A 72,089-nucleotide genomic window follows, 5' to 3' on the forward strand; every position below is an offset into this window, starting at 1 on the left:
ACTGTACACTGCTCTGGCTATAAAAAGTCTTTACATTACCTTTGCACTTGTTTTAAGTTGTCTTTATACTACCCAAGTGGTAGCATAGGAGGCTTAGTGTAAAAAGAATGAGGCCTCCAATCTTTAAAGATTAAAATCTTTTCCATAGTTGGTAAGATCTAAAATCTGACAGGTGTGTAGATCAGAATACATCTCCAAACGTGCAGCTGAGCGACCATATTGATCGCAAATAGGATGCACTGGTGTAACTAAGGGCAGAAGTTTGCCAGTAATCTTCCTTTTGTGGCATAAAAGTACCTCATTTCACTGTGAACCATGGGAACCTTGCTAGGAATTGATTTAGATCTCTGTACAAAAGCTCTCCGGGTTACACAAGACCTGACTTACGCAAATCCGCACTTAGGGAAAAAGTTCTGTAAGCTAGAAATAGGAGTTTTTGGTTTGGGGTTTTTTTTTTGCATAATGGTCAGGTATACATTTCCGATCTCCGTAAAATTCGAGTTACACAAGGTGTTCTGGAACGGAACAATTGCGTAAGTTGGGGAGCATCTGTACTTACTGACCAGCTAAAAGCAACTAAAGGAAGTGAACTGTTAAAACTCCATGGAGAAGAGTGAGAAACAAAGCAGTAGTGACAGAAAAGAACAAGAAAGAAACCAAGTGGAACCAAGACTCCCACTGGGATGGAAATAATAGGCTGTAGGTGCCATACTTAAAACCTTAAGCACAGTACTATGGAAGTTGTCTATAGTCATCCTAATCCAAATTCCTCCTGGTTACATGGGCATCTTCTCCCACTGCATTCTACTCCCCATATATCTGAGGGAAGAATTTTGGTCACCTGTTTAACTTGGGCCTAAGTACCAGCACAGACAACTCTTTTGTTAGGATTCTAGGGCGGGCAGTAAATTTGCCCACAAGAAGGGTAAAATTGATAATGGAATTTCTCAGCCTGTTAACTTAACTCAATGGGCAACATTTTAAAAGACTTAAACCTGCGTTTTCTTTTTAAACAATCAAAGAATATTCTATTCTCCAGCAAAACAATTTAAAATTGAAAATTTCAATAGAAAACATTTATGGAAAAAGTGTATCAAGTCTTTCCCCTTGACAAAAATGAATCTCCCCAAAAATTCGCTCTGCACAGAGGAATAAGACAAGTTGATCTTTCCACTGCTTGTTTTAAATTACTCTTATCACCACAATTTGGATTTGCACTATGTTTTTTCAATGATGTGACAACATCAGGTGAATCTGGACTAACACTGAAATATCCTAATAAGAATGCCATGTCACTGACAGGCTAGAAACAGCATAGCATGAGAAGGAATGCTATTCTTTCCATTTACTTTGTAGATAATCCATAGCTATCCCCCTATTTTAGACTGGACTCTGCATGTTTAACACTTGAAGTCCAAATAACTATTGTATCTCTTATAACAGAGAAGAACATTGTACTATGTGTTTGCTGCATCAGCTCAGCACTGGATGAACACTGCAGGGAAATTTGCTAGTTCTGCAGGAAATGTGTTTTGTTTGTATTGTCTAATTCAGACCCAAGTGTCATTTCACTCTTTAAAGGGGTAAGAAAGGGGGAGGGCGAAAGGGGAGGAAGTCCTGCTTAATTTGTTGCATATGTTCCAATGTGTAATACAACTAAGTGTACTATCCCAGAAAACTAAATGGACTGTGCCACAACAAACTCCACAGAACTCAAACCAGAAAACAATCTGGCCACAAGCAAGTCAAACGATTCAGCGAAACTTCCTCTCATATTATATATACATTTTACAAGCTACATTGTGTCCTTTCGTATTCCAAGAGAAGTACATCGTAGATACCAAACATACTGTACTTTTCCTTAAGAAGCTTCATCAAACCATATGTGCAGACACTTGAGATGATGACAGTGTTAAGCTTCCTAGGGTCCTAGAGTCAAAGAAATTCTGCTGCCCCCCACTGCTAAGTAAGTGAACTCCTTCCACAGGGGGTAACATCTGCCGATCAGTCATGGTTCCACTTGGTGAGGACCCCAAGAAACTTCCTTGGGAAGAAACAATTTTCTCAGGACTGGCAGCCAGTTTGGGGGATGTGGAAAAGTTATATCCATACAAAGCACAGGGACTGTGTAGTCTAAACGTATTGTAAGAGCCTTGGTGGGTTTGATTAGTGGTGAAGGCATTGCTTGATGGGGATGGCATGATGTACTGAAGCTGTGGAGACATCCCTGATATCTGCATAGATAAACCGGTTTGTGGGCAGCTGAATGCATCACCGTCATTGCCCGTCATGGACATGTTCACAGTTGTGCTACTTGACACACCCACATAAGAGGGAGTCCTTGGGGGTGCAAAGGTCTCACTGGTTTGGTTTGTGAGCCTGTTGTAGGTTTCAGCAAGAGAAGTGCTGTATCTGTTAAGGGTTAAGCCTGAGCGGGCACAAGCCGTATAGTCAGCTGGAGCAAGGCTACAGAGCTGGCTAGTGTTGGGACCCAGGTGGAAGGCAGGAGAAGAGCAAGGGGACCCAGGTAAGAGGTGAGGGTGGGTAGATGGAACTCCATTGCCAGGTCCCTGGAGTAAAGTAGAGGAGCCCGCATTTCCTGGAAGAGAATTTTAAAACATAAATAGCATACCGAAAAGGTTAACATCTTAGACGGTGTTCGATCATCAATTAAAACCTGCACTCTCCTGATACTAAATGCGATCAGTTTGGTACAAAGATTTTTGATAAATGTTACAAATATTATCCCTTCAAAATACACTAACTAAATATGGAATACAAGTTGGGACTGTGCAACTCTGCATACACCCAAGGTTACACCCAGATTTGTTCTCCTGTCGCACAGTTTACAGTTATTTCAGTAGACACTGGAAACAAATTGTCAGGGCCCAGGCTATGGTGTTGTAAATTTCAACTCAGAATGTATCTTAAGTCAAAATGATGAACCCTAGAAGAGTTTGCCCTGGATTATTTATAACCAGCCTGCCCTTTGGAGTGCATTTATAACCTCGGGCTCAGTGTGTGTTACACATTCCTCTCTGTGCCTGATCTACAGAGGATAGGAGTCTGCCTCTTGTTCTGCCCACAGCCCACTGCATCGGCTACCACCAGCCACTATGAGACGCTCACAATCCCAACTCTCTCAGCCTGTGTCACTGTGCCCACAATGTGGAGATACCATTCAGGATACCATTCAGCAAAAGGATAAGTCTCAGCTCTGTAGTGGAGCTACCAGGCAAGGAGACTGAAAGGTATATTCAGGGGTGAGCTGGAGCCCGTTCTCACCGGTTCGCTAGAACCAGTTGTTAAATTTAGACGCCCCTTTAGAACCGGTTGTCCCATGAGGGAGAACCGGTTCTAAAAGGGCTTCTAAATTTAACAACCAGCCAAAAGTGGCACCTTAGGCGCCGACTCCGTGGGTGCTCTGGGGCTGGAGCACCCACGGGGAAAATTTGATGGGTGCAGAGCACCCACCAGCAGCTCCCCGCCCCGCCCCAGCTCACCTCCGCTCCGCTTCCACCTCCTCCCCTGAACGCGCCACCCCGCTCTGCTTCTCCGCACCCCCCCACAGCTTCCCGCAAATCAGCTGTTCGTGCGGGAAGCCTGGGAGAGCTGAGAAGCAAGTGGCAGCTTCGCGCTCAGGCCCAGGGAGGCCTCGCACCGCAGGTAAACCTGGGGGAGGGGGGGTCGCAGGGGAACCGCTTCCCGCCCCAGCTCACCTCCACCTCGGTGGGCCTGAGCGCGAAGCTGCCGCCTGCTTCTCAGCCCTCCCCGGCTTCCCGCACAAACAGCTGATTTGCGGGAAGCCGGGGGAGGGGGGCGGAGAAGCAGAGCGGGGCAGCGCATTCAGCGGAGGAGGTGGAGCGGAGGTGAGGTGAGCTGGGGCTGGGTGCGGGGAGCTGCCAGTGGGTGCTCTGCATCCACCAAATTTTCCCCTTGGGTGCTCCAGCCCCGGAGCACCCACAGAGTTGGCGCCTAAGACCCCACTTTTGATGTGATCAGTGTGGGGAGTGGCCACTCCCCCTGCTCCCCCCCAGCTACGCTCCCCTGCCCCTAGGAGCCAGAGGGACCTGCCGGATGCTTCCTGGGAGGTAAGCACCACCAGGACTCCCCACCTTGCCCCCCGGCAGGTCCCTCAGGCTCTTAGGGGCGGGGTGGGCACCCACTATGGTGGCCCACGAGACCCTCCTGCCCAGTTCTGGGGGCAGTCAAGGGACAGGGGTGGATGGGGCAGGGGTCCCCGTGGGGTGGGGGTGGGCCACGACCCCCACGTGGGGTGAGGAAGGAACCGGTTGTTAAGATTTTGGCAGCTCATCACTGGGTATATTAGAGCTAAAATGTCGCCAGAAACCTAGCTTCCATTCTCACCATCTGTGAACAGAAATTGTAACTTCCACAGCCCGTGTGACCACCAAAGAAGGGGAGAGAAGAGGAACTAGAACTATGAGTAGTCATGTGTAGGAAGCAGGAAGTTTATTTATATGAGCGCCCTGCTCTCAAAACAGCACTGTTACTTAAAAGCAAATAGGTAGGGTTGATCTGCCTCCTGCATAGCTCAGCCTCGTAAGCAAGCAGCATAAACTGCCTTTGGGGGCTTATGTACTGAAGTATCTCCATAGTATGAAGTCAGCTTTCTATGTCAAGCCTTCTCTCTCTCTCTCTTGCTCACACACACATACAACTAGCCTTGCCAGAACTCAGCCAACCTGTCTGAAGTTTCACACGTATGATATTATGTTGGCGTAGAGCTACTCTGGAAAGTTTGAGGCAAGTAAAGCTCTGTGTTTTGGAAATCCGACGATTTTTTTTAAAAAGGAAGATGATTTCACTTCTTGAACACTCTCCTGGCCTTTTTTGGCTTTTTGTAACTCAAAATGGCTTGGCACAGAAACTCCAGTTTTGTGTTTGGCCAGGGCGAGGAATGGAGCCCAGGACTGCTTTTGTGTTTTATTAGAAGGTGGAGGAGGAAAGAGGCTAGTTATTAAAAGTGGTTTCTATGTATACTATAGGCTCTGAGGATTTATTAAAGCTTCTTGATGTGAATGAGACTACCACAAAGGTTGGGGCCAGGGGGCATGATTGCAGTCAGGCAAGCACCTGGCATGGGTGGGGAGGCATTGAAAGCAGCAAAAGAGATCTGGTTTGGGTGGGGAGGGATGACACGTACACTTGAACCCACAGAGAGATGGTTTGGGGTGGCGAGGGGACCCAGGCCCAGAGAGTGATCTGCCTCTGCCCAAGAAGTTCCACTTTATGTGCCCCCTCCTCCACATAGCTCTCCCCACTATGGAGGAAGGGGGAGGCAGGAAACCATAAAAAGGGGTGTGGCCTACACAGCCGGCCAGAGAAAGCCACATGGAGAGAGGCAGTCTCTAGCTCTTTGCAAAGTCTGCTGGAGTCTCTAGGCAGTTTGCAAACCCCACAGGGACGCCTTGCTGAGCAGTTCTTATGTTTTTCAGAATCTAAGGAGTTTCTCCAAATGAAAGTTAGTGTTAAATTTGCCAATATCTATGAGATACTTCAACACCCGCTCCCAGACCACCCACACTTTTTTAAAGAAAACTAAAACCACACGAAAGAGAGAGTCTGGAAATACATGGTGAAAGTCACCTATAAACGAACTCTGCCCCTGCATCTCTGCCCAAGAACGGCCAAGACCAAGAGACCATCCTGTCCTTAATAACTCACATCTTCAGCCACATTAGTGGCATTAAAACCAAGAACTGACTTAACTTGATAACCTTACTCCGTAAGAAAAATTAAACGTCCACTGCAGCAGCATTTAAACAGAAGTACCCTCCCTTATACTGCCGATCACAAGCTACTCCTGCCAAATTTTAAATTAACACCCTTATGCAATTATTGGAAACAGTCAGCTTTCTACTTCTTTTCTTCAAAGGGCACCATTCTCAGGACAATTCTCCAGACATATGGAAATTCAAATGCAAATGTCATGATACTGCAAGATATACAGCTACAAACCTCAGAAGGGCTGGACCAAAAGACTGACAACACATGCAGCAAAACATCAGAGTAAGTGGGAAGACGTGCATAGCATAGACACTTATTGCATAGACCCAAAGTAGATAGCCACAAAATACAGCCTTTAGAGTCTATGAAAACCTCATTTAGCAAGAGTCCGTCACCAGAATATCTCCATTTTACAAGTAAGAGGTAACAGGTGCACAAGAGACAAAGTGGAATGGAGCAAAATTACGGTAGTTTGGGTGATCTTTACTATGCACTTCCATATTTATTTTAAGTGTAGTCTTTATTTTGAAATTTCTGGCTAACATTTGTGAGTTTACTTGAGAGACCTTCAACACTTCTCTTAGGGCTCCCCCACTTCTTAAAATATTCCCAACTTCAGTTCCTGCTTAATGAAAGCTTGTTGTAATTGTTGTTAATTTTGGGGGGGGCGGGAGGGGAGGTTGGTTAGGTTTTCTGTGCTTAGTAATATACATATTAGTCTGGATTAATGGATTCGGGAGTTTTAAAGGCTTAATCCTTGGTGAAAAGCAAATTAAGTACTGGGGGAATGTTCAAGTTAATACATAGCTATGTCAGTAATAGTATCCGACGCCCTTTTTATGATTACTGGCATAACATTGTAGAATAGTGAATTTACTTAACCATTCTATACCGGGTTTTAGAAGCTACAATAATAGATCTCTTTTGTCCTGTTCACTGCAAACCTGGTTAAATTAGTTTATTTCTATCTCTGGAAATAAAAAACCTATCATCTGCATCTGGAGTTAACTTAGTTTTTCTGTAGGTGATACACAAATCTAAGTTTTTCATAAGGAGTGGTAGCACAATTTTATCTTTAGACATTTTGTTTTTTCAGGACTACAAATAAGATTATTACCTTGTTTGGGGATCCCAGGTATATCTTCAAATGTAAGTGTCCTCAGTGAAGGTCTCCAGAATGCATAGGACTCCACTAAAGCTTCCAGTCCCATTCTAAATAGAACAAAAACACCACTATGTGAAAAGAATGATCTGTTTTTGGTTTGTCACTTTTTGTAGCTAGTTCATCACTCAGTCTCACACACACTGTATGTTTCAGGAAAAAAAATATTTTTAGAACAATGTTTCTCAGACTCTGGTCCATGGACCACCAGTGATCTGCAGTGAACGTGCTGGTGGTCGCAGAGAGCTGGCTGGTCCCATGGTGCTGGCTCTTCTTGTTTCCAGCTGCTAAATCACTTTAAAAAACTGCTAGCCGTACCTTTAATAATTCCCTAATAGGACTTTTCCACATCAGTCTGATTGCCTGAAGGATGATCTGCCATCTCACATTTTAGAAGGAAAGTGATCCATAAAACAACTTCTGTTAAAATGTGATTCAACACTCTCCTTTCCTTAGAAAATTGTGCATACAAGATGCATGACTCATGGATATGCTACTCTTTTTGAGCCTGTTACTGGGCGCTATTGGATTAAAAATATCTTTTTAGAAAATAGCTTCAAGAGTTTTCTCTCAGCCTTTACAAGCTTTTGAATGACAAATAGAAATAACTGACTAACCACTCAACTCACTGGATGTGCCACATACATTTATATAAATCAATTTGATCTTATACAAATATACAGGTATACCTATATACAGGTCATGCTTTTTGTGCCACAAATTCACAAACAAAGCCACAATGTCAGCACACCAGTATAATTTGGCTGCTAGTTTTGAGTGCTAAACTCATAAGGCTTGTTAAGTGTCGATATCGAGCACATACCACAAACAAATGCTTGCCTTTGAACAGCAACACTCTGTAAAATGAAAATATGCAAATGGTCCGATTTGAGACCATCCACATTCTCTTCTGATATTGCTTTTTCCACACTGCAGTTCCAGCAGGATCACAGATATGTTGCAGGAAACAGTTATAAAGTATTTATTAGCTGAACCTGGACTAAAACATAGCCTTCATTTTCTGCAGTAATGGTGACTTTTCACTTCTAGTTAAAGTGGAGATAAAAGCCACCTCCTGGAGGAGAGTAGCCAAGGCGATAATTTATACAAGATGCCGTCGAACAATTTCCACTTTTTATCACCACCCTAATTTATGCTATTAAATGGCCAAGTTTATTTAACAAAACAGTTATGTTTTTCCTGAAGTATTTAAAGAAAAGAAATTTTGGTACCTTCCTGAGTAAAAGATTTTTATAGGGTCAAACCTAAGGCCTAACTGAAGAATGAAACGACTCTCAGCACATAAATTCTGGTTCACTTTGCAAAAGTACAGAGGGTGCTTTTAAAGGGCAAGGCTACTTATCTTTATAAAGCAGCCTGTGAGACTGTAAATGACCTGAAAGGGAATATTTTTAATTAAACAGAATTGTTTTATGTAGTGTTACAAGGCAAAGTTATTGCAGCACAATAGACAATTAAAATGCATCCAAAAGGAGAATGCAATGACACCACGGTATTTTTAACTTTCGGTACAGACTATCATGCTTTCGTAAAAGACATGCTGTAGAAGGCATGGAAAATAAAGCCTTTACATTTAGATTCTACAAAGAATAAAAAACTTGCTGCAAAAAGAATTAAAAATATGAAGCACATTCCCAAATGTATTTGGCCATGTCCTTAGTGCGTGTAAACCAGCACAGGACTATTGATTTCAATGGAGCTACCTCAATTTGTAGCAGCTGACGATCTGGCCCCTTCTACAATAAACATCCTTATTGCAACAAAAGGGCATTTAGATTTGTATTTAAAAGCAGAACAAAACCATTTACACAGAGGCCCTCTTCAGTGGAATTCCATCATGCTCTCCTTGTTCTGAATCACACTTTTCATTCAACGTCCACACAAACAGAATTTAATTAATTTAATTTAAAACAAAAACAAAAACAAGCAGGTCCCAATCCTGAAACAGGATCTGTGTGGTTGGGCCCCTGCAATCACACAGAACGTGAGGAAAGTCAATGGAGCTCTATCCATGCATACCCAGTTGCAAGACTGGTCTCTAACTTATCCCCACCTTTGGATTTCAAAGTGCATCCCATCTTCTGAGGGTGTCTGCTGGAACATAAAGCATGAAATCTGGCCCCAATGAAGTCAGTAGGAGTTTTGCTATTGACTGCAGTGGTGTGAGGATTTTCTCCAAAGGCTTCTGTGCAGGGATTATTTACTTTTGGATATTTGACAGCCCCAAGAATAGTGCTGGTGCTAAAGATATATCAAATATACCATCAGATGGTCATTGAAGGAGTTCAGAGGCACATAGGGTGACTTTCTCTCTCTTGTTAAATATGTAGCATATTCAACAAATTTAATTTGCTTCTTCCTTAACTAACTCTATCTGGAAGTTAGTTGTTTACTCAATTCTAAAATAAAGGACTAAGTTCACCAAAGCTTTCCCAGACCTGAAGAAGAGCTCTGTCGCTCTCACCCACAGAAGTTAGTCCAATAAAAGATAGTATCTCACCCACCTTGTCTCTCTAATATCCAGGGACCAACACGGCTACAACAACACTGCAAACATAAGTTCGCAACTGGCATATTCAGGCACAACTCCCTTCTGCCAATGGAGTGGTGCCTATTTTGTCCCAGGGCTGAGTTTGGCCAATTATTTCCAATCAGGAAGACTCTTAATCCAAGTGCTCAGTGTGAAAGTCTAAGATACTTTGTAATGGATTCCTATCAGTCATCTCTCCCCTTCTATTATTAGTATTTATTATTTGTATTATCATAGCACCTAGAAGCCCTAGTCATGGACCAGTACCCCCACACAGTGCTAGGTGCTGTAATGTTCATCTCCTCCTCTCCCAACATCATCCATTTAAAAAATACTAATTTGCTCTCCAAAAATGAATCTGAGCTCTTCTGCGATTTGCTGTGAGCCGAAATTGATCTCCAATGCTTCAAACCTTTCTACTAAAATAGAAGCTCACTAAACTAGCAGGCATTCACTGAACATTTTTACTGACACAGTTTGTTCTCTTCTCTGGAAGATCAGCTCATAAATACGGCACTTGTAGAAAACAAAATGCAAAGTGGTAACTGAAATTACTTCACCATGTGCAATACAATTAAATGCTTTCTTTTTCAGGTGGAAGGGTTTAGAATGTAATTCATAAAAGAATCACCGTTCAGACAGTGTGCAAGTTTTCTTTTCGTGTTCTATGTCCATAAGCTGCAGTATATATTAGTACATGAATCAAGTTAAACACTGAACTTTCAAGGTTGTATACTGTCATTACATCCACAGAATTTAGGTTTAATTCTATAACTCTAGGGCTAGCACTGGGACACCTAGTTCTTGCAAGCTTGAAAGGTCTGTAAGAACAGAAACTCCCTTTTGTGTGCATGGTAACCATTCTTTAAATCCTTTAACAATTTGATTTTGTCATTGCAGACAAACCCATTTTTCCAAAGCTTACCTGTTACGTCCAGAATCTCTAAATCCTTTAGCAAATGGATTCCTGTCAATCTTCAATCGAGTGATCTGTAAAGATAATAAAAGAAAGTGATGGCAAAACTTTTACCAATTCAGTTTAAATGATACGCATAGCAAATATATCCACCAAACCTGAGCTGTCATTGGAATTTTCCATTTTAATTCTGTTTAAGAATTATAAAAGTTCAAGTGGATCTTTCTTCCCATTTGCAGGTTGAATGTGTTTTTTCTTTTTAACACGATACATTAAGACCTAACCTCGCAATCATTCTCTGCATACATCCCCCAAGGAAGTCAATGAGTGTTTATTTTACACAAAGGCTGGTTGGGATTCTTGAAAGAAGTTGTCTGGAAAATGTTCCTGCTTCAACTAAGACAGTGCATAGCCTCCTTGTCTGTGACAGAGTTACATAACATATATACAAACAGAGAAGGAGATGCTGAATGAGAAAGATTTCTGTTAGGCTGCTATGTTCACATGTACATACTATAAACAAATGGAACACAAGAAAAAAATACTTGTAATTTCTTTAAATCAACAAAATAGTTACCAAATAATGGTAGCCCATCAATCAGATGACTCTCCCCCTTTAAATTTATATTGCATCATTAAATCATTTTGCTTTCTACTTTCTGAAGAAAGTAGGCCATTAATAAGCACAAAGTTTATATTTATATATACACAAATACACACAAACCAAAACATAATTGTGCTAAATTATTTAGAATGAATAAAATGCGACTATACTAAATATGATGTCATTGTGTGTTATACTTAGACAACATGGTTAGAGCAGAAGACTCGGAGTCGGGCAACCTGGGTTTTAATTTTTTCTCTGCAGCTCACAGCGTTAATTTGAATAGGTTGTTTATGGGCCAATCCTGCTCCTTTAGAAGTTAATGAAAGCTATTAATTACTAAATTAAAAACTAACTTCCCCTTTTACAACTTGGGGACATCAATACTTGACTAACGTTGGAAGGTGTTTTGAAGTCAGTGAGTGTTAAGCACCTATGGGATTTTCAGAAGCGCCTATGTACCTATCTGCATTTGAGGCAGAATATCTTTAAAAATCTGGCCTTCAGGCTATGTCTAAACTACAGCCTATGTCAGCAAGATTTCTGTTGCTCAGGGGTGTGAATATTCCACCTCCCCGAGTGACATAAATTCCACCAACATAAGCACTAGTGTGCACAGTGCTATGTCGGTGGGAGAGTGTCTCCCGTTGGCACAGAGCATCTTCAACAGACACGCTGCACCGGTGACGCAGCACCACTGCAGCGCTGTACGTGTAGCCATAGCCTCTTTGGCCCAGATCCTCATAGGTATTAGGCACCCAACTCCCCTGGGAATTGTATCTCAATCCCTAACTGTAAAACAGGGATAGAACTTCTTATGTCCTGTCTATTCAAACTGCAAGAATTTCAGGGCAGGAACCATCTCTTACTATGTACAGTGCCTTGCACACTGGCACTCCTGTCTCAGTTATGGCATCTACATGCTACAGTCATACAAAAAGCTTTTAAATATTTAGAGTATTAGACAAATGCCTTATTACTAAGTGGTGAAGTAAAAGTTTATCCTTTTCTTCTCTTGTACTTGTCTGACATATTCTGAAAAGCCAGTAAAATATTTTTTAAAAAGCCAAAGTTACCTGTTGATTCTGATATGCTGTTACAGTAGTGAAAACGGTTTCAGGAAAGGAGAAAGCTTTGACGCCATCTCCTGAAGGAATGGGCTTGACTGGAGACAGATCATCTGCACAGTCTTTACGAATGACATGGACACGAGGCTGGTATTTGTGCATAGAATGAAGGATAATCTATACAAAAGAAAACAAAGAAAAGGTAATATTTGTTAGAAAGGATGCCCCGCTGTTTCAATGCTGGTAGCATTTTGGAAAAAGATTATGGCATGTGTTGCTTATCATGCAATTTCCTGGAAATTAAGTTTTCTATAATTTATAATGGTCTCATTACAGTAATCTAATCACTATGTACTTACAACATTGCCATCCCTAAACATTCAAAATTAATGAGTGAAGAAGTCAAAAAATAATGAGATTGGCTTAAAAATCACGGGTGAAATGCTGGCCTCACGGAAGTCAATAGGAATTTTGCCATAGACTTCAGTGGGGATGGACTTCACCATATGAGATTTTTTTCTAAAATAAAATCAGTTTGCTTTCTGGATTTTGAATCTTTAAGACAATATTGAAAATGCTTGAAGTATGGTGGTGGTGGATTTGGTTGGTTGGCTTTTGTGACCATAAGGGCTAGAAACATACTTTGTTGGGGTTGTATTTAAAATGAAAGCTGAGATTCTCATGACTCCAAGAGCAGTGGCTTGAAGAAAACCTCCAAATGTCACAGTTGCAAACGTTAGCCACTGTGTATTTACAAAAAGAAAAGGAGGACTTGTGGCACCTTAGAGACTAACAAATTTATTTGAGCATAAGCTTTCTTGAGCTACAGCTCACTTCTTTGGATGCTGTCGCTCACAAAAGCTTATGCTTAAATAAATTTGTTAGTCTCTAAGGTGCCACAAGTCCTCCTTTTCTTTTTGCGGATACAGACTAACACGGCTTCTACTCTGAAAGCTGTGTATTTACAGTATGTAAACAGATACAAGGAGCATTACTTATACGGGAATAATATCTACACTCACCATAATATACACGTGTCAATTTAGGAAAAAGAACAATTCCCTTTACTAAGGATTTAGGCCCCAATCCTATAAAAATCTTATGAATATCAGTGCCTCAAATTAAAGACATCCATAATCGTTTGCAGGATTGCGGTGGTATTTCTACATTTTGAAGGAGGCTTAAAACATCGAAGTTTTGTCCTTATGTTTTCTTCCATTTCATTAAAGATAAACACACTTTTAATAAAGATTTCTTTTTTAAAAAATCAGAAGCTTGGCAATTTTGGAAGGTCTAATCAATAAATAAATCACCAGTCCCATAGCTACTGGCTTGCAGAAGCTTTAATCAAGATTCAAGAGCAACCTATTTTAAATTTCCTGCTTCTTTAGCAGCCGCAGAGTGCTTATGCAATCAGACATCACAACATGGAGCCCTTAACGTCACATGGCCTGAATAATGCCAAATACCATGAAACCTCATTTCTCCAAACAAAATGGGGTCATTAAATTAGCTTGGATAAACAAGGGTTGGCTAGGCAGAGTACTTTTTAATACATTTAGTCCTGGCTGGGGGACATAATCCTGTTTTGGAGAAGCAAAGTTTCTGGATAATCAAGGTTTTCATTACATTGCAATTGGGCTTTTTGACAATGACATCAGAAGAGCTCCAGTAAATGACTTCAGACAGTCCCCTATGGATAGGGCCCTACCAAATTCTCAGCCATGAAAAACGCCTCACAGACCGTGAAATCTGGTCTCCCCCCTGTGAACTCTGGTCTTTTATGTGCTTTTACCCTCCACTATACAGATTTCACAGGGGGAGACCAGCGTTTCTCAAATGGGGGTCCTGCCCAAAAGGGAGTTGCAGGGGGGGTCGCAAGGTTATTTTAGGAGGGTTACGGCATGGCCATCCTTACTTCCGTGCTGCCTTCAGAGCTCAGCAGCTAGAGAGCGGCCACAGTTGGCCGGGCGCCCAGCTCTGAAGGTGGTGCCCTGCCAGCAGCAGCGCAGAAGTAAGGGTGGCAATACCACACCAGGTCACCCTTACTTCTGCACTGCTGCCTTCAGAGCTGGGCAGCCAGAGAGTGGCAGCTGCTGACTGCGGGCCCAGCTCTGCAGGCAGCAACCCAGAAGTAAGGGTGGCAACACCGTACCCTGCCCTCCTTCCTTCTGGGCTGCTGCTGGCGGCGGCTCTGCCTTCAGAGCGGGGCTCCCGGCCAGCAGCTCTCAAGGCAGTGCCGCTGCCAGCAGCAGTGCAGATGTAAGGGTAGCAGTACCACAACCTACTCTGCAATAACTTTGCGACCCTCCGACAACTCCTTCTTGGGTCAGGATCCCACAAGTACAACACCCTGCACTTGAAATAGCTGAAATCATGAAATTTACGATTTTTAAAATCCTATCACCATGAAATTGACCGAAATGGATCGTGAATTTGGTAGGGCCCTACCTATGGTTATTCTAATTCAAGGTGACTTCCCCAGCTTCTGCAGCCTCGCTTACAGCAAAAGGCTAGATATTGGCTTTGTTGAATTGAGTGTTTAAATATCTCTTCCAACAATCTTTCCAGAGTTTTTCTGTTGGAAAAATCTCTATAAAAGAAGAATTAGCAGGTAAATAACAGCAAAAGTCTGATCTTGCATTCCTTGCACACCCTAAATACCTGATGATGTAAGAGAGTAATGGGTGTATTAAAAATGCAGGATCAAGCTAAAACTATACAGTAGAACCCCAGTTGCCCATTGCCATGCACCTTGCCTAGTCATTTACACCAGCATAATTGAATATAAATTTCAGGTTTCAGAGTAGCAGCCATGTTAGCCTGTATTCGCAAAAAGAAAAGGAGGACTTGTGGCACCTTAGAGACTAACCAATTTATTTGAGCATAAGCGCTCGTGAGCTACAGCTCACTTCATCGGATGCATTCAGTGGAAAATACAGTGGGGATAAATTGCTTTTCTACTATTCTGATTAGGCAGAAGTTTACATACACACAGCCTTTGTACTGGGTTAAATGACTACACAAGGTGCAGGGCAATGGTGAAGTGGGCCCAAGACATTGCCAATTTAATAAGCAAATAACTAAATCACACCTCTCCCTGAAAATGTATTACCCTCTATTGTTGTTAGTAATGCCTATAATTCCTATCAAGGAGAGATTAGAGAAAAGAAGCTCTATGTTTTCAGTTTGCTTCCTCTGTGCATTTAATAGCTCTGAGTAGACTGGCTCTACACCGTTGTCCCTGGAGAATCAGTCAGGTTCCCCTGTTTGTGTGGGTCTTTTAAAAAGCAGGAAACATGCAAACCACAAAAATGGCCAAAGAATTGACATTACCTTGAACTTATTTTTTTAAGTTGGCTGCATACCTTTAATAATTCATTACACAGCATGACCCAGTCAACGACACCCATCTCAGACCAGTCCATTCTTTATTTAAGATAATTATACTCAAATTGACAAGCAGCTCAGTACGGTACGTGGGTGTAACAAAATACTGGTTCATTTCCTTTAGATCCAGGCCATGGTCCGCCCTGTGAATGGGAGTAAGGAAGTCGAAGGCAGGCACGCCATTTCTGTGACTTGAAGAGTCCCAATCTCCCTCCCAGGCTGCTCCAGGGACAGTGCAACAACACAAACTGCAATTGCAAACTGACAGTCCAGTTCCTAGGAAGCAAGCTGGCTTTCCACACACTTTAATTTTACTTGCAGAATAGCTCATCTTAAATGTTAATATCGCATTGTTAGGATTTTTTAAATAATGACTATGTTAATATCTTGTTCTCACGCTCTTCCCTGTTGTTCCCTTAGGCTCATTGTTCTTGTACTGATTACCCATGAAGGTCTTCAGCTTCCTGACCATGCTATATAAACAAATATTTCAGTGGAACCATGAGAAGAGGCACAGCAGCCTGTGATGGAAGGTGCTAATCAGTGTACCATGGCATCATTTCTCTGGTGGTGCTATCATTTCTTGCAGCATTTAAGCTTTCTTTTTAAATGACTTAAGCATCTACCCCATAGTGGTGAAGATCTTGTTCTTAATGCGGAATGACAAAGAACAAAACAACAGCACCAAAGAACAAACCTTGGCCCTAGCAGTGGCTACAGCTGGCCCTAAACACAAGGGAAGCCAATGTTACTGCTCCATGGGCATGCACACCATGCAGAAGGACCTTGCTGCAACTCCCCTTTTCCATACAAAGTGACAGGGCCAATGAACGCACAGCCACACGTGACATTTTTTGTAGCAGGGACTTTCTAAGGAGTGTTTATGGAATGCCTGTCACAATGGAGCCCAATGATGGGAGCCTTATGCATAACCAAAAGACAATCAATAACACCAGCACAACAGGGGTCCTCCCCCGCTTGCCTGCAGCCTAGCAGCACAAGGGGCTTTTCTCCTAGCTGCCAAGTTCCTTTCCCCACATCTTGAAAACCAAGCCAACCAACCAAGCAAAAATCCTTTTTGACCCTTTGTGCAAAGCTCATCGATTCAGGCTTTGGACGTGGGGAGAAACATTTGGGTCTAAGACGTATAAACTGCCCCCTATTACCTTCACAGAACTTAGCAATGCAAATTTAAATGGCAACACTTTCAACTTTTCACTGCAGGTCATTTTAACAAAAAATCTACAGCTACTCCGAACTTTGGAACGTGAGCAGAACAATGGCCTGCCTCCACCTGTAACCGGACCACTGCATTATAGAGGGGAGAAAATAGACCAATTTAATTCAATTTCAATACCACAGGTGGGATTCTATTTCAAACTAGGGGTTAAAACAATTTACTCTGCATCAAAAGTAGTAAGTGGAAGAATGTCAAAATATTGAATTTTTTTTCCATTGAAATCTTGATAAAAAGGGTGTGAAAATTTCAACCAGTTCTAATCAAAGAGGATTGATATTACCTGGGAGCCTCTATTCCAGAGACTGCAGGGGAGAGGGGTTTGTATAAGAAAGAGGACGTATGCACGTGTGATGTGTGCAGCATGTTTGTGTATCTGTGTCAGTCGTAATATGAAGATTTCCTTTTCATCATCGTAAAATCTCTAATTAATGATACTGATGTCTTTCAAGGGACAGCATTATACCCCAGTGTCTCAGTGGAGATTACTGCCCTGTATAATTTAAGATGCATTACCTTTTCAAAGCAGTCTGCGACAAATTAACTGGGTGACTCCCATTAAGTATGCAAGTATCACATTGAAAATGTATCTTTGTAAATTTCACCTGACCCTCCAGTTGTTCCACATGCAAAATTCACATGGGGATTCTATGTGCAAAACCACTTCAAGATCTGTTCCATGTGTCTGTTTATACAACATTACTATAAAAGTGGGAAGACAAGGACTCCCAATCAAAATGCTGATGACAACATTAGCACACAAGAGTGTTTACAGGAAGTGTTCAAACGGCAAAGTGAGTGGCCCTAAAATATTAAGAAATGTAGCCATGTTCAGTTCTAAACAAAGGGCTAAAATTGGGGAAGGCACTGTCACTTTACTGTCATTCTGTACAGGGCCCTGACCTGGCTGGCCATTAGTCACTTTCACAACATAAATGTTTACTAATATGTTGTAAAGTTCACGTATGTAGCCCCAACAGTTCACATATGTAGCCCCAGCTCACATGAATGGGAGTTACACGTACAGCTTGAGGATAGTAGGGCACCTGGGTTAATATTTTAACATGCCCCTTAAAAATGTGTAACATTGACTTTAGAGTATTTTACCTATTTACTTAGTGTTGTTGATTAGTTGCAACAGCAAGCAGCTTTGAGAAATGTGACTGGCCCTGCTGCCAGTACCAGTAAGTTAGTACTACAGTGTAGATTAAGGGCTCCAACTCATCGCACACTACTGTCATTCCATGGAGGTCAATGGAGTTATGTTGCTGAAGGATCAGAATCAAGCCCCAGAACACTAGCGGAGAAACTTGTGTGTAAACTGGCCATACTTAGGAAGAATATAGGTGTTTGGAAAGAGCAAAATCAACAGGATGTCAAAATGGAGAACTGGACACATGTAAAATATGTTCAAAGGCTAAATTCTGTTTCTCCTTATATGACCATCAAGAGGTGAGTGGGGAGCAGAACTGTAGAAGCCAAGTAGAGGTTCCTCCAAGCCATTCTGCCTGAGAAGAGTGAAAATAAACTTTGCAAAAGCATAAAATCCACCAAATTAAGGATGTGAGGAAAGAAGATTCAGACCTTGAATATAAAAGATAATATTTTGGAGACTATGTGGGCCTGACTGCTAGCTCTTCTTATCTAACACTCCTCTCTTTTGCCACCGTGCAGAGAAAAGTGGGTAATTACCATTTATGTGAAACATAATTATTTCTTATATTCATCAAAAAATATGCAATTTTTCCTTTTCCAATATTGCTGGAGGCCCCCAGAGGCTGCATAGCCATTTCAATTCTGCATTCCATGCTACTCAAAAAGAAAAAATGTACCCATTGAAATAGACACTTCTCTGCTTTCTGTTTTTGCCTTTTCTGATAAGGATGAGTGTTTGCAATGTCCCAGATTTTAGAAATATGAAGTTTGCAACCAACCGTCTATTGTCTTTTAAAAAAAAACCCTTAAATTTCCATTTTTTTATTTTATTTTGGGAGGGGGGGATGTTGTAGTTCTCAATCAGTTCAATGTGTCTTGAATCTCTGTAGAAGAATACTACTTGGCTAGCTTCCAAACTGAAACTTTAATAAATAAAGAGCGCTCCAGTAATTTTAAATTTCTCTGCACCATGAATAAGGATGTGCTACAAACACTGTGGATTTCCGCTCAGGGGGAGGAAAGCCTGAAATATAGCCTTGCACAATATAGTATAGTATACAGCATACAATACAGTAAATACAGTAATTTAGCTCTTTGTCCATCTTCAAGATTAAATCTTGAGCCCCAGTCCTGCAACTAATAGCACATGGGCAGACTGCTGTGTCCATATGTAGCCTCACTGAAGTCAATGGTTACAACAATCTGCCTGGACGGTTGGCTACGTCTCCTCTTGGAGGTAGGGGTGTGATTCCCAGCTCACCTACACATACTCTCTATAGCTCTCATGGAACTAGCAAGCTAAAAGCTGCAGTGTAGCCACAGTAACATGAGGCAGCGGTGCGGGGTGGCATTGGCTAACTGCCTTGAGTACAAACCGGTCTGGACCTCATGAGTACATACTTGGGGCAGCTAGGTCAGGCTGCCACTCGTTTCTGCCCAGGCTACCAACACTATACTACTATTTTTAGCACACAGTGCGAGTATGTCTACACGATCTCGGAATCACACTACTAACCGCAAGTGTCGACACAGCCTGTCAGCTGTAGAATTGGAGTCTTCCAGAATTGCAGCTCTCTTCACTTCTTAAGCACTTCAGTAAAATGTTGGTGCAACCCGTGTTCACATTAATTGCAGATACACAAGTAATCCCACTGAAGCCCATGGAACTTCTCAGGCTGAATAACATTTTATTCATTCCAGGACTGCCGAATCAGACCCCCCGGATCATAATTCCACAGATAAACAGTGTAAATATTGGGGGGAGGCATTAAATCCTAAATAGAAATACTGTTAATTCAAAACCTTTTATGGCCGTATCTACAGTGAAACAGCAATCTGACTCCGGCAACATCTGCCGATAACATAGTATGACTCTTTCTTGCAATCAGGTGGGAAAAAATAGTTGCTCACACCTATGTAACATAAACAAAGGATAGGCAAAGAACTGAAAAAAGACTACCGAGATAAAGAACAAGGCTTAACACAGCAGAGTTATTGGACCAGATTTATCTCTAGTGCAAATCCACTATTTAATTAGGTATGACTTGGCCCCATCACTTTACTACCCCCTCCCATGTAGGGACATTCAGCATGGGCTGTACAAGCCCACCTGGAACCCTGATTTCACTGCTCCGGTACCCAACCGGGCTAGATTACAGCTAGCTCAGTACGTCCACCCAAGCTGCAGTCACACCCTATGACTGCAGTATAGACGTTCCCTATAGACACATATTCTCTTTAGAGAAAATGGAGGTGCTTGTAGAATTTACAATTGGGACCATGTTCTCACACTGTTCTGCAAGCAGCGGTCCCGCTGACTTCAATGGGAAATGTGCACAGAAGAAAAGTGCTGATAGCTATATATAGCATCTTTGCATATAGTGCTCGGGTTATTCCATTTTATCCCTTTTCGTGACTGAGGAATCATCCTATTTAATAAGTCTGGCCACTTTAGAGTCAATGGAACCCACATCCAGTCTGTGACTTGTCACTCAAGTTCCTAAAACTCTAGACACTTTGAATTCAATGTTCCCTTTGAAAGAACCCCAACATTTGCCATTTATTACTGGATTTGTCCAAAGTAAAGACTTCATCCTGTCTAAAAACAATTCTTGTTTTTTAATTATTTCCTAAGGTGTCAAGTACAACTATTTTAGGGATTGTTGGAAAGATGCTGGCTTACATCTGTCATGTTTCAACAGTTTTCAAGAGAAAAGGAAATATGAATATAAACACATTTTGTCACATTAGATAATGTCATAACTAAACAATTCATAGCTTGCAAACAGAGCACTCATACTGCAGCAGTTTGCCAGCTTTTTCAGAAGTAATGAGCCTCAGCTGTGAAAGGGTCTTGCTTCATAAGGTATGTAATAAATCATTATCAGAGTGAACCCAGCTCCCATGTTGTTCATTTTGGAGTGCAATTATTAACACCCCATGGGATTTCACACAAATGTTTAGGTTAAAAAAAAAACAGTTAAATGTACTTTTTATTCACATAAACTTATTACATATTACTAACATTTATTTGCACTACTTGTGAGTTTAAGCACACTTTTTTGATAAAAACTGAAATTGCAAGATAGATAGATATGGTGGTAAAATATGAGAGCAATTCTGTACTTCTAGTTTAGTTAATCCAGTCTTGCACAATTCTATTTATCCAGGGGTCTTATATTTTTGAGGGGCAAATAAACTAGCAGCCATTTTTAAAAAATCATCAATCAATTATCAAAGCTAAAGAACGAGCAGATTTTGTATGTGTGCTGGTCAATTTTTATGAAGCTTTGCAAGGCTGAGTTCATTCTTGTCAACAGGAAGGTATACGTCATAAAATCTTTATTTGATGACTGATGTGCTAGTTTGCAATATTGTAAGACATGGGATACTCACATGCCCTTGATCGTCCAGCTCATTGTTCGTAAGTTTCAGTTTGTCAAAGCTGATCACTTGCCTCATCCAAGTCTCCCCTGAGGCGGGTGAATCAGGGTGAATATACACACGAGGAGGTACTGGTGAATCAGCATTCCCGGCCACCATCCACTTAGAGCTATGGTAAACATACCTATAAAAAGAAGCCCAACATCTGTCAGAATTGAACTGGAAATAATTCATCAGGCTGATTTATATTGATATAGCAGGACTTCATATGTACAGCACCCGTCAATGTACAAATGTTGAGGGACAATAATTAAATGGATCTAGTCACAATATCCCAGAGAGAAGTGATCATTTTTCCAACAGGAAAAAAAAAAGAGGGAAAATAACCAACTTAAAAGAAGTCTATAAAAATAGTGAGGAAATTCAACTGAGATTTGAGAGATAAAAGGCAAGTAATCAATATAAACAAAGTCACAGCATTTTGGGGAGCCTTCTCTCTCACCACTGTCAAGTTACCTTAATAGCTGCACTAAGAAACACAATAGTGTTCTTTCCTGCAAATAACATGTTTAATTTACTTTTATTTCAACTTTCAATTTTCAGTTGCTGCATACAGCTGAGTTACAAAATATTAGCAAAAGTATCTACAATAGACAGGACCAAATTCTGCTCTCATTTAGAGCCTGATCCAACTCTCATTAAAGCCAGTTGCAGTCTTTCCACTAACCACCAGTTACGCTGGGATAGATCCACTGATCTCAATGGCATCACTCTGGATGGCCTCCAGTATAAACAGAGCAAAATCTGGCCCTTAATCTATACAATGACATAAACAACTCTTTATATGACTCACTTAGCATGTTGTTTCTAACATGAAACAGTCCACAAATAAAACTATTCCAGATACAACGCATCTTGTGACAATGAAAAAGAGAATGAAATTAAAAGGAGAAGAATTCTGTGAGAACCATATTGATCTTCTCGACAGTACCACAGAAATATTTAAATAAAAAACCCACATCCTATTATGTTTCTTTTTATTAAAAAAAAATAAAGTCATTCTGCAGTAAAAATGTCTTATCCTTCAGTAAAAATATCTTATTCTGAATTCAGCCATTTTGTAGAACAATTATGTATTTTTTAAAACCCACTAATTAAAAACTGTGCAAATGAATATGTCTGATAGGCATACACCCTTCAGAAAAAAGAACAATGCCCTTAGCAAAAAAAATAAACAGTATGATTTAATTTTAAGAAATGTCTTTCAACACTTTCATCAGGTATGTCTCTTTGTACAGTTCTCCTCTTTAAGAGAAAAAAGAATATTCAACATTATCAATAGTGGAAACAAAATTATTCATTACAAATATGTATGGATGTAAATCATACGAAGCCATCAATTATGAAATGATATCTATGGTACCTTCTCGTGATTCCTTCTTGTGGAGAAACAGCCTCTACCTAAATCATACAGTTTGTTATTTGTTTTAATATTTCTTATCTTATGTATTAGTCTTTTTAATTTGTGAATGAATTAGATTTAATATTTAATATTAAGATGTGAACATTACAAATTGTACTTCATTGAATTTATTTAAAATGTTTTAAAACAATACCTAACTTTTCAGATAAGGTTTAATTTTGCTAAGTTTAAATATAAATTATCCTCAGCTGATACCATTTCAGTTAAAGTTTTGTCATTTACTTCAAGGGGAGCAGGATTGGGCCTAGTATACAACTGTTACGGTATCTCTTTGCTGTTCAGATGTTCAGGGCAGGCAGTTTGTAAAGTATCAAGCACAGTAATGGGACTAAAATAATAATTAGTATAAAAGAATACATCCACTGCATAAGAGCTTTGCTTACAGAAAAGTGAAATCAGATAAAAGTAACACCACCATTTACCAGGAAGATAAAATAAACATAATACTAAATTCTTAACAAAAATATGTGTGTGCCAACCATGAAAATACTGCATTTTATATATGATAACATGAGCTGAATTTGTTTTTTTGGAAAATTAATAGTCAGCCATGCAGACAGCAAGGACTATAATAATACATATATATTTAAAATGAAAAAGACACATTCATTGTTAAAACTACTACTATTTAATATTAATTTCCTCATCTGAATATCAGAATTTTTAACGTTATTCAAGTCTTGACATAAAGATTGCTGTTTATAAAGATCAGAAACTACATGCTCACAGTACTGTGTAAATTTACATTTCTGTTATGACCAGCTGACAAAGTCTTAATTTGGACCCAAATCAGCATAAAGATTTTCCATTTTAATTGAACTGCTCTAGCCCATAGCCCAGAGAAAACCTGTTTCGGTTTGTTATGACATAATCCAAAAACAAACACCCTTTCTCCTCCCCCCCGCCCACTATATGAATTGTTCTCGGAGTTTATATGGTCACCTTGCTGAAAATTTCTCTGTAAACAGAACTACAATTGTCATAAATGTGCCAATGAAAGGAGGAAATTACAATTAATAATTTTAGTTACACAAGAAATGTAGTTCAGACTCAGTGCTGGTATGGTGAGAAAAAAGTATTCCTTGAGAGTAAGTCTGTTCAGCTTGATCTCTTCCCCTATATTAAAGTGTCATAGTTCTACAATTAAACCTATGGGAAATAGATTTACTGAATTGTTCTAACAATGGGTTGAAATAAACAAAATGATAATATGTAAGGGTCCAATCCTGCTCCCATTGAACCACTTGGTAAAAATCTTCTCTTGACTTTAATGGCAAATAAGGTCAGGCCCTTGATTCATAAAGTTTCTAAACGTGCTAATAGTAATTATTGTGGGCCTAAACCTGCAAACATTTCATCAGACCAGTAGTCCAATAGGCATAGGACTACTTGCTTAGCTCAGGACTGCCCTGGTAAGAGTTCACATAAATGTGACCCTTCTTTGAAGTGTTAAAGAAATAATTAGCATAACTGGTCAATCATTAATAAATATATTCTTTAAAATATGAAGTTTTCACAGACAGAAATGCCATAATTCATTCAAATCAAAATCACTAAAGATACCTACCTGTTATCCCTTTTTAATCTGAATCCATAACACAAGGAGCAGCATTTATCATAAATCCATCTGAATCATAATTCAAGAACATTTAAATGCTTTGCATTTTAATGTAGTGTCACTAGAATATATAATTTTAATATTTATTCATTGATAGGAAATAACTACAAAGGGACACAAAATGGATGTATGTAGCCGTGGACTAGGAACAAAATACATTAAAAATTTCTCTTTGATGGGGCTAAATTGCAGTCTGTGAAAGCAAAAAAAAAAAAAAAAAAAAGACTGCTCACCTATAGAACATAAGCCTAATGTAGAAAGCACTTCAATAAAAACTGCAGTTGTTCTTGCACACTTGGTACAACAAACTTATTTTTATGCACTGAGATGAAAATAGAAATTTGGAAGAGCGTTAAACTCTACCTTCTGTTCATATATATTTGATTCATATTCTCTGCCAACAGCCATATCTGTATGGTTTGCATCACAAGCTTTGTGTTTTACAATTACAGTACCTGTATCTTTTGTTATCCACTGGCACAATGTCCATGGCAATGTAATATTGCTGATGTGGGTCTAAACCTGAGATCTTCACTCTCATTGCGGGGAACATCCGCCTGAACAGAGAAAAAGGGAGGTCATTTTAATATGAAACGGATTTGGGAACAGTTTTACAGTACAGCAAAGTAACCAGTTTGTGAGCACCCTCTCCCTCCCTAACACAGAGAAGTCTGTAAGAGTCTTTTTTGATCATTATGGCCACATAGCCATGAAATGGTCCATTTGATAGGTTACAACGGATTTTTAAAGTGCATTTTTGCTGAACAATGCTTCATATGTTTTGTGATACATTTTGAGAGTACAAATATCGCCATTTAATTTCAGCTTTATTGTTAGATAGTAAGTCATTTTGTTTTGAGACTTTATTTTAGCTACATGTGCATTTAAAACCTGCTAGCCATTTACTAGACATATATTACATGAGATGTGCAAGTAACAGCTCTTATCAAGCAAGATCACAACCTGCAGAAATTTAAATTGCCAGATGAGTACTGACAGCAGCAAAGGGTGTGTCACTTATATATCAGCAAATCATACCATTAAAGACATGGTGATATAAATATAAAACAAGGATGCAGTTATAAAACTCAATGTACCATGCTGTAACCAAACAATATGTTCCTTATTCAGAAGGGACTTACGGTCTGTAACATACTAAAGGTGAAGTCCATGAGTTGCTCTGTGTTTGAAAGGTACAGTAAAACATCTTTATTGAAAGCAGAAACCAAAGTACAAAGTATGTTTATAAATAAGTTCATCATTTAGATCATTTGATGTCCAAAAGTGGAATAGTTAACCAATGTGGAGATTTTAGATTAAAAAAATCATGTCTCAATTCAGGGTGTGTTTGACACTTGCCTTTTAGATGAAAAGTTCATTCTGAAGGGCAAAAATAAGAAATTTTATAATGACTAGTTGATTGCATACTAATAAAAGAATTTTTCTTACTACATAAATCCAAATGCCATCCAAATTAAATTCCATGTTTTCTGTTGTTCTTAAACAATTAGCGAAATTAAAATTGTAGAAGGAAAAATATATGTTATTTCTATAATTTCTAAATAAACAGCAGGGTGAAACTGCCTTGGCTAACTGGTTCCTACTGTTATTTCAGTGCACCTGTAAGATAAAAAAGGAAAATCTTTGACTGGACCCTCAAGACAAATGTTGCTTTGTGCTAGTTAAGACTGCATTTCAATCATTAATAAAGCCTCGCTGAAAATGGAGAAGGTAGCATATGGATTCAATCAAATATGTTTTTGTAATTTCTAATAAGTTCAGATATTTTTATACTAGCCAGGTTTTTGCCATGTGTATCCATTGGAAAGGGGGGAAAGTTTATTTTAAAAGAATACAACATTCATAGACTTCATCCTAATGAACAGGAAACCTAAAACTCCACATGCTCCTGTGCCCATCTAAAATTATCCTGATCTACCTAGCTCATAAATCAATTTGCTTTATCCACTTTGATGTATTTGCAGATTTTAGACTGTGCATGCCATCTGTATAGTTATTATAAATTAGCTGTCCAAAACAGCATAACAAATCTGGCTGCTGCAGCATCACATTTTGTATTCGATTAACATGAATGAACAAAGCTATATTATGAGACAATGTGTTTATCCACCTGAAGGAGAGCATAGCATAAATCAGGAGGGCAGTTAGGATATCCTGTCTCATTTGTATTCAGTCTGATCTTCCTTTATCAATGGACTTCACAATTAATTTTAGCTATATTAGCCTCCTAGAAACTCCAGCTTTCCCTAGTTCCAAGAAACAACAGGAAAAAGAAAAAGAGAAATGTGCCTGTCGGCAACTGTAAATTGGACCGGAGACTAGAAATTAACAAGCCAGTTTATACTATTCATTTGTTGTATTTATGAGTGTGGGATGCAAATGACTAACAAACTACTGCTTTCTTCAAGGACCCGTGCACCCAAGCGCTGCCTGCGGGAAAATGGGCCTGAACTCTTTAGTTTTCTCATGGCGGTTTGATTGTGATGTGGTTGCGCCGTCTGATTTCGATTACTTCTAGGCAACTTCTCCCTCCGCGGTACTGCTGCGCCCACCCAGAGGTGCAGAAGCTGGGTGCTGGCTTTCTGCGTCTCTCCTGACCGGTGTAGCAGAACAGCCCGGCGCAGAAGGACACTTTTGCCCTAGTGTCTTTGCCCCAGAAGGCGGAACTGGATGAGTGCGCGCCGCGCCTTTTTACCTTCCTGCCTTGGTGATGATCATCTCGGTGCCGATCTCATGGAAGCGCTTCCACAGCTCGGCTCCCTGCAGATCTACCCGGGGCACTTGCGGGGTTGGCGGAGGGGAACCGGCCCTAGACCCCTTGGGGGAGCCGCCGGGCGAGACTGGCGGGGACCCTCCTAGGAAACTCTCCTCGCAGCTGCCTGGAATGAGAGCCGGGAGGCAGGGAAGCAGAAGAGAGGGTCAGGCAGAGAGCAGGGCCCGGGATCGCCGCAACCACAGCTCCCAGGGACTTTGGAGCGCCTTGGACTGAGAGGAGCCCGGGGAAGGGCTGCTGGGTCCAGCCCTTGCCCCCAAAGCAGCAGAGAAAGAGCCAGTCAAAAGTCTTCCCACGCCACCCACTGCAGCTAGGGGAGAGGCACCGAGAGGCCTGGAGCATCTCCCGACCCAGCGCGCGTCCCTCCAAGCGTTTACACACCGCGCGGTCATAGCTCGCGGCGCCGAGGCCCTCCTGTCTCTCCCGTGGCGGGCCCAGCGCAGAGATACCCGGCCTGTGCAAGTGGGTATACGCGGGTGTCCCAGCGCGGGGTGAAAAGTCATCCGGGACCATGTGCGGAGTTCAGAGCTGATAACAGACGCCGGAGGGGTATCTTTTCAATAGCACCCATCACCCCCATCACAGCCAGGGCGCTCGCTCCACGGGACCGGGCAGCCCCGCTTCAGGGGTGAGCACCAGCATGCAGCAAACCCCTGGCACCGAGGAGATACGGTCGGGCTGATTGTTTTCCCGGTGCTGCCGGGACAGAGCGAGCCAGGCCCTTTGCGCTGCTTTTTGCAGGCGTGCGGGAAATGAATTAGCGTCGCAGCGTTGGCTGCAGATTTCGCTGGACATTTGATTTCACCTCTGCAGCGTTTGCCCTTCTCTGGCATATTAATGCACCGGTTTTTTTAACGGACACGAATCCACGTTGTTCCTCGCCTCAGCTCTTTTACGTCTAGTGTTAGGATTGGGGTGCTGTTAACCTGAAATGCAGTTGCCAAAAATACCAGGGAACGGAACTTTTAAATGAACACGATCGGGGCGCACCAGACCCTTGCTTTCCCCGAATGCCTGGAGAAGTTGAATTAACACATCTCCGCTCTGACAGATATTTTACTACCAGCTCATTGGCGGGAGGGATTTTTGCACCACGGTGTTAAAGAGAAAAAATAATCAGGGGACGGGAGGGAAGTGTTGGATCCGGAGCCAAGCCGGGTTCGAAGGGGAGGAGGCGAGAGGAAAGAAACTTGAAAAACTGTCAGAAGAGTGAGTGAGCCTCCAACACAGCGAGAGGGAGAAGCCGGAGTGCCTGACCCGGCGCAGGAGGGTTTACAGCGAGCAAAGATGAGCCACGCCGGGGTTGGGCTCTGGCACAGAAGCCGCCCCCCCCCCGCCCCTTCTCAGTGTGCCCGGGGAAGTTCCACGGGCCCCGGCCGGTGTGTGGGGCCAGCGGCTGCTTTGACAGCTTGGGCGGGGTGCGCAGGTTGGTCCCGGTCCCGCTGCAGCGCCCAGCGCGGTGGGATGGGAGCGGGGAGGAGACTCACCGGCGGGTCCCTGGGCGCCGCAGCTCAGCTCCAGCTCGCCGCAGCTCCTGCCAGGCGCCGACGCTGCCCCAGCGTGGGGCTGCAACGGGGCGATGTCGGCGCCCTCGCAGGAGCCCGTTTCGCCGCCGCTGCCCGCTTCTGCCGCCGCCGCCGCCGCCGGCTCCTCCTCGCCGCCCAGCTTGCGCCGCTTCGGCTGCTTGTGCTGCTGCTTCTCGGCTCCGATCAGCGCCTCCACCGAGAAAGCGTGAGCCTTGAGACTCATCGCGGTGCCGGGCGAGGGTCGCCGCTTCTCTGCCATGCCCGGCGCGCAGCCCTCCCCGCCCTAGACCCCGCTCATAGACACACCGCGGGCCCCTGGCCAAAGCCGCGCCGCAGCGCCCGGCCCTCGCTCCCTGCCGCCCTCCCGATCCCCCAGCCGCGGGGCGCGGGGCTCTCCTCGCCCTGCTTTTCCAGTGCCAGGGATCAGCCAAGTTTGCCTAAACTGGTCCCGTTTGCAGAGGCGCTGTTCCGCCCCCTCCTCCTCCGAGCTCTGCCTCGTCTGACGGGCCAGGCAGGACTGACATGGGGCACGAACGCTCTGCGGACACAAATTAGGGCTTGTAATTGAAATTTGTTGCCTTGATCTGTCAGCACTTCCAAGCAGGAGACCGGTGGGAAAGAACTCGCTCATTAGTGTCAATAAAGTGACTGGGGCTGGGCGGAGCCAGGGGGGGTTGTGTCAATCAAGCCGTGTGCGGGCCAATCAGAAATTGGGGATTATCTCGAGCCCGGTCCTTCTTCCTTACAAGGTTATAAAAGTGCAGGGTGTGGGGGAACCCAACGTGTTGCTCTCCGACTCCAGAATTCACCCCCTTCGCCCCCCTCGCCCCTGCGGGCGTGTCAGTCACAGCCCCGCCCCCCCTTCCCGCGAGAAAGGTGCGAGGCTGCTTCACTTGATCGTGACAGCAGCATAGTCCAGAATCCAATAGATAAAAATAGGTTCGTGCCCCTCCCCCGTTACACTCCCATCAAATTAACTCTGGGTAAAGAGCATTCATTAAAAATAGGGAAACGTTGCTTTTCCCAGCTTGCAATGTTTCCTCCTGGGAACACACGCAAACCTCAGAGGGGACTCAGATTTGCATACATGCAGAATAAGGGTATGGAACTACACCCGGGTTCATTAGCATGGCAGAGTTTTTTATTCTTCTTTTACCTTTCTGGTCAGGAGCTTTCAGTTCTGTGGTTGGGACTGTACCTGCGTTAGTCTTAAAACTCCCCTCAAGGAATCTCATTTGAAATGTACAAAGCTGTCCCGCGGCTTTAAGTGCCCATTGCATTCCCTTTCTACAGTAATTCTTCGGGGGAACAACCGGGTTTAAAAACTTAATAATAATAACAACGGCAGGGTTGTGAATTATTCCGCTGCTCTGATTGCATTAAAACAGGGGCCAGCGTGAATTTAAGCACAAACCCTCGAAGCCCCCGTTACAATAATCGATTGTACACTGAAGCTAAAGAGAAAAAAAAAGGAAATTCAGCGAAGCCTTGTATGAGCACTGACATTTACTTTAATAATAATCATATTCGGGTGCGGGCTAGGGAACGGATCGTTTTGTCTTTTTTCCCATGAACAAAATATCAAACGCTACAGAGCTGGGGCCAGTATTATTATGCTCTTTACTTTCCCAGACCAGCCAAAGAAACAGCTCGCCTACCCTTTCCTTTAGAACACAGTGTTACAGAACGTTTCCACTGTCACATCAAAGTGCTTCATATCGTTAAATAGAAGAAAAACACATCTTACGTAAGGAATATTAAGGTTTTATATAAGAGCGATCACGGATTTAGGGCACTGTTTTAAACAATCATATCCATATTCTGTAATTGTAGACTACATTAACGTTCTGCGTCATGTATGTTCTTAGAGCTATTGTTTGAACTATTGAGTAGCAAATCTCATAGGTTCTAAAGGTCCAGATAACAGGGTTTTACATACCACTAAAATGTAAACCCATCTCTTAACTTCAATAACGAGCGGGCTGAACCTCCAGAATTTGGGGAAGGGGAAGGACTGCGTAGCAAATATCCTAGTGCTAAATTAGCCTTTCGAGTAATTTTAACAATGTTTAAATTTTAGAAATGCGTTAACGGTGTGAAAATGTAGATGGCCCAGACACATTTAATGAATCAAACAAGCAGTGGCATTATCCAGCCCCCCTTGGAGAAGATAGTAACTTGTCTTAAAGCAAGTCATAAGTGGGAAAATCCCCCTCCAGTTTATGTCATTTTGAATCTGTAGGATAATGTAAAATGTCTAGTGTCAGTCACTGAACAGGGCTGTGGAGTTAATCTTTACATTCAATCTGGGATCTATTAACTGTTCCATGGTCTAAAATCTGTCTGCTCTGCCTGTTCCAAGTGTGATTGAATCTGAAGAAAATCAGATGTGCAGAGTGGATGAAAGTGCTAAGCTAAAGGATCTTTCAAGAGTTTAAACGCCATCAAGATGGAAATTAGGCCAATATATACAGAGGAGGGAAATGGATCTGTGCATGCGGCGGCTGCGGGGATCTCTCTGTAATTGGGACCCTGGCCGCGGACCACCAAGGCCCCTTCCCCACCTGCAAAGATCTCACCGGGTCATCTGCCCATTCCTAGGGATCTGAAATGGCAGGACCCACCCGGGCACCCACCGAGGAAGCTGCGAGCCATCCACCGGACTCTGACCGGCAGGTACTTTCCAAATCATCATCTCCCTTATCGGCAGGCCCCATCTCAGGGATCAGGTACTGACCTACCAACGCATATATTTTAGGCTGAAAATACCGCAATGCTTCCCACCCACCGACCGTTATCGTTTGGAGACTGGGAGCCTGTCCTGCTGGCAAACTTTGCAGAATGTCATATCGGGTCTGGTGGGCAAGGGCAGCGCACAATAAACATCACAAACACCGGGGCTGGGTTTAAATGTGTCTGTTGATCTCAGTGTTTGTGGAGTTGTTTTTTAAACGGGCGAGAGCCGAGCCAACTTCTGCAGAAAGCAGTGCCATGGGGCATGCTATGGGGAATGCTAGGTGGGTTTCGGGCTTAATACAACAATAACTTTCCAGAAATGTGCTAAATTCATCCAAACAGTCACCGGTTTAAACGGCTACAACAATCCCCAATAAAAACGGCTGTTCTGTATTCCCAATAATACTATGTCTGTTAAAGGAGCCTGGTATGGTATGCACTACAGGGAGACCGGGTTTAGAAGAATAAGCAAGACATATTTCAAAACGAACCAATCAAAACCAACCAGTTACAGATGCCATACGTACACTTTAGAAAACCGGGAGTTACTAACATAAAGGTTCCTGATCAACCCCAATTCCTGTTTCGTTCTTCTGGGGCTAAATCATTGTCCTTTACCAGCGAGAAGTCTAACGTTTAGAGATGCAGAACGGCTGCAGTGTATGTATACTCATGAAATGGTTATTGCTCTAACCCTCAGTGCTTTCACATCAGGTATATACAAATCATCCCGTATTTCAGGGCGTTTACTTTTTCAGTTTTCTGCTGCAAATCTGCGATTTGACTTGCTGTTTTCATTTTTTTAATAGCTGGATTTATTGAAATGTGTTGAACGATCTGTGATCCATATGGCTGTAAAAACTTTTTTTTTTAAAAGGGATGATGAAAAACACACCTTCGTGGTGTCTCTAGGCATAACCTTTATTTTTCTGGATTTTAAATGTAGATGGGGTTTAAGCATTTGAGTACTGTATTTCTGTATTCAAGGCTATTACAAATTTAGACCTGAAAAAATATATTTTAACGACTTGACATTTTCTTACACTGAATATCTTCAAGGGCATACAGAAGTTAGTTTGCGGTTTGTCTTCATACAAACTTTTTCTTTCTGCAAATATATTTGAACATTAAACCTCCGCTTACCATGAAAGAGGGCAGGAATGTCAAAAACTGCCATTTCTTTTCTCTTTCAGGACCCGACTCCGCATATCTTTACTCAGCCAGGGAAACCAGAATCGGGCCCTACGAAAGTTGTTTATATCATTTTACAAAAGTTTTCGATAAAGTGGACCCTCTCACCCCCAAAAAAAGTTTTATATAAAAAGTCAGCAGTTATTTTAGCTCAGCTGCTTTGTAATAGAATAAACTAAATATTACCAACTAAAGAGGATTTATAGGAATTGATCAGAAATTCTCAGGATAAGCCACGATCTTACTGTACATGAGACGTGTGTCCATCATTAAAACGTTTCTAGCTTATTCTAAGCAAAGTGCTAAGCAAGATAGAGCAAATATGTAAAATGCTGGAAGGCAGGTTAACACCTCAGTTACTCCGCCAGAACAGTATTCAGCTCGGGGCGGGGCGAGGTGGGAGGAGAACAAAACCAAAAAAAATCTAGACTGAATCTCCCAAAGATCTGTATCGCCTATAAAAATTCGCTAAAATAGGGTAAAGTAAGGCTTAAATTTAAAACAGACAGGAAAACTTCCTTAGCCCTCCTGGTTGTGTGGGGGTATTACAGTTTCTCAGCAGTCAGCTACATGGGGCTATCTAGGCCTAAATCTGGAAATTGGGGGCTGGATTTCAAGCACCAATTCTGTTTAAATGCTCTTGCTGTTTAGAACCAAGTTGCTTTCACCAGCTCTCTTGTTAAGCTTCCTTCTCTGTGTTTAATGTTAGCTTAAAAAGAAAGAGGTGAGCATAAAAAATAAAAGGCTGTCTCCAGTGACTGAGAATTGCTGATTGGATGATAAATCAATCAGTCAACCAATTGATCGATAATGGGCCTGATCCCGTTCACACTGGCGATCAGGAGGGTTTTGTCAGGGATTTCAGTGGAAACAGAATCTAGCAGGATGTCTCATTTGGAGCCGCACAGTTGAAGGGGCGGGGCTCAGCCGCTCAAGTTCTCTTCACCCAAAACCTCCACTGAACTCAGCCAGTTTTGGCTGAATAAGGAGGGTTGAATTGGGCCCTATTTGTTCCAGGGCCTGTCCTTGTTCCCAGTCAAGTCAATGGCAAAAGCTCCAGGGACAAATCACACGCTCACTTCAATGGGGTTTCACACGGTGTGAATCGGGACAACATTCCCACTCCCTCCCCGTTGACTTCAGGGCGATCAGGATCCCTTCCATAGTCTCTCAAGTAAATGGGTTTTGTTTTCCGCGCACCCGGACATGAGCGAGGCTCTTTCCCAACTTGATTTTCCAAACCGAGGAGTCAGGCGCACGACTCCCACTAGCATGAATGGGAGTTGTGTAGCTAAATCTCCTAGTCCCGTTGGAACATCTCAAGCCCGTTTTCTGAAAGGCTTTCGTTCAGATTATTAGGGCTCGTTTAGATTTTCCCAAATTGTTGTCCCCAAACGTAGTCATTTGTTTCCAGCCCAATGGCGGAAAACCAGAGCACATACGATTGCTTACACAACCCGCCATCCCCTTCTGTCCTTACTGATTCTACACTCCGGCGAAACTTGGCTACACGCATGAGTAAAGGATGGGTTCTGATGTCAGTTACACCCGTGTAAACCTAGAGTTACCCCATCCAATACGGATTCCCATCCATGCAACAGATCAACATTTCGACATGACTCAAGACCTCAGGATTTGAGCCAACTTTATCTGGACGCCTCTGGTGAATACGATGCGTTCCAGTAAAAGTGAGCAATGGAGCAATGAGGCCCATGGAGCTGGAGACTCTGGGCGTAAAGTTTAGCAGGTTGGCCTCATCCATTTTGTCATGTTTTTACCAACAGATGAGGATCCCATGAATGTACCTAAACCGTTATATTTATCACACGGTTCTACTCAGCAGCAGGTTTCATCTTACACTGTTAGAAAGAAGAGAAGGGTGAAGCCCAATAAATGAAACAAGCCGCTATTATGGTTAGCTACCCAACACACTTGCTTCAGATGCTCCACGCCAAGGTTCCAGTGTAGCCCGGTGGAGCTACAAGGAGCCCGGTGGGAAGGGGCAAATTAGATCCTTTGGGGAAACAGAGCGAGGAACCAGCCTGTCAGATTTATTAAGTAACCAGGTGTCCAGCTGGTATTAAGTAACCAGCGATTATTCAGTAACACAGGCAAACCTCCCGTTGATTTCAAAGAGGACTGCAGAATCCGGCTTCAGGTCCAGGTCCTATCATGCCTACATGATAGGATCGACCTGTCTTCTCTATTTCTGTTGCATTTGGACCGTTGTTTTGCTTAGCCTCTTGCCATCTCAACGCGGCAGTTGACCTATTTTTAATTAACTGTAAAACGATCACTCTTTCCGTATCCATAGTTTCGGTTTGAAAACTCAGGAAAATATATGCTTGCCTGCTGCTGAGTATAAAGGCGGAAATAAACACGCGATCCCTTTTAATCAGTTTTTCCTGACCGATGAAAATGTTGAGGAATTGCATTAAAGAATTAAAGACACAATTTAAAGCCATCAGTGTTAAAACTATAAATATTACCTTCATTGAGTTTTCTAGCATTTAAAAATATGACATCAATTTGGAATTATGCAGCCACAAGTATGAATCATTTTAAAGGAAATCTCTGGTCTTTAGTATGACTTTGTCACTTACATTTATTGTGAATTTCAGAAAAATGATTTAAAACCCAACCTTTTCATGATTCTAGTCACAAAAATAAGAGACGGCAAACATTAAATGAGGATTGAGGAAACCTGGGGCTTAACTTTTTTATTGCTTTACTATAAATTTAAGTAATATTTTCACTATTGTCTCAGGAAAAAAATATCAAAACATGTACGGAATTAAATTAGATGGTCTTAAATCACCATCGTTTGGGGGGCAGGGGCACTAATTGGAAATATTTATGTTTGGGATTTGGGATTTCAGCAGTAAAAAGATATAGCGTATATATCTCAGTTTTATCCTAACGTGGGCCCACAAGAACACTATGGTACAATTGTAAGCAACAATTTGGAGTTAAATAGAATTTTAAAGCAAGGCTTGTGTTTTTATGGTGACCCTCGGTCTTTAGTCAGGGCTAGTTCTCATATTACATGAAATGTACTTTAAGAAGCACTACCTGCTCTAGCTGTCCAGGAAAAACTGAATTATGGAACTAGGAAACATATGGCAGTTGCATATTGCATGAGGAAGGTACATATGAAAGTTATAAATTTCTTTTTAAGTAACCATTGTAAACGCATTTTTATAGGTTTCACAGTATGTATTACATCTGTAATTTTAATTTTTGCAATATACCTTTTTAAAGATACCTGTTTTCTGTCCCTCAGGGGAAGAAATGCAAAGAGACGTTTATGCGTTAAAAATGCTACAAGGAAAACAAACAAACAGGGTAAATAAATCGGTGAAGGTTTTAGTCCAGGCTCCCTTACAATGGAAAGGACACTATGCCATCTATTGGCAAAGGAATTATTTACAAAGCAACAGGTATAGAAAAAAGTATTTTCCTCTTTCTCTCTTCACCCTGTCCCCCCGTGTGTGTGATTTTTGTACAATCATACTTTTTGGATATTACAAACAATATCCAATTAGGTTAACGGAGAGAGAGAATGTGTGTTTGTGAATTTATACAGAACAAATTAGGTCATTATCTCCCGGGGGGGATTTTTCAGCTGCTTGCAAACTCTCTGCTTGGAGCGTTTGAACTGGAAAGGGTTCGTTTTTCGATCATTTTAATTTTAAACCATGTAAAAGGGATTGTTCCCCTGAAGCCTAAATATGAACGTAGGGTTAGATAAGAGCCTTAAAATGGACTTTATGGAATAAGAAGACACAAAACAACCCAGAAGATTATTTGTGGTCCCGGTCTTGCAATCTTTACTCGGACAAGACTTCCACTGACTTTAGCAGGCGTTTTTACTGCAGGATCGGGCCCCTATTTTCCTGTTCATAGTGTGGGCATCAGATAGCTCGCCTGAAATATGAGTCTGCTCTGAAATGCTGTATAAAAGAATAGTCTTCAGTGCAGATAGGACAAAGATGAGGCCATACAATTCCACAAGCCTAGCAAGCCAGAGGTCACATCATTTGGTTTGTTGCCAGAGAATTATTTGAATTTTTCTGCAGTGAAGAAGAGATGCATTACATAAAACACACGCTTGAGATAATACCATACTGTTATTCCTTCGGATTTTTAAAAGTAAGAATCTCATAAATCAAAAGAACGATATAAATATATAATATTCCCTTTTTCCAGGAAGGAGGGGGGATATTTCAACATCAGCTATAAATAAGACAGAATAATTGTATTTATGGAAAAGGGAAAATTATAGCCTTCTGTTACAAAGGCAGATCAATTTTTGAAGGAAAGGCACTTCACCGTTCTCTGTTCGCATGCCCTGAACTGGCTTTTCCCCTGTTTCTCACACTTGCGAAGGACTTGGCTTTTTCCCTGTAAGAGCGAGACCAGTGGGAAATACGAGAGCTCTTTGGTTTTTGCTTTTCAACATTGTAATAAGCCTTTAGTTAAAAGTTGTACCGCAGAATGGGGCTATACATGGGCTTCTTGTCCATGTATTAAAAATCTGGGGAAAGAATTATTATGAGCACCTGTGTTCCTTTGCCGGAGAGGTTGGTCCTTCCCCATAGAAGAAAAAAAAAAAAAGAAATATCCTCTATCTAAAACCAGACCCTCCCCCGCCCCAGGAGAGGAAAATACAAGATTTAGACCGTGCGCTCAGACCCTTTTATCACTGTTCTCACTGTGAACGTGTAAACAGACGATGTTTTACAAAGTTGTCTGAATGTCTTGGAAGGCCATTCCGGTGTTTATATGCAAGGGGAGTAGGAGAGTTGCAATCGATTATTTACTAACGCACGTTCACTAACTGATTTGTAATCTAGCACTTAGAGCAGACGTTAGATCCAAAGTCTCTGGTTGCCTTCGCTTTGGACTCTCACTGTGAGATTTTCCGAGCAGCCCTCTTTGCCTTTTTGTCATAGCCGAAGACAAACTAATTTACTGTATGTCTGAGAAGGGGGGGAGTTAATAAAAGCTCGCATGACTTCACCATATTTGCCTCTGAGTTTTAGTGCTTTATCTTCGATGCACAATTGTTTTTAATGAATGGCTGCTTGAGTTCAAAATGTTCAGGGTGATTTTTTTTTTAAAATCTCTTTTATAGAAATTCTTTCAGCCTGATATAGGGAATAACAATTGTTTAGTCTTTGAAAGGAAAAAAAAAGAGCATTTGTATAATACAGCTGCCAGATCTCGAGCCGCGAAGTTGATAGAAATATGTTTTCCAGCTCTCCGTGTATTAGCATCTAGGAAGTTCTTCAAAGCCCAGCAAATGACACATTTTGCAATCGCCTTAAAGCCTGTGTTCCCTGAGCTACCTTAATTGAGCCAAAGAGTCAAAGCGCCGGTTGTTTCTTCGGTTTGTTGGTTTGTTTGTTTGTTTTCAACGGAGTGAACTGAGAAAGATTAAACCGGGTAAGAATTAAGAGTGGAAAGCACATTTATCTAGGCGGAAGCTGAATTCCATCTGGTCAGCAATCTTGCAAGCAGCCCATCAAACAGGGTTTTTTTTCAACATACTCAAATAAAAGTCTGCAGCTCTCTCTCTCTCTCTCTCTCTCTCTCTCTCTCTCTCTCTCTCTCTCTCCAGTGAAAGAAGTCTAGAAATGCTGTTGAGGTCCAAGGACATAGTCTGGTTTTCCATGTCACCTGAAAGAAGGCATTTGGCTCGTCTAAATTAAATTCCTTGACAATCAGCCAGCCCCAAATGCTTTCATAGAAACTGATAGGAGATCATTTCCGTGAGAGCTCGCTATCAAGTGTTGCATGCATAATACATCTTTTAAATATATTGCTCTTTCAATGTGGTGAAAGGCAGACAGTTATTGAAAACGGTGCTAGCATTCTGCTCCTACGGAGAGCATTAAGTAGGGTGAGACATCACACTACAGTTACGTGCCGTGAATGATGTCCTTAACTTGAGCCACTTTACCGTTTGTGTAAAATCGTTCGGCGCCTTTATCAATTTAAAAAAAATAAATGTATAAATCGACTACATTCTCTCGGTTCATTTTGCAGGGCGCCTTCATTAATTTGTTTCCGTCGATAAATGCACTGGACTTTTCTTTTTCCCTGTGTAAAGTGCACAGTAAGTGTGAAGTATACATCATCTCCCGAGGAATTTGTCTTGAAAAGTCCTATCAGCCCCCTGGTGTTCAAAGACTGAAGGATGATTATTGATTAGTACACTAGATCTCTAAATTAAAGCCAGGAAAACAAACGGAAGGTTTTGGAGCGCTCATAACAATGTTCAGGATTTATTCCTCGGAATTAACACAAAGAAAATATATCGGAGTAAGAATAGTAGACTGAATGTCTGACTGTATAATGTTTCAGAGCGGTAGCCCTGTTAGTCTGTATCAGCAAAAACAACCGGGAGTACTTGTGGCACCTTATAGACTAACACATTTATTTGGGCATGAGCTTTAGCGGGCTAAAACCCACTTCATCAGATGCATGACTGTATAATGTTATACACACACACGCTTTAACTGTGATATATGCTATTCATTCAGGCAACGCCAGCTTGAACCTAATATTAAAACAGAGTATCTTTTAAACGTGCAACAACTGGACTATGCACCGCTCTCTTTTCGCTTCCATAGTATTTATGATGAAAATGGTGTCAGAGTATTTTGGGATTTTGTCTCAGCCTCTTGATCACAGAAATATTCACTTCGGATCAAACCCTGCTGCCTTTTGTCAGGCAAAACTCCACGTTGTGAATTTTGCCAGCGTAGGGAGAGCAGGATTTGGCCACACGAAAAGCAGCTTGTCTGGCACTGAAAAGCTAGTTGCTGTTTTTTAACTGAGCCGATTTTGAAAAGTGCAAATTAGTGCAACCGAGTTTGCAAACCCCAGCCAAAGCAGGGGCGGTGAATCCCGGATAAACCGAGGTTTTACAGGTAAGGGGGTTTAGTGCTGGTAATCCCGTCGCACTCGAGAAAGAACCCCTTGGCTTACAGCTGCCAGAGACCCCGCTGGGAGCGGAAGGCAGGGCTCGCCCTGCGGCAGATGTTGCATTCTCTGGCCGGTCTGTCCCCCTCGGCTCGGGAGGGAGGCAGCGGCAGACCCTGATGCGTAAGGAGCGGGAGCTGGGTCTCTGCCGGCGGTACATCGTTTCCTCTCCTTCGTTCAACACTTCACGTGCCTGTTGTTCGCTACCCATATAGGGCAGCACCAAAGCCTGGCGGCGCGACACCCCAGCCTTCCGTGGCTCGGATCTGATGGCAGACACATTCCGCTCCCGCCTGGACCCCCCAAACAAGTGTCTGATAACCGCTGGGGGGGGGAGGGGAGGGGAGCATGAGGAGTGGTACATGCATTTTAAAGCAGGGGATCGCAGCGCGGACTCCCTGGCAGAGGGGGAAACGTGGGCTTCCGCCGAGCGTCCCCGTCATTGTGCAAAACCCCCTTGTGGCTGGGACTCAGCCCCGCACCCACAAGCGGGGGGCCGCGGTCTCCGGGGAAGCAAAGAGACGAACCGCGGCAGGGCTCGCTATCCCACGGGGACCCGGGGCAGCTAGCGGGGGGCGGGGCGTGGCCAGGGTCAGCGCCCAGCTTCAGGCTAGGTCCGCTCAGCCTGGTGGACTCTTCTGGCCGGAGCTGCCGAGCTGGCGGGCAGCAGCCGGACGCCCGCTGAGCCGGGCCAGGCGTGCACCGGGGCAGAGCGGTGGAGGCGATTCGAGCTGCTACGTGCCCGGCTCCCCCTCGCGGCGACCTGCCCGGTGGGGGCTGCCGCGGGACAGGCGCTCAGAGCTGGGGGTCTGCGCCGGACACTCAGCGCCCCTGGGGCCCCAACAGCTCGGAGCTCGCGCTCCCTCTCCCCCGGCCGCCGCCAGTTTCTGTTGCTTCCCTTGGTGGCAGCGGCTGACAAGCAGCAGCCGGGCGCCACGTAACCCGTGGACATGCGGTGGGGTAACGTAGTGGGGCAGCGCTTCTTCCGAGTGGTTAGATCTCCCCACCACTGCGCCTACCGAGGCAGCCAGAAGGGAAGGCGCTGGCAGAGAAAGGGGCTAGGAAGTCGGGGGCAGCTGCTCTCTAGCTCCCTAGCTTGGGTAAGTAACCCTCAGCCACGTCTCCCCTCCAAGAACTTAGCTCGTGCTGGGAGATCTCCCCCGGCTGGTCCCGTCTACCTTAGCCGCGGGAGGCCGTGGTCATGCTGCGGTACGCTTCTGGAGGGGGGCCTCAGTTATAGGGGCGCAGCTTGAGCCGGCAAGATTTGCACCTGTCTTCATTGATTTCTGAGTTTTGGGACGCGTGCACTGCCCTCCCTAGCTCCCCCCCATTTGGACCCATTTTGCAAGTTCAAAAAACTGGAGGGTTTATTTTGAAGTTGCCGGTTTGACCAGTGACAAGAGAAGTTGAGCCTCTTCCTAGCTTCAAATATACATACTCCACTTTGATTAAGACATGTCTGCTTCCAGAAGCTAGGAGCATACAGGCCTGGGAAGGCCCTGGAACAGACTTTACACCATGCCATTATTTATATGCAACAGGACTATTTTAAGTAATTTTAACAAGTGTAATTTATTTTCCTCTCCCTTTGAGCTCTGTACTCTTCCACTCAGGGTAACCTAGACCCCTCGGCCCATGAATGAAAGGATTAAAAAACAGTCCCAATAAATAGTTTAACCAACACCTCTCTGAGGTGCCCTGCTCCCGTCCCCTTCCCTACTGATCTCATATACTCTGGGTCCTGTATGGTCCTGCCCCAGGGTGTTATTGGAGTGAGAATTGCAGAGTAAATTGCATCACTGTGCCCCATTTGGGGTGGCTTTTCAGCTACCCAGAGCCTGCAGGCCTGGGTCTTCTGAAGGACACCACACAGGGAATCTGGCTCTGTACTACACAAATAAAATTAAGGTTGCTTTATTTACATTTTTCATATATATATATATATGCCAAAATGCAGTATACATTACAGCTTCTGTATTTCCCCCTCTCCATAGGTATATTTAACTCCCATTGACATTGATAGGAATTATGCACATGTCTAGAAAGGAGAACAAAGCCTTAGATCTTTTTCTCATAGTTTACATGAGATCAAAGGGAATCGAATGGAGTTAATGAAGGGCCAGATGGGTTTTGTTTATACTCTCTAAGACAGTACAAGAGAATGGGAAGGAATATGTGTACTTTAACGGGGTAGAAGAGGACACTTATTGTAGCATTTAATGGGCACAGAAGGAAGAATGTCATCTTCAGAAGCAGGAAAGGCTTGCTTGTTTTCCCCTTAGGTAGTGGTGGGATGTCATGGCTTTGGCCAGCTTTGGCAAGCATTGGATGAAGGGCTTCCAGACTCTGAAATTACTCACCTTTGTCTCTTTGGAAGCACGAGTTTCTCTGTACCCAGAGAATTCTATATTTTTGCTTTTAAGCCGTGGGATATGTGGATTTTTCCAATTCATGGCAAATGTGTAATCTAAGCTTCTAACAGGAGAAGGATCTGTAAAGGCAGTAGAGTCTTTGATTTGGATCCTTGCTGTGAACACTTACAGGAGATTTTGGCATAAAGGATGCAGGATGTTACAAACCTTCCTGGTTGTGTATAAAGAGCAACTCTCAAATCCCAGAAGATTCAAAGGCCCTTTGCCCCTGTCCCTTCTTCCTCAGCTCCTTGACTTTATGGGCTACAACTGCCACTGGGATCCCTTAAAAAGGAGATGGGGGTCTGGAGTACAGATAATACAGCCCACGTTGCATTACCTTTTTAACTTCAGCTTTGGAGGGCCAGATGGGTAGGGATCACGCAGTCTCTGCCGCCTCCTCCACTGTAGCTCCACGCTCCGTGGAATACCATGTGCAAGGTCATAAGAAGAGTAAATGATGTCACAAGGGGTACTGAATACCTTTCTGGGGGGAGGGGAATCTGTACACAGCCATATCGTCTCCAAGTGCTGCTCTTGCAGGGGTGTGTTTGTGGGGGCAGTCAGGGACATATTGTTGTATATATGTTTGCATTACAACTTTGTGCTGGACAATTAAGCAACATGTTAGAAATTTCCTAACAATGTGATGTCGTGTCCTGGCACTGCATGATAATTTTGTAATGCCATTTGATGAAAAAGTGATTCCAGTGATGTGTTCTACAGCTCTAATTGTTGACAAAGTGCGTCTCTTGCTTTTGAAGATTTAGCAGCTGAAGTGAAGGACTGGGAGGCCACCTTGTCTTAATAGATGCAGCCAGAGTCTACCTTAAAATTACTTAGCCAGGGCTGATGCTTATGTCAATTATTCTGAGGAGGATAGAAACCATTCATGTTTATACTTTCCAATGAAAATGATATAAAGAAGACCCTATCACTGCATAGCCCCATCTTCTCTTTCCTCAGTTCTGCCTGGTAAAAAGATAGTCATGCATCTATGAGTGACACCACTTTCACCTGTTTTAGGTGTGTTTATATGCCTTTCATTCTGAGTGAAACTTCATATTTGTATTCATTTGCTGATTTTTATATGCACATGTGGTAGGTCAAGTTTTGCCCATGTTAGCCACGGTTTTGTGCTGTTTGTTTTGTTAATACTTTCCCTGGCTGTATTCCTTGTTAAAAAGGAACAAAATTATTTTTTTCATGGTTAGAGACTAGCAGAAAAATCACGAGGACTTCCTTGCCCTTTTATATATCTAGCATTTTTTATTGAGTGAGTGTGCAGTAATTTGTGTGGTTTAATAAGTTACTTGACAGTTAATAAGATACATCTGTAGCAGATTTCAAAATAACTGGCTTCTTAGACATATAGAAAACACCAACATTCAACCTCCTTTCAGCTCTCTGTTGAGAAATTCATACTTGGTTTAACTACACCGAAGTTAAGATTCCATTAAAGATACATACACTTTGGGATCAACTACCAGCCATAATTACCCTCTTATGGATCCCAAAACTGTCATTAGAATGAAGATTTATTATCTACTTTAAATAATCTACCAAGATTTGCCCTTGCAGTTACAAAAAGCTGCTAATTAAGAAATACAAGGTATTTTTATGAGGCTTAATGGTGCCAGTGTAAAAGGAAACTCAGATATTGAATTCTGCAAATAAAGAGACATCCTGTGCCTCCATGGTCCATATGTAGATGGGCCCCTGCCTCACATATGGAAAGGGGAGGGATAATTGCATCTGTGGCATTATGCCTCCTTTCCCCAGGTCCTTCAGAGGAAGCTGCATGAGATTAGGATCTAGCCGGGTAAAGGGATGGAGACAGGTGTCAAGAACTGTGGGCCACATCAGCACTCCACTGGCCCTGAGAAAATCACACAGCAAAAGGTTGTAATTTCCTTTTCTGTGGTGCCTTCCCCATGGTGGGAAACCCTCCCTTTAAGTAAAACAAAGCTTCCCAGCAAGGGCCCCAGATAGGGGGTGTTCCCGGTAGTGAGACCCCATTGAAGCTATTCTGCCAGGATGGGGGTAGAAAGTAAGGGATATGCTGGAGACACAGAGCCAGATTGGATGGTTCAGGCATCCTGTGGATCCTGGGAAATGATGCTATGAGATGGGAGAAACAGGATTCCATTGTAGAGCTTCCCTATGTCTTAGCTCCTGGGGAGGAAGTGATGTGGTCTGAAGTCTTAACTACAGTTCTTTTAATGTTCTTTTTACAACGTTTTAAATGAATATGGATAGATAATTTGCATGCTAAACAGCTAAACAGCACAGACATTTTTGGTAAACATCTAATATTTTACCAAGAAGTTAATATAGGATGCTGAAGAATTATCTTGATCAAATCATTAGTAATTTCAATTCATCAAATACTCTGCTTTTCAGTGTCAAAGAGTTGGTAGTGGGTAGAGCTTCATCAAGTTGTTTTTGAAAGCTGATAAACAAGTCCCTTGATAACGCCTCACAAAAGGTTCCTTCATGTATTGACATCTGCCCATTTAGCTCCTATTGAAAGGCAAATCTGGAAAGTTACTCCAAATGCTTATATGTCAATTATTCAATTTGCTTGATGACAAATAATTTTTCAATATCTTATTGAGAGCAAACATGGCTCAAGACATAATTTATAAGGTTTAAATTTAAGACAACAGTATTGCCAAACTATGCACTCAGCCCATTTTACCCCAATTTGAAATCTGTTAACTATCAGCATCTCTGCCTCAGACAAATACCAATAAAAATTATTTACTGACTGTGAGAGATGCTAAATCTTTTCACTGTAATATTCAGTTGCGTAAGATCACAAATTCTCATTTTCAGTAATTTACAACGGGTTATTTCCAGTTAGCAACAACACTTAGGACTTTCACAGTGCCTTAAATCTTCAAAGCACCATACAAACGTTAGCTACTTAATGTTCATAAACATCTGCCTTACATGGATGTTAAGTATTTCTATCCCTATTTTTCAGAAGGCAAAACAGAAGCAGTAGAGTTGTGATTTGCCCAAAGCTATACCCCAAGTTAATGACAGAGGGAAGATTAGAATGCCTGACCTCCTGGTTCCCAGTTACGTAAGTAGACAGTGAGTAAAACTTTTTAAAGTGACTCAGGAGCCTAAATCCTAATGAAAGTCAATGGGACTTAATTTTCCACAGCTACCAAGTCACTTAGCTGCTTTGAAAAATGTATGTAGTGGCTTTTCCCCAAGTGTATAACATCAAATGTTGTAAACAGACGTGTATATGAAGAGGAAAGCAGACATTCGAAGCTAAAAGTAGAGTTTCAAATAACTAGTCCATTGGTCTATATGCAAGCCACTCCTTAAAGGTGGACTAGTTCTTGATCAGGCAGTGCAAATGTGGGCCCACACAGTGTCATGACCAGGGCTTGGGCAGTCAGACCTAATGGTCAGAGCAGGAGTCAGGGTCAGGCAGTGGTGCTGCAACAATTTTTATAGGGGGTGTGGCAGGTAGAAACCATATATTTTGGTTGTTATTACTATTTCAAGCCAGAGGGTGTGGCAGCACCCCCAGCATCCCTAGTTCCAGCACCTATCGGGTCAGAAGTCAAGCCAAGGGTCAGAACTGAAGTCAGGAGTTGAGCCAAGGGTCGGAGCTGGAGTCAGAGTATAAAGCCAAAGGTTGGAGCCGGAGTTGGAGACCGGAGCAAGGATCAAGGACATCAGGGTCTGTAGCAGCTGCAGCAAGTCAGGACCCACCTTCTTGCCCTTCCTATCTCTCCTGACTTAAGCAGTGTGCCCGGCCACATCAGGTCCCTGTGGACAGGACCTTTCGTGGGTTATAAAGCAGGAGTAGCCAAACTGCAGCTTGTGAGCCACATGAGGCTCTTTTACAGTTAAAGTGTGGCTCATATAGCCTCCCACACCCTCGCATTCTCCACCTACCAGATTGGCGTGGGGGGAAGCTTGGGACTTCTGCCCTGTTGTGGGGTTTGGGTAGTGGCTTCTTCCCAGTGGTGGGGTGGTTGGGGTAAGGGCTTCTGCCCAGTTGGGAGGGGATGCAGGGGCTTGAGCTGTGCAGGAGGCACCTGCCAGAGTTTGGGGCTTCAGCCTTGCTCTTGCCGAAACCCCAAGCCCCAGTGGCACCTCCCGCGGGGTTGAAGCCCCGAGCCCCACTACCCTGCTGCTGGGAAGAACCCTCAAGCAGGTGCGCTCGGCTCTCAAACTTCTGAAGATTATCATATATGGCTCAGAGGATCAGTAAGTTGGGCCACCCCTGTTATAAAGCCTTGTGGCTCCTAATTCTCCACTTACCAGTGGCACCATCAGGTGGTGTTGTAGAAGCCTCCTGAAATCGGGGCTGGGATTAAGACACAGGAGGAAGGGCCTGCAGCACTGTTTGATCAAGGTCAATGCTGACAGTGCCTACAACTAAAATACTATGCAACTGCCAGCACCAGTGGATGGGCTTGATGTTTTTCCAATAAGATTTATAATCAAAAAGCAGCCTGATCCTGAAAGTGAAAAATTTTCAAAAATAAAACAAACAAACCTGGCAGCATTTTCAGTTGAAACAGACATTGCTCATTTCAAGGTGTCAGATAAACTAAAAAATCTGGTAGTTGTCCCATATTGTTGGATAAACATTTTTGATATAAAAAGTTTCCCAACATTTTTGAAAAAATAAAAACTGGAGCTGTTTCAAACCCGAGAAACAAACAGCTTCTTGTGATTTTATTCTGTTTAAACAATTCTACAATGCACAGCAACAGAGGAGGGGGATGCTGAGTATGGCTCTTTTAGCTCTTCTGTCTGAAGTTACAGGGAGTCATGCTAGGAGTGTCACTCAGCATAGGCTTGCGAGGCAGAGCAATGGGTTGGGATGGCTAGGCCATTCAGAGCTAAAGAGTCTCCTTGTGCAGGGAGAATCTCCAGCCCCTCAGATGTTTCAGCCCTGGAGAGTGAGGTACCCCTTTTGATTGTCTGTCTGTCTCATTTGCCCGTCTTCTGGAGAAGACCGGCCAATTAGAGCTTCTGCGAGGCAGGCAGCGCTCCTCTACCCCCTCCCTCCTCTCAACAGCTTTTGGATAGGGGAGGGAAGACACTGTTCTCATAAGCGGGGATTTGGGAGAAAGGTGCTGAGAGGGCCTAGAAGCTGAGGGCAGCTCTGCTCCCTCCTCCTGTCTCCCAAGCAGTGGGTCCCTCTGCTCCTCTCCCCTCCCTGCAACACCAGGCCAGGCCTGGGAAGGGGGAGAGGGTGCCCTGTTGAACCACCCCTAAAACTGCAGGAGGATCAGAGGAACTGCCGGAGGGCAGAACTGATGTGGGGGTAGAATTAACGTGGGGGGCAAGGAGACAGAATTGTGGTGGGGCTCAGTGGGAGTATAATTAGTTGCTGGGCTGGACAAGGAGAATGCAACTGATCAGTTAGAATTCTGGAAGCTGGAAACTCCGCACCATCAGGAAACCAGTGAGAGCCCCTGCAGTGGGGAGCCAATATCACCTCACTATACGGAGGTGAGACACACATGGCAATGACACACATGCACACAGAGGGTGGGCAGGGGGTGTCCAAAAATCAGAAGACAGAGCAAAACCCTAATTTAAAACAAATCAATCATGATTTTTGTGACAATTTCATTATTAGAAAGTGAGCTTGGCACTTGAGTGAGAGACTGAGGCAGAAACTTTGGCGAGAAGGAACTCAAAGGGAGAGAAAACTTTGTGGCAAAGGAAAGCGCAGCAGGTTTGCAGTTCTCATGGGAGGACCAGATGGCAAACCTTGGTCCTCCTCTCAAGGTATTTTCATTTTTTTTAATTTTATTTTTTGGCTATGAGCTGTGGAACAAGACATTCACTGGCTACAAATACTGTGGATTGTGTCTTCAATTCAAAACACTCAAAGGGATGGAGTAACTGTTTGCACTGCAGTTTTAAGTTTTTTTGTTGTTTTTTTGTTTTTGTCCCTGGTTAGAAATACTCAGTAGTTTCATCACATCAAAAACTTAAGTGAGTGCACATAGCTAAGAAGATCTCAAGGTAATGGTGAATTAAAGAATAAAAAAAGCCTCCTTTTCATGAGTGAAACCAAAGGACTAGCCCTCTAAGCCAAAACCTATTAAATCTGAAGGAAAAAGCAACTTTCAGATGGCCTTGTGCCTACACTTGGAAATTTAATTGAATTTGGAGTAGACTTATAGACCTAGAGACCCACAGCATGAGATTAATTATTTGCTGTAATGATGGCAAAGGCTAGCAATAAATTGGCCAGCTGATCCAGCCAACAGGATAAAAGAACCTAATCAAGGGTGGTCAGGATAAATCAGGTAAAATCCCTCAATGGCGGAAAGCCACTCGGAGGGGAAGCAAGCTCCCTGAGAGTTGTTAAATATTCTTTAGCTTGACCATTTTATGCTCAACAAGGCCCCGTCCTTACATAATTCTGTTTGCACAGGAAGAAGTGTATGGGAGCTTTGCCAACTGTATGTAATTCATTGTAAAATCCTTGAAAATCCTATATTTAAAATATGTATACAACAAAAAAGTTATTTCACACATTCCTACTCAGCAACCAGGTTTTAAGATAAACAAAATCCATTCTCAAAAATAAAAAAGGAAGAAATATAGATCCAGATCCTCAGTTGGTATAAATCGGCAGACTTCCACTGAAGTCAATGCAACTCTGCTGATCTAAACCAGCTGAGGATCTGGTCCAGCGACAATAAGTTTTATTTTAGATTATAAACTCTTTGGAGCCTAACTGAGCGCTCTAGGCACTTCCACAATATAAACCATAACTAGAAATAGTATAATCCTGAGATTTTGCTCACTAAATGTTACATCAATTGAGATTAGTGAATTTAGGATTGTTCAGAGGACCAAGAAGGAACATGCACTCAGATGTAATTAGTCCTCTGAGAAGCCCAGGCATACAGGACCTAGGTTAAGAGCAATCTATCAAAGTTACATATTAAAAGCTTGGGGAAGCAAATTAAACAAAAAAAGTTAGATATTCCTTTTAATTCTTGACATAAAAAATGGGGGTTCCTACTTTCAAAAGTGTGACGGGTTTGGTCACAGAGAGCACCGTGGGACTGTCACCTGATGTGCTGAAATTACCTCTGAGCCCATTTTCCCTGCCAGCTTTGGACTTCCAGAATCCTGTCTTGTTGAGCCAGACATGCTAGCCTGCTGCAACATAGACTCAGTGTCTGGGCCACCCCCGCAAAGCTGCAGACTTTAACCAAAAACAGCTCAGCAGGTTACCTCTCCAACACCCAGCCACCCAGTTCCCAATGGGATCCAAACCCCAAATAAATCCGTTTTACTCTGTATAAAGCTTATACAGGGTAAATTCACAAATTGTCTGCCCTATATAACACTGATAGAGAGATATTCACAGCTGTTTGCTCCCCCAGGTATTAATCACTTACTCTGGGTTTATTAATAAACAAAAGTGATTTTATTAAGTATAAAAAGTAGAATTTAAGTGATTTCAAGTAATAACAGACAGAACAAAGTAAGTCACCAAGCAAAATAAAGCAAAAACACGCAACTCTAAGCTTAATACATTAAGAAACTGATTACAGGTAATATCTCACCCTCAGAGATGTTCCAATAAGCTTCCCTCACAGACTAGACTCCTTCCTAGTCTGGACCCAGTCCTTTCCCCGGTATAGTCCTTGTTAGTTCCAGCAGACATCTGAGGTGGTAAGCAGGGGTTTTCTCATGACTGGCAGCCCTTTTTGTCCTGCTCCACCCCCTTTTATAGCTTTGGCACAAGGCAGGAATCTTTTGTCTCTCTGGGTCTCCACCCGTCCTTCTAAATGGAAAAGTACCAAATTTAAGATGGATTTCATTATCAGGTGACATAGTCACATGTCACTGTAAGACCCCTAATCTCCATTCCCTATGGGCTGACCCACACGTAAACAGGAAGGCTTTCAAGTAACTAAGGCCATTTACAACTGATTGTTTCTGGAGCACCCTTAATGGCCTCCACTTAATATGTTTACATCTGTGATACAAGTTTATATCTTATTCTCCTAACTCTAGATATAGAAATAATACATGCAAACAAATAGGATGAACACACTTAGTAGATTACAAGCTTTCTAATGACACCATACAAGGGGTATTTAGCATAAAGCATATTCCAGTTATGTCATATTCATAAGCATATTTTCAAAAAGCATATGGAGTGCAACATCACAAAAAGGATATTATGCAATAAAACATATACTTGAGCAATCTTTAGCAGACTCAAAATTCCCCATGATATTGTGAGCGTAATGAGTTTTCTTCTGTTACTATCCTTTTAGTGCTGATAGTCAAAACACGGTGGAACTTAAAAATAAAATCTCTAGAACCACAGACTGATCAGAATTGAATGGTCATAATTATAATTTCTTCTAAATCTATTCTGGGTGATCACACATAGCATAAGACTGCAGTGATTCTAACACTTCCAGTTGTTCTAGAGATAGATACTGCTGGAGAACTAGGAAGAACCTCTCTAAAGGATCCAGTTCATTATATGACAATGGGAACATTCCCTTTAAAGAACAAACTGATGAGAGTCGTTGACAATATATAGATAAAATATTCTCTCTTGTGTTGCCAGTTTCATGGTGGCCCTCACAGTAGAGCTGAACAAATAATTGATGTTTCAGTTCAGTGGCTGAACTGAATAATCCAAAAGAATATTTGTTTTGGATTGACCCAAACCAGAATTTTGTTTTTTCTTTCTGAAACCAACAAACAAAAAATTTCATTTCAGGTCGAATGAAATGTTTCATTTGTCCTGAAATGTTTGGTTTTTTTTATGTTGTTTTTTTTAAAAAAGCACTCAAACAAAACAAGCAAATCTTTTAAAGTAAATCTAGCTACATTTTGAATAAAAGAGTAAACATTTTTGTTTCAAACATCAAAATGAAATGTTTCTACTTTTAAGTTGTTTTGTTTTTCCATTTGTTTTGGCAGAAACTATTTCCCAAATATGACTCATATTCGCAAATAGTTTTGCAAAATACTGCATTTTTTGGTGAATAAACTATTTGTCCGAAAACTACCACCCAGTTCTACCTCACTGCCATGGGATTGTATAATAGAATTTTTGCCAACAGATTTCTCTAGATTGCGGCGAAAGCAGATTAATTGTCAGGATATTATAAAGGTAGATTTTCAGAGACCCAAATGGTAGCTAGGTGCCTAACTTGCACTGAAGGTTATCAGTGGTCTTCTCTATCTTGATAATTTATGTACAATTGAATCTGTTGACCAATAAGAGTCTGTGGCAGGGTAGTAGAGATGAGTGTGCAAGCTCTTTGGACAAAGACTGTGTTTAAGTACTGTTTACTGTTTATAAGTATCTATCTCAATGGGTCTGTGATCAGGATCTCTGACTGCTACTACAATATTAGTATTACCATATCATCATCATAATAGGACGTGTTTTATAAGAGTTTTTTTCTCTGCACTGGAAAAAGCAACCACTAATGGAAAGAAATGTGAAGTTTCTGGCTGAAGTCTTGTGCAAGATTTCAGTAGATGTTGCCATGATCTACTGAAGTCAGTTGAGCTGCACTGTTTTACACGAGCTGATGATCTGGTCCCAGATGTATAAAAACAGTGACCAAACTGACCTCTTTGCCATGTAGTGTTCAGCATTATATTCAGTACAGCAGCTTTCTTTCAGAAGCTAGGCAAAGATAGCAGGAAGCTAAAAATTCTTGTAGGGCACTCAGTCACTGCATGAAAAGTTTGAGGGCATGGAAAACTCTCACTAACACTGGTGTAAAGGGGAAGTAGTTTCCCTGAAGTCAAAGGGGGAAGTAGGAACAGAAGCAAGCCTTAGCCTTCCTCCTCTGTTGAAACTATATTAAAAATCCTGATAGTTCAAAGAAAGGGTGTGTTGTGTGTGTGTGTGTGTGTGTGCACGTGCGTGTGGAGGGAGGGGAAGGCAGTGACAGATTTGAAAGGAAACAAAAAAGAAAAAGCGCCAGAGCCACAAGGCAGCAATTCTGGTCATATTAAGACATGTCTTCAGACAGAAGTTAATGTAAGGGGACTATTGCCCCTTACTAACAGTCAGTGGGGGTGTTTTAGTTGCTAGCTCCCAGTACTAAAAGGGGGAAGGGTCGATGGGGAATCAGGACCCTGAGACGGCCAGTCCCCAGGAGCAATAGGGAGAGGCCAATGCTCCAGGTCAGCCTGAATGACAGGGCGGGCAGGCTAATCAGGGAGTCAGGAGGCCAGGGAGGTCCCGTCCTCCGTGTGAGCTGGATATGCCTGGGTCAGACGGAGTGGGGCTGAGCTAAGGAGACAGCAGAGGCCCAAGCTAAGCTGGGGAGCAGAGCTGGGCCAGATCCAGAGGGACCAGAAAAGCAGCCCAGAGAGAGCAGACCCTGTCCTGGGAGCAGAGCTGCAGCCCCAAAGCCAGAGGCACAGCCCAGAGAGGGCAGACTTGCCCTGGGAGCAGAGCTGCAGCAACCAGAGCCAGAGAGGCCAGAAAAGCAGCCCAGGAAGCAGGTCAGTGCTGGGAGCAGAGTCACAGAAGCAGCCTGCAGAGCAGACCTGTCCTGGGGGCAGAGCTGCAGCAACCAGAGGCAGAGGGGCCAAAGAAGCAGCCCAGGGAGCTGGAGGCAGAGCAGCAGCAGCAGTGCAGAGACCGAGTGGTGCAGCTGGGGCTGGAGCAGTCTGGAGCTGGGTGCGGTGAGCAGCTGGGGAGAGCGAGGGGGACCCTGGGCAGCAGGCCCAGCACAGGGAGACGCCTCAGCCAAGGGGCTCTGCAGACCAGGCTTGGATCGTAACCCCGACAGGGCGGGGGTGACACTGGGAAGAAGGGTCCTACCACTTACAGCCTGAGAGCGTGCGGCCACCACCAGAGCAAGTGTCCAACCCACAGCATCCCTGCAGCACAGCCAGGGCCTGAGAAGAAGGCCTGGGACTTACAAGGAACAGACTGTGAACTGCCCTGACATTCCAGAGACACTGTGTGTGAAGTTCCCTGCAACAGAGCAGGTTGATGTGTTTCCTTTAACCTTTCCCATTTTTCCTTATTCTTTTTAAAATTAATTGTTGATTCAATAACTTGCATTTGCTTTAACTTGTATGTAATGGTCAGTGGGTCAGAGAAGTGCCCAGTGCAGAGAGAGTACCCCCGAGTGGGGACACCCTAGCCCCTGTCGTAGGTGACCACAGCAGGGTTGAGGGTCGAGCCCCCCAGGAATCCTGGGCCCAGCCTTGCTGGGGTTACGAGGACTCTGCCAGACAGGAGAGTGGAAGGGGAGTCCTCAAGGGCAGGGAGGCCACTGGGTAAAGGAAGTGGGAGCGAGGACTCAGATCCTTTCGCTAGCCCACTTCACCGGGATAGTGCAGAAGCCAGGAAAGTTCCCCACAATAGCAGGACTATTCCCCTGCTTACATTAAGATTATTATAACCCAATCTATCACTCTTTGTACCATGGGATTTTCCTGTTTCTTTCAGTGAGAAGGTTGCACCTGTTCACGGTTGTACACTGATCCATGACTACAACATCAAGAAGATCATGACTGCAACATATAACCTTTGCGGAAGAGAAAAGGCTTTGTTTAGATCGTAAGCTCCTCAGGGCAAGAATGGTCTTTGTTATACGCATGTAAAGTTCCCTGGTTCCCAGTTGTGCCCTCTAAGTGCTACCCCAATAGAAAAAAAAAAGGGACAATCAGTGTCCAAAGTCATACTCTAAAGCTAACCAGTTCAATTTTTCACCATATTGTGGGGGGAGATGAGGAGCTTTCCTCAGAGGGATGAGTGACATAACTTTGCTGTTAGGTATTATGGGAGATCCACAGGGAGTGTTTAACATGTTTAATGTGCAACAAGAACATCCTTTCTTGCATCAGATGAACTTCACTATATTAAATGGATGAATGCTTTGTGTTCTCAAAGAAACAGTTTCCCTGTGGAGGAAGAGTGGAAATATCTACATTATTTATGTGTTATCCAACTATCTAGCTACATATGTGTGTGTTATATTTTATGTGTGTTCCAATAATAGATATGCTGTATAAAGCTGGTTATAAAAGGGCCAGCAGAAGAGAAGTTTAATAGGTACTCAATATAAAACTCAGACTTCTAATTTGCCAGCACTGTTTTACCTTAAGTTATAACTAACAATTATAAGAAACATCTGTGTCCCTGAGTACATTCCAAGGAATATATTCAAATAGATCTTCACATTTTAAAAACTGTTCCGATAACCAGCTTTTTTCGCCCCCAAGGAGAAAAAATGAACAACTGCCCTGCCAAAATAAATCCATTAGATCATGGATTAAATAGGTCTTCAAAAACTAGTAGAGAGGAGAAGTAATATTCTTCCCTTTCGTGGAGAAGGTTTTCGGAAACAAATTCGGTTTCTTAGAGCCTAAATATTATGTAGTCTTTGGCAGCAATCCTTTCAAAAATTTTGCTGGCAGTCTTTGATTGTTGACTGGTATAATCTGTCTTTAATAGCTTCCAGGAATTATAATGTGTTAGTTCCCATTTTTAACAAATGAAGAGTCATTACCTAGAATACTACAGAAAAAGTGATTGCCACCAGGAATTTAAAATGGGTAATTGTTTTTCTCTTAATCAGTCTTTGACTCATTATTTTCCTCTTGGTTTCACCTTTACCCCTTCCTAGATCCTAATGAACCAACAGGTACACGATAAATAAATAGAAAGGTAATCATTTTTCTCTTACAAAGACCATTCATGAGAAACTTTGTTCTGATACTGAAAGCTGAGAGATATAATAAAACTGAATGAAACATTAACATGGATCATAATGGTGATGTTTTAATTTTTTTCTATTTTGGATATTTAAATGATCAAATTATGTTTTTATGCTTAGGAAGTTTCCCACTAAACCATTTCTCCCCTGATTTCATATCTAGATTCTGATTATTCTGTTGTAATAATCACATAGTAGCAGTATTTGTTATTAACACATTTTTGTCAATGATTTAATTTTGCTTATGTTTCTCATTTTCATAATTGCCACTGAAATTGTTCTGATGAGCATTTTTTAAAACGGTCTCTGGGTCATTGATATGAGTAGCTGAGAAAAGACAACCCAGTCCCCAGATCCTTATCTTATTCCTTCTCCTTAAATACAAGATGAAATCTTGCTAAGGAAAAATAATTTGTTTTGCCCAACTCCAGTGAAGAAGTCATAAATATCAGCCTCACTGAATAAATCAGGCAAGAGGAACAGGCTGATTATAGAGTAACAGATATAAGGTCTGATCCTTTGATCCTTACTTTGACAAGTATCCCATTGCCCGAGTGCGGATTGCGGGATTAGGCCCAAAGCATGTATCTTGGTCACCAGCCAGCAATGACAACCCGAGTGAACAGAAATTAGTTTCCCATTTGCCATGCAGAGGCAGCAGTGTTTGGACTCAGAGTAGGAACATGAGTCTCCACTGTTTTCCATGTTTATTCCAACCTGCTCGCCCAACTACTGTTGTGGGAGAGGGCAAGAGGAAGAATGTAAAGTAATTGCTGTTATTAAGGGTTCTCTTTCAATGCTTTCTGCAAAATCTATTTAATGTACAATTAGTGTATCTGTCCTATTACCTGTCAATGGCGAATGGCTGTGTAGTCCCTTCGTGTACGAAGTCAGTGTAAAATACTACCAAATCAGCATTTTACACCCATTCTGTCGTGGTGTAAATGGCTACATAGGATGCGAGGCAGTGGAGAATCAGGCCCTATGTTTAGACCAGGGTTAGGGTTTGAGGTCAGGCTCACATTTGATAATGACAAAATATACCAAGCTGTTCACATGAGATTTAGGCCCTAAGTATCAGAAATCTTGCAAGATCAGCAGACCTCAAGAGGTTTCATCCTGAAATCTTGCAAGGAGAGTTGATTTTACAAGATTTCCAGAAAATACACTCCTTTAAGTTCTTAATCAGTCTTGAAACCAAAAATAGGAGCAAATTCAAATCTGAACCTACCTGTGAAATTCAAGATTCTGGGTTTGTCCCAGTGCTGTTTTAATTTATACCTGTTGGTTCCATGGTGGGGCAATCTAGAATAACTGGAAGCTATTGGATAGGTATACTGTGAGATATCACAGGACTGCTAGTCCTTTTTCATGATATACAAGAGTAACAGGTGTCACCGTATGTCTTTGCTGACTAGACTGAGCCATGAAAATTGCTGATATGTAACTCCCAATCATATCTTGATAGTTTGCATAACTCTATTTGTTCAGTAGGACTAAAACTTATTAGCAATCTGCCCTCATTTAATAATGGTGGTTGTCTTGTGGAACCACAATTAATGTTTAATAAACCTTGTGGCCTTATGTGGTTTGTATCTTGTGACAGTACATTAGTTTAAGAACTATATATCAGGCTGAGACTGTTTTCTTATTCCATAGTAATTGGTTACTCTTGAGATGAAATCTAAATTTATTAACTATGATCATATCTGTGCTTCAAGTTCCATTATAAGATCAACATTTACTGCTGCATTTTCAGAAATCCTTCTGCTTCCAAAAGTTGGGAAGAATTTATCCATTGATTTGCATGGGATTCAAAAATTAAAAGGGAAGATCAACTGTCTTCCATGGAACAATTAAAATGAAGGCTTGAGACCTTCACTTCTAAGAGTGGCTCAAATGTATTTCACTGTAGGCAATAGTTTATGATATACCAATAGAAAGACCAACTGGACCAGATTCTTCTCTCACTTACAAACCATACAACCTTACAGCTGAGTGGCCCATCAAAATTTAAAAATCGTCAGATTTCCCCCAGAGCTGTTGGACAGTTTTAGCTGATTTGTTTCTGAAAATTGACATTTTATTCATTTCACTATTAAAAGGACTTATTTCTTAAGCCCCAACAGTGATCTACCTGCTATGGAAGACAGATATTGAGACTGTTTCTGCCACAGAGAGCTTACTATCTAGCAGTTTTGTGTTTTTTTAATATTTAGACCCATGGGGGAGATTCTGTTAGGGTAAGCTGGCACGAGTGATGAATACCTAGTGCCAGATCCTCTGCTTCTGTAAACTGGTGTAGCTCTATTGGAGTCAATGGAACTACACCAATTTACATTAGCTGAGAATATGGTCTTTGATTTTTTGTAATGGACTTAGGGGTATATAGTCTCTCTTGACTTGATATGAAAATATAAATATAGTAGGGGTCTCCTTTCACATGACCCCTGGTTGGTTAGAGAGCTAGTCTCTGAATACAAATAAGTTACTACTGAAAAGCCTGTGATGATACTGCAAATTGGTCTCTTAGAATAATCTCTTAGAGCAGGGAGTCGTCAGGTAAGCATGGGTCTGCACAGTAGTAAAAAAAATTCCTCTTTCCATTACAGATAAACATAGGCATAGATCCTCAGATGTAGCGTAGCCACTTTGCACCAAACTGCTGGTGTAACAGTTTATCTGTTTCAGGGGACATCCTTGCAGTTGACGGACAATCCTGCAGACATGTAGATCTGTTTCTTGTATGCCACTCCCGCACCTGCCTGCCACTCCCCTCTGCCAGTTTACCAGGGAAAGAGGGTGTGGCTACAGAAATCGAAGTGTGTTTGGGATTCACCTAAACCATGCTGCAATTTTGGCTCCCAATGGTTGGTAAAGGCTAGTGTGTGTTCAAAGCTGCCCTCAGCAAAGGGAACTGACTTGCACAGAACAGCATCAGGATCAGTATTTTAAGGTACCCTAGCACACCACCCAATGACATGCAGTCTCGGCATTTTGGTGACACCAGAGAATGTGTATTATCATTTAAGTATTAGTTTTTTGTCACATATTTACATATTGATTCTAAATTTTACCTTTAGCACCACTAGGCAAGTATTTAAACATCCAACAATTTCAAAGTCAAGGGATTGTATGAAATCCTTGAATTATTTATCTGATTAAGTTATTCTATTTTTCAAATTACTGAAGTTGCTACTTCATGGGTGTTTGACTTGAGCCATGTTCCTGTGTTTGCATGCATAGAATTATAGAATCATAGAATATCAGGGTTGGAAGGGACCTCAGGAGGTCATCTAGTACAAGCCCTTGCTCAAAACAGGACCAATCCCCAACTAAATCATCCCAGCCAGGGCTTTGTCAAGCCTCAACTTAAAAACCTCTAAAGAAGGAGATTCCACCACCTCCCTAAGTAACCCATTCCAGTGCTTCACCACACTTCTAGTGAAAAAGTTTTTCCTAATATCCAACCTAAACCTCCCCCACTGCAACTTGAGTCCCCTGCTTCTTGTTGTCATCTGCCACCACTGAAAACAGCCTAGCTCTATCCTCTTTGGAATCCCCTTTTAGGTAGTTGAAAGCAGCTATCAAATGCCCCCTCATTCTTCTCTTCTTCAGACTAAATAATCCTAGTTCCCTCAGCCTCTCCTCATAAGTCATGTGCTCTAGCCCCTTAGGACTGATGATGTTAAGATCACTGCTGATGAGTACCCGCCCATGGACTTTGCTTAAAATATAAGAGGCAAGCTTCATTTCCCCCCCATATTTGGTGCTGGCTGTCCCCCTTTGTGGACCACACCACAAGGCAGGTAAAGCTATATTAAATATGTTGGAAAGAGATGGAGTCCAGCCGATCAAGAAGGGGAGGAGCATCTTCATGCACTGTCAAGGTTCCTTCCCTACTCTGAACTCTAGCGTACAGATGTGGGGACTTGCATGAAAGACCCCCAAGCTTATTCTTACCAGCTTAGGTTAAAAACTTCCCCAAAGTACAAACTTTGCCTTGTCCTTGAACCCTATGCTGCCACCACCAAGCATGTTAAACAAAGAACGGGGAAAGAGCCCACTTGGAGACGTCTTCCCCCCAAAATATCCCCCCAAACCCTACACCGCCTTTCTTGGGGAAGACTTGATAAAAATCCTCACCAATTTGCACAAGTGAACCCAGACCCAAACCCTTGGATCTTAAGAACAATGAAAAAGCAATCAGGATCTTAAAAGAAGAATTTTAATTAAAGAAAAAGTAAAAGAATCACCTCTGTAAAATCAGGATGGTAAATACCTTACAGGGTAATCAGATTGAAAACATAGAGAATCCCTCTAGGCACAACCTTAAGTTACAAAAAGACACAAAAACAGGAATATACATTCCATTCAGCACAGCTTATTTACCAGCCATTTAAACAAAAGGAAATCTAACACATTTTTAGCTAGATTACTTACTAACAAGTTCTAATACTCCATTTCTGTTCTGTTCCCGGCAAAAGCATCACACGGACAGACAGACCTTTGTCGTCCCCCCTCCAGCTTTGAAAGTAACTTGTCTCCTCACTGGTCATTTTGGTCAGGTGCCAGCGAGGTTATCCTAGCTTCTTAACCCTTTACAGGGGAAATTCCTCTGGCCAGGAGGGATTTTATAGTTCTGTATACAGTAAGGTGGTTACCCTTCCCTTTATATTTATGACATGCACAAACTCACCAATCTAATGAGGAGGCCTTTCAATGAGGTTCAAAGTGGGTAGGTAATAAAAGCCCACAGCTAAGCAGAAAAAACCTTAACAGAAGGCTAGATGTTGACAGATGGCAGGGGGCAAGGAGGGACATGGAATATCTTTCATAGGAACAACAGGAGGGAAATCAGTGCGCAAATCTGCTCAACATTTTAGCTGTCTGTAGACAATACAAGGAATATGGGGACTAAACAGGAAGAACTGGAAGTATTAGTAGATAAGCTAAATTGGCATCACAGAGACTTGGTGGGATAAATCTCATGATTGGTATATTGGTAAAGAGGGGTATAGCTTGTTCAGGAAGGACAGAGCAGGGGAAAAGGTAGGAGGTGTTGCAATATATATAAAGAATACATGCACTTGTTCAGAAGGAGGTGGGAGGCAGACCAATTGAAAGTGTCTGGGTAAAGAAAAAAGGAGAAAAAGAAGGGGGTGACATGAATCTACTGTAGACTACCAAATCAGGAAGAAGAGGTGGATGTGGCATTTATAGAACAAATAGCAAATATCCAAAACACAAGACCTGGTCGTAATGGGGGACTTTGAGTACTAGAATCTGTTGGAAAAGTAATACAGCAAAACACAAAATGTTCAATAAATTCTTGGAATTTATTGGGGACAACTTCCTGTTGCAGAAGGTGGAGGAAGTAACTAAGACTACAGCCATTTTAAACTTGATTATGTCTAACAGGGAGGAATTGGTGGTGAATATGAAGGTTGAAGGAAATTTGGGTGAAAGTGATCATGAAATAATAGACTTCATGATTCTAAGGAAAAGAAGAAGGGAAAGCAGCAGATTAAGGACAATGGACTTCAATAAAGCAGACTTTAACAAACTCAGAACTGGTAGGTAAGGTCCCATGGTAAGAAAATCTGAGGGATAAAGAAGTTCAGGAGAGCTGGAAGTTTCTCAAGGAGACAATATTAAAGTTACAACAGCAAACTATCCCAGTGTGAAGGAAAGATTGTCTGTACATGCTTGTGGTATTTTTTTTTGTACTCCTCCTTTTCAGATAATCCATTTTCCCACTTTTTGTAGGATTCCTTTTTTATTTACAGGTCATTAAAGAGCTCCTGGTGGAACCATATAGAAATAATGGTAACCTGACCTATAAGAAAAGGTTAAAAAAACAGGGCATGTTTAGTCTTGAGAAAAGACTGAGGGGGGACCCAATAACAGATACAGGTTAGATAAGGGCTGTCATAAAGCAGATGGTGATCAATTGTTTTCCATGTTCACTGAAGATCGGACAAGAAGTAAAGGGCTTAGTCTGCAGCAAAGGAGATATCGGTTAGATATTAGGAAAAACTTTCTAACAATAAGGGTAGTTGAGTTCTGGAATAGGCTTCCAAGGGAGGTTGTGGAATTCCCATCATTTGATTTTTTAAGAACAGATTGGACAGACACCTTTCAGGGATGGTCTAAGTTTTTTTGGGCCTGCCACAGAACAATGGGCTGGACCAGATGATTTCTTGAGGTTCCTTCCAGCCCTATATGTCTAATATCACCGTTTAGTATAAGCAAGTGCTATAGACACCACCAGGATGTTATGGAAAGATGAGAGACAGTCCATGCAATTGTGAATAGACAATCTCTGTATTAATTTGCACTCCATACTACGAAAGTATTTGAGAACCCTTGCCTCATAGTATTTACATATATCTCCTTGACTTTTGTTAGGGTCTCTACAACCTTAACAATATTTAACAGTGAGTTTTGTTTTAATTTCCTTAAAGAAAGGTCTTTTTGGTAAATATTTGTTGAAACTTGTGATGTTTTAGTTCTTTCAGACAGGTAGTCAGGGTGTTTATCAAAAACATTCAGTACCTTGATAAACATGATTAATACGGTAAATAATATCACAAAAATCTGACAGACTGAAATGGTTCTGTCTATTGGTTTCAGAGTAACAGCCGTGTTAGTCTGTATTCGCAAAAAGAAATGGAGTACTTGTGGCACCTTAGAGACTAACCAATTTATTTGAGCATGAGCTTTCGTGAGCTACAGCTCACTTCATCAGATGCATCTGATGAAGTGAGCTGTAGCTCACGAAAGCTCATGCTCAAATAAATTGGTTAGTCTCTAAGGTGCCACAAGTACTCCATTTCTTTCTGTCTATTGGCTAATTATCCAAATACTTAAAAAAAAAAGCTAGGCTAATGACTTCCAGATAGTTGTTATGCCATATCATGTTAAAGCAGCTGTTAACCATATGCACTACTGTAGCTCTGCTTATACTAATCATTATGAAATTTGCCAAAGGGGGGCGGGGGAAAGGGTTTGTTTGCCTGGGGGAAAAAAAAAGATCTGCCACCTTTCTAAGGAATTAACATGGTTAAATTTAGAGCTGGGTCAATAATTTGTAGCATATAATTTATCTGTGAGTCGAGGTCAAATTTTCAGCAGAACCCAAGTGACTGAGGAACTTTAGCCCCATTTTTCAAAGTGATTTCAGCACTAAGGAGCCTACGCCCTATTGAATTTCAAATAGACTTCAATTTCAGCTCTTGGAGCTGAATGCTGAAACCACTTTTGAAAATGGGAATGAGTCATGTAGCAATTTTGAAAAAGAAGATCAAGATTGAGGGTAAAATTTTCAAATGTGCCTATTTGAAAGGATTTGCCAAATAATGCTTGTTCTGTAGCTTGTTCATTGAGAATTCACTGCAAGTATTCAGAATGAGGGTTGTTTTAACTGGACAGAAAGGTCACACAGGAACCGATCCTGCAAATACTTTTTGCACATGAATAATTTCTGAGGTGAATAGTCCCATTGAGATCAATAGGAGTACTCGCCCGAGTGAGATTACTTACATGCATAGATATTTGCATGATCAAGCCCATAGTAGTGCTCTGCTCCCTGACTGGATAAATGTAAATTTAAGATTAGCGTTTTGAAATTGAAACAAAAACTTACTTTGTGAATACTCGCTAGTATTCACTTAAAAGTCAGTTTCTGTGATCCCTTTGGAAGCTAATTTTGCTTGAATATTCCCAGAAAGTCAACATGAAGACAGTCATAACAAATTCATTTAAAAATTCCCAGAACATTTTTAAGTATTCCCCCACTTCTAGTATTTTTTTCCATAAGTTAACCCAGGAAACTATTCTCTGCTAAGAACTAGTCTTCTGCAGTGTTGTTAAATATAACTCAAATGCCATTGGTTTTTAATTTAGTGTAGGGATATCTGTGGTGCTTATCACTGCAGTATCTGGGTGCCATAACCACATAAGAATTCACAAAACTCTCCAGTGGTTAGGGCACTAGTTTAGGACTTGTAGACCCGGGCTCAATTGCATGTTCTGCCACAGACTTCCTGACTTTGGGCAAATCATTTAGCCTCTCTGTGCCCCAGTTCCCCATCGGTAAAATTGGGATAATAGCACTTCCCTACCTCACAGGGATGTTGTGAGCAGAAATACATTAAAGATTGGGAAGTGCTTTGAGATCTACTGATGAAAAGTGCTGTATATGAGCTTGGTATTATTATTATTTTTCAATGTCAGATGAAATCTTGGCCCCATTGAAGGAATACCATAAAGGTTTATTTATTTAAAAGGACCCCATTGCCCTGCTTAAGTCCTGGAAAGCCTTCTATTTCTCCTCTGCTCCACTCTCAAGCTTCACGGCTAAAGAGGACTGGAGAAGAAACCTTCCAGAATCTATTAACACCACTCAGCCTGAATGCTCACTGGTGAGTGATGAAAGGGCTTCTTTCTCTGAACATTTTCAACAGATGCCTGAGGCCTGATTAATGTTACGCTAGTTTTACCCTGGCATAACTCCACTGATCTCACAATGGTCTCTACGACCCTCATTCTAAAATTATATTATTGGAACTCAGTTATAAGCTGTGACAATGGTGTGTTGTTCAACAGACTCAGTCCTTTGCCAGGAATATATGGAAAGGTCTGACATTTATAAGGGTATGTCTACACAGCCCATGGCAATGAGCCTCCCAGCCTGGGTCGACACACGTGGGCTAACGGGACTTGTGCTAGTGCTCTAAAAATAGCAGTGTAGACAGAGCTTTTATCTGATTAAGCCTCAAAGCCAGAGATCCAGCCGGAGCTGCGACTTCAAAGCGCTGTCTCCACCGCTATTTTTAGAGCATTTGCATCAGCCCCTCAAGCCCCAAGTCTGGCGGCCTGTGTTGGGCGGCTCGCTACTGCAGGCTGTGTAGACAGATCCTGTATGACCCAGTAGACGTCTTCAGGTTTGGAAGAAAAACTAAGACGACTAATCACTGTTCCTCGCTGTTTGTGTCAAATCTTACAATTGCATTTTACAAGAGAAATATGTACTCAGTCACTGATGAGTGGTTTGAAAATAGCTGGTCTGACAACACTCTCAAAACTGTTTACAGGAAAGAAATGAATATTAGTCCAACGAACACACAAGATTAAAGGCTTCCCCCCAGAGCACTTGCCCACGCTGAGGCCCGGACACTGACCTCTCCCCTCAGCTGTTGACCTGAGAGAGGAAAGGGAGGAGCATAAGAACAGTTCCTAATAAGAGTTCTCTTTCAATGCTTCCAGTAAAGTCTACTGCACATAGGAAAGATCTAATCATCATATCAGCTGGTATCTGTGAAAGGCTAGTCAGTGAGGTGTGGACAAATAGAGAATATTTCTTTTCAAAATATAAAGATATGTGTATTGCCAGATGTTTCAAAACCTACGGAAGGTCAGAGAAACAAGCAATTGAGCCAGATTCTCATTGGCACCAAGGCCCCTTTACACCGCTCTGGCAGTATAAAGAGGCCTCCAAGTGGGTGTAAATGTAAGAGCCAGAGCGGTGTAAAGGGGCCTATGTGAAAATGAGAATCTTGTCCACTGCATCCAAGAGCCAAATGTTTTGATTTGAAAGCTATTTAAACTACACATTTTATATAATTCCAGATGTCGTGATATCTGTGGGGACCTCTCATGGATTCTGGACCCTCCTTGGAGAGCAAGAACTTGGAGCTTAAGGGTGAAACCACATTATAAGTGCTACTGCAGCGCTGCAACTATGCCATTGTAGTGTCGACACTTGCTACGGGCACGGAAAGCATTTTTTGTGTCACTATAGTAAATCCACCCCCCCTTGGCAGGTGGCAGCTAGATTAATGGAAGAATTCTTCCCTTGACCTGGTAGCATCTACTCCAGGGCTTACATTGTCTTAACTACGTCTCTCAGGGGTGTAGATTTTAGAGTCTGCTGCACACTTCTTCCCAGGCTTGCTCTTCTCCTATGACAGCAGATCTGTCAGGTAGACATGGCTACCATGTGCTCCCTATTGGAGGCTGCTGCAGATTTTCGCTTCAGGGCAGGGAGCAATAATATGGCAGAGTATGACTCTCACCACATTATTGTCCCTGAGGAAGTCCCTGCAGAGGTTTGTGGGGAAGGAGGAATTTTGCAGAGCATGTCCGAATGCAGTTTCCTTGGAAAACTAGTGTGGTTGAACAGCTAAATAAAACTTTCAGGCTGAGATTTTCAAAGGAGCCTAAGTGAGTTAGGCACCCACGAAGGGGAATACTTACTGGGAGTGCAACCTAATACTGAGGCCAGGTGTGGCAGGTTGTCTTCCTCCCGTGTGTTCCCCTTTCTCACTATAAATCCACCACGTGGGAGTCTGTCATGTTAGCAACTCAGTCTTCTGGCTGGGTCACTTTTTCAAGTCCACCCCTTGCAGGGTACACAAAGAGTCCAATCTTCAGAAGTCAGCAAAGATTTCAGGGCCCCCCACTCGGTGATGGTCCTAGGGTTTGAGCCCCTGCATTTTCAGTATCTTCCCCAGCCAAGGGAAAGACTTCTGTCATTGTCCCCTCTTTAGAGATTGGTAGGGGATCCTCGGCCCACCCTCTCCACAAGGCTTTACCCAGGGCCAAAAGGTAGGCAGCTAAATTCTTCACCTCCAGGTGCTACTCAGCTTTGTCCCTGGATCACTTCCTATCTGTATCCCCTCTTCCTGAAGGGTGGAATAAAGAACTGAACACAAAATTAAGGTTCCTGACATTCAAAAGTCACCAGTCCCTCCTTTGCAGGCTTAGTCAGGTCAGTATCTCTAAGCCTCAGACGGCAAGAGCTCCTGGAGTACTCCTTCCCAAGCACTCAGAGCAGGTCTACTCCCTTCCACTGTCTGTCTCCTTCTGAGCTGTTCTGCTTCCCTTTTTAAGCTCCATCTCCACCCTGTGTAGCAAGGTGGAGGCACATGGGCCTAGAGCAGCTCCTTAACCCCTTCTTCTCCAGGATGGGGTTTGTATACCCCATGACAGCACCCACATCCTATAGAATTCCAGTGGGAGATGGGACCTAACTCCCTTCAACTAATTTGACAATCCCAACCCCTAACTGATCACATATTGAATTAGCAACTTTAAAACCCCAAAGCAAATTTTGTATCACCATTTTTTTAATCCATATATGGGATCTAAAAAATGTTTCTTTCTGCACAAGATTTCACTATAGCCTTGAATTTCCTGCTGAATGTGTGTGAAATCTCAACGATAGGAACAACAGTAACTGATACCTTTGCATTTAAATGTTACTTCTTTAAAAGACAAGAAAAATGTGTTTCAAAGTGAGAGCTGAGACTTGAATTGCTGCACGTAGAAAAACATCAGTCCACATTCTGCCCTGCCTCACACCCCCCATGCAGCTTCTCTGAAGTCAACAATTTTAAAAGATGCTTCCATTTTCACATTGGTGTTTACATAATCCTCAGTAAGAAATGTAGCAAATCCATCCATTTATAAAAACAGGTTGAGAAACAAAGGGAGAAAGCAAGTGAGTATAGCTAAGATTACTATTTTGGCATGGAAATTTTTAGTAAGTCACATGGCAGAGCTGTGGCCGGGGCAGGGGGTGGGGGGAAGATATGTAACAGAAAGGTCACCAAATAATATAAATCTTGCTACATCAACATACCCCAGAGTATAGTAGGGGTTCTGAAAGGTCAGGCCTGGGGGATAGGGAGTTGGAAAGTGAGCCTGCTCCACACTCACACTGTGGTTGCGACTCCTATCTCATCGGACGGCCCAGGTCACCCCTGTGGGCATTGGGACCTAGCACGCAAGGTCAAAACACCACTCAGGTTTGCATCACCCACCCTTCCACTAGGTAGAGATGGAGGAGTCAAACCTAAATGATGCTGCAACTCTGTGTAGCAAGTTGAAACACCACTTGGTTGGGGGAAAGGGGGAGGACTAATCAAATGTGTGTTTACAGCCATTTCCAAGATTTCACGGACTTTATTCAAGAGCATGATTTTTGTGACACCCCTCCCCCCAGGACCACCATGACAAAATCACAGCCCTAAGTATAGCATACAAGGTGTGAACAAACGGGGAAGCCTACGGTGTGCGATCCCAGTGCCGAAATTAGGGGTGTGTGGATGGACCAGTGCATCTATGTGGACTTCAGCATCAGGGTCTAAGTTAATGAAGAGTTTTTAACCCACTTTATTTCACATCTAATTTGTCAAATGTAACAAATTATAACTGCTCGAGGACTACATGAGGTCACCACATTTGAAAAGTTCCACTGGCTTAAAAGATTTTATCAGAACGGCCCATTATAAAAATAAGGAATCTTCCTGGATATGAGAGAATTTTTCAAACCCAAGGAACCCATTTCAGTGTGTCCACTGTATGGGACAAGTTTGAACTTTTATAACCAGAGCAACTGTCAGTTATCCAAGTACCAACAAAATGCATGAAAATACACCTGTTTTCACATTTGGATTAAACAGAAATCCCCTCCCCCCAAAATATAATTTTTGCCAAACTTTTCAAACAAATTTACCTTTGGGCTTAGAATAGCATTAGAAAATTCAGCCCAAGTATGTTTTTTTCTGGAAAGTTATAAATCAGAGATTTAAATACAAATGCCTGCTCAATAGCTGTGTACCCAATCCTGCAAAGTTTTCTCAGGCAAAAACTCCCACTGACCTGTACTGAATTATATTTGGATTATTTCTTAACTAAATAATATTGCTTAAATGTCACATAAGGGTCCTTATGTGAATAAATTATACTCACTTCCTGTCCCCCGCCCAGTGAGTCTCACAAATCCACATGGTGTTCCTAAGTGGTGGATTTTGCATCCGGATCTCCAGCTTTTCTTGCTAGTCATGAGGGCAGATGGCTGACTATTGACCAAGGAGGCTCATGCATGTATATTTCACCTGGTACATGAAATATTTACATTCATGCGGGATTGTAAGCTCTTTGGGCAGGACTCCCTCATTATGTGTCTGTACAGTGCTTAACTCAATAGGACTCTTGGCTTCTAGGCACAACTCTAAAAAATAACATTTTCCAGTATGGTTGCCACATTGGATTTTCTTGTACATATGTTGGTCCATCCCTTATTTTTCTTAACAGGTACATAGACACTCATTCAGATGTTTTCTATCAGGTAAGAGCTAGATTCTCTGGGGATAATGTGTAAGATACCTTTGTCCTGCAAAACTCATTTTCACAATGAAAACCAGCCATTATATTACTGTTCTCATTTTTTATCACAAAGATGGATCACCCCAATCCTTTGAATCCTGGCTTCAACAACATACACTATTGAAATTGCCTATTGTGGTATTTATATTATTCTTCCTCAAGTTATCATTCTTCTATAGGTCAGTTTAGAAGATAGCTTTAGAAAACTCTGGATGCAATGAGAATTTTAATGATCTGTCAGTGACATCATGTCTGTGTCTGTATTGAACACACAGGTCTAAGTGTTTCTCTGTATTTAATGTACTGTAGAAATTCCATTTCAGGATAGCACTAAGACACTTGTGAGCCAATTTTGCATTTCTCATGAAGTTAAGACCTTGGCTTTTGGCCTTATGACTTCTAGCACTTCCAGAGTTATACTACAATCCTCCAGAAATACACTGTCTCTTGTGTTTTACTGCTTATGTGAAAACTGTCAAATTCCTCATCAGCTGACAAGGGAGGAGCATAGACTTGAAGGATTGCACAGCAGTGCATTCGGGATTTGCATTATTTCACAGCACCATCAACCTTTCAAAGTTTGCTCTATATCCTAGTATGATATCGGTGCTTTTGCCATACAGCAGAGAACTAACCCTATTGTAGTCACTCTCTCTGCCAGAGAAACTAACTCATGTTGCCAAATATCTCCCCTCAACACATTTATTGAACATTAAAACAGCAGAACAGCATTGAATGAAGTCCAGTAATTTTATAGGATATATTTTAGTCACTAGACTTTGAAGATTATTCCAACATTAATTATAACGTTTCTGTGTCTGGATAACATATTGTTAACAGTTATTTTGTAAGTGCTAATGGCAAGATGGAAGATTTCCAATCATTTTATTGAGGAAGTGGCAATTAAAATGTTGAGCACTGCAACATACGTACACAATAATAATAATCCTGCATATAAGTGCACTTTATGTAAAAAATGGGGACAAATATTTTCCTTTGAAATAAATGTAACAGTTTTATTTTTAACAGTCACTTCTGAAAAAACAAACATTGACTTGTTTGCCAGCTTCAAATGTCATGAGTCTTGAACAAGTCTGACTCTGTTTAAAAGAACATCATGAAACTATTAGAAAGTCAAGACAAGTTGCTATCTCTTGTGTTTTTCCACACACAAAGAGCAACAATATGCTCTCGTCTGAATAACTTCGTGGAGATTAATGAGAGTGCAGTGTGGGTATGTCTACACTGGGGAATTTTAAGGGGGAAAAAAGTGCTACCACAGATGGGAGCTGTTGACATGCACAGATGGGAGCTGTTGCACGTAGTGCTATGTAAAAGAGTATGTATTTTTGTGTACATGCTGGGAGTTAACATAAAGATGACCATCTACTGGTACATGAGAATACGACGTTTTGTTCCTAAGTCAGTAGGTTCTATAAAGTTGTTATGCACTGGAAATGGAGGCCTGGTGGGAGGTGTAGTGTAGACAGGAATCCTGCAGCTCCCTTTTTTTTTTTTAACTTTTGTGTCAATCCAACCTGAGGAACTTAATCTGTGCAGCACCAGCAAAATACCACAGGTGCCACTGTTTTTTCCTGCAGCGTTTCTATTTTGATCTAAGACAACTGCAGTTGGTAGGTTTTAAGTGCCCTCTCTATTTCCTGTCAGTTAAGTACCTGAAGTTTTCAAGGTTAGTTGTTACCATTTTCTTGGATGGGACTCACGTCGCTGTATCCAGTGCAGTGTCCCTTGCTATAGAGAAGAAACCGGACTTAGTTACAGCAAATACAAAAAGGGATTCTTTCATTAGTGTGCTGGGAACACATAGGCCCAGTGGGTCACCGGCTTACTAGCTCAGACAGAGACACAAACGTGTGCTGCTCAGGCAAAGAGGCTGTCTAAATTAGAGCCGGTCAAAGATTTTTTTCATGGAAACATTCTTTCAACATAAACCGGCTTTTTGACCGAATTGAAATTTTTCTGCCAGTTTTCATGTGGTTGAAATGTTTGGATTTTTCATGAAAAAAAAAGATTTGAGTTTTCCCTCCCCTCTGCTTCTTCCTCCCCTGCCCCATACATGCTTTTCCACTGGAAAAAAGGGGCGGGGCAGAAAACCAAATTCCCTCCCTGCGCCCAATTTTGTTTTGCATCAGACTGAAGTTTTCTGTTTTGTCTTGCTTTGTCAAACAGTTCTGCGAATGATTTGATTTGTTCAGAACATATTTCCCATTTCTTTAGAAATTTTTCGCAGAACGAACTAATTTTTCAACCAGCTGTAGTGTACAGCCTGGCTCAGGTTAAGCAATCATGGAATGTACGTTGGTCTACACTATGGAGCTAATGATATGCAGTAAAAAGCAGAAGAACCAAGCCTGAAGTTCGAAATCTATTCCTTGCTCCCCTAGGCAGCAATAGCTGAAGTGCTCTGGAAGCGGCACTCAGCTTCCCGGGGAACTGAAAGTTGTGATGCTTAGCAGTGACGGCTGCCGGCCAATGGGGAGTCATGTTAACAGAGATCTGACAGTTCCTTCCTGACTGCAGGATGATGGTTATGTAAGGCCTTTATGCAGAGAGGAAGTTGCACACGGGTGGGGGTGGGATGGGGAGAAGAAATAGATTTCTCATGAAGGTACAATAATACTGATCTCTCCACACATTGGGCAGGCTCCCAATTCATGACCTGAGTACAGCCTCTTCCTTCCCCCGACCCACCTTCTATCTAGACAGCTATCTGGGAGATGCACTTTGCAAACAGTTAACAAGGAGACCTTCTTTCTTCTGTCTTTTTTCTCAGAGTCTCATTTTCCCTAAAAATATCAGCATGAGAGTATATCATGGACCAGCTCATTCTGCCTCTGAGGTCCTGCTGGGGACCAAGGACAACATTTTCAAAAACAACCTAGGTGACCAAGTCAGTGGGATTTAGCCTCCCTTTAGTGAGACTAAATCACTTTTGAAATGGGGACTTCGGGGTACTTTTGAAAGCTCATAACGTGGTGCTGTGAATCTGTTTAAGCACACTTCAGAAGAACGATCCCTTGCACCAAAACTTCAGACCCAGACATTCTTGAACTCTGAGGAAATTTGAATCCAGATCTGAATTTTTGGCTCAAATTTCTTTGACCAGCAAAGACTGGGTGTGTGCCAGCCACACATTTTTTGCTCCTTTCTGTATACACAACACTGGGCTTTAGAACAGCCCAAGATCCATTGCAGATCACAATACACACAACTGAATGGGAGGCAGCAGTCACTGGCTACTACACAGAGGACTTATGGCCATATGCTGGGTGCCTCCTGGGAGATGCTAAGCAGCCTGGAAATAGAGGGTGCTCAGCACTTCACAGGCAGATCACAGGCTAGATAGATCTGATAAAGTGGTACAGTTATCTATCTATAAAGGTTGAGAACCCATGCATAGACCACTGGAGATTTGCCTTGATATGGTTATGTATTCTAGATGTCACTTTGGCAATAAGCTAAAGATAGTGGGCCAAAATCATTCCTGCTGTAAGCTCAGTGAAATTGTGCGAGGGATGAAATTGGCCCACTGTTTTTATGGAAAGGATTCTTTACAAGAAGTTTCCTTATCACAGATCAAATTGCTTGCAAGAGAAAGCTTGCTGATGGGGTCAGTGAGGATTATAAACCAATAATGTGGATATTGTATCTACAAATAGTGCCATATATTTTGACTATTCTCCAGAATATCCAGCAGTAACCGGAGGTTTATTTTGATTATGCCTTCACCTAAAAATGTCAGCAGTGCTTTCTGTGTCATCTTTTTTTGTTTAGATCTATCACTAGAGGGAGAGTAGTGAAAACAGTTCACACTAAGTAAATATTTATGTGGGTGACCGTTTATGTCATTATACTTTATTTTAAAATCTTTCTTCAAACTTAAATAAAATATCAAATAGGCTGATTAGAAAACAGTATGTCATTCTCAATTTGCCTTTCCTTGTGGACAAAGGATTTTTTTCCCCTTTGGACTCTAGCCTAAAATGAAATAGTGCTAGAACAAAGGTCAAGAACTTGGAAGAATTCATTCAGGGGAACCAGGTACAGCTTGATTTAATATCAATATTTCATATGTTCTGAGATTGTGGTTCAAACTACAAGATAGCTGAACACCACTTTTATAGCTTTCCATCTGTGAAGAGTTATTTTTCGAAGCACACTGCGTGAACAGTCTACCAGGTATTCATGT

General features: G+C 42.2%; 1 protein-coding gene across 1 annotated transcript; it reads right to left on the reverse strand.

The window, feature by feature from the left end:
* Positions 1 to 1,874: 1,874 nt before the first annotated feature.
* TBX18 (T-box transcription factor 18) lies at positions 1,875 to 28,897 on the reverse strand. The gene is made up of 8 exons (XM_077811661.1): positions 28,600 to 28,897; positions 27,035 to 27,218; positions 24,774 to 24,875; positions 21,230 to 21,401; positions 12,061 to 12,228; positions 10,390 to 10,454; positions 6,869 to 6,963; positions 1,875 to 2,599 (listed from the first exon to the last, which is right to left on the reverse strand). The coding sequence occupies exons 1-8, from the start codon at positions 28,895 to 28,897 to the stop codon at positions 1,875 to 1,877; spliced, it is 1,809 nt and encodes a 602-aa protein (XP_077667787.1).
* Between the last annotated feature and the right edge of the window lie 43,192 nt (positions 28,898 to 72,089).

The sequence above is a fragment of the Eretmochelys imbricata genome, chromosome 3, assembly GCF_965152235.1.
Source record: "Eretmochelys imbricata isolate rEreImb1 chromosome 3, rEreImb1.hap1, whole genome shotgun sequence".
NCBI classification, from domain to species: domain Eukaryota; kingdom Metazoa; phylum Chordata; order Testudines; family Cheloniidae; genus Eretmochelys; species Eretmochelys imbricata.

Excerpts from the sequence above, each read along its gene's own strand:
- TBX18 (XM_077811661.1), bottom strand. The coding sequence starts at position 28,897 with ATGGCAGAGAAGCGGCGACCCTCGCCCGGCACCGCGATGAGTCTCAAG. Across the intron at positions 12,229-21,229 it reads AGCTGGACGATCAAGGGCAT|ATTATCCTTCATTCTATGCA; the intron begins GTGAGTATCCCA and ends TCTTTTGTATAG. Across the intron at positions 10,455-12,060 it reads CAGCATATCAGAATCAACAG|ATCACTCGATTGAAGATTGA; the intron begins GTAACTTTGGCT and ends TTATCTTTACAG.